At 38.9% G+C, this 56,037-nt stretch overlaps 1 protein-coding gene and 1 pseudogene across 1 annotated transcript in view; both read left to right on the forward strand.

Moving 5' to 3' along the window:
* Zfp91-ps2 (zinc finger protein 91, pseudogene 2) overlaps positions 1-8,895 on the forward strand; it is a 12,895-nt gene extending 4,000 nt beyond the window's left edge. The window contains 2 exon segments of the mRNA XM_087593715.1: positions 6,402-6,494; positions 6,731-8,895. Of these exon segments, the coding sequence (XP_087449841.1) occupies positions 6,402-6,494; positions 6,731-7,956 (1,319 nt within the window). The 3' untranslated portion in view covers positions 7,957-8,895.
* Positions 8,896-17,743: 8,848 nt separating this feature from the next.
* Positions 17,744-44,089, forward strand: LOC147999634 (uncharacterized; annotated as a pseudogene).
* The last annotated feature ends 11,948 nt before the right edge of the window (positions 44,090-56,037 follow it).

Genomic DNA, 56,037 nt, shown 5'->3' on the forward strand with positions numbered 1-56,037 from the left:
ACCATACAGTTTTTATCACCATTTCTCTGTAATATTGCTTGAGGTAAGTGATGGTGATTCCCCCAGAAGTTCTTTTATTGTTGAGGATAGTTTTTGCTCTCCTGGGTTTTTTTGTTATTTTAGATGAATTTACAAATTGCTCTTTCTAACTCTCTGAAGAATTGAATTGGGATTTTGATGGGGATTGCATTGAATGTGTAGGTTGCTTTTGGCAAAATGGCCATTTTTACTACATCTATCTGGCCAATCCACGAGTATGGGAGCTCTTTCCATCTGCTGGTATCTTCAATTTCTTTCTTCAGAGATTTCAAGTACTTGTCATACAGATCTTTAACTTGCTTGGTTAGAGTCACACTGAGGTATTTTATGTTATTTGTAACATTTGTGAAGGGAGTCATTCCCCAAATTTCTTTTTCAGGCTGTTTATCTTTTCAGGAAAGGAAGGCTACTGATTTGTTTTTAGGTAATTTTATACCCAGTCATTTTGCTGGAGTTGTTTATTAGGCTTAGTAGTTCTCTGGTGGAACTTTTGGGGTCACTTAAGTGCACTATCATGTCATCTGCAAACAGTGACATTTTGATTTTTTCCCTTCCAACTTGTATCCCTTTAACCTCATTTTGCTGTCTGATTGCTCTGTCTAGGACTTCAGGTACTATATTCAATAGGTAGGGAGAGAGTGGGCAGCCCTGTCTAGTCCCTGATTTCAGTGTGATTGCTTCAAGTTTCTCGCCACTTAGTTTGATGTTAGCTACTGGTTTTCCATATATTGCTTTTAATATGTTTAGATATGGACCTTGAATTCCTGATCTTTCCAGGGCTTTTATCATGAAGGGGTGTTAAATTTTGTCAAATGCATTCTCGGCATCTAATGACATGATCATGTGGTTCTTATCTTTGAATTTGTTTATATAGTGGATTACACTGATGGATTTTTGTATATTAAACATTCCTGCATCCCTGGGATGAATCCTACTTCATCATGATGGATGATCATTTTGATGTGTTCTTGGATTCGGTTTGCAACAATTTTAATGAGTATTTTTGCATCAATATTAATAAATGGTCTGAAGTTCTCTTTCTTTGTTGGGTCTTTGGTTTTGGAATAACAGTAATTCTAGCTTCATGGAAGGAATTTGGTAGTGTTCTGTCTGTTTTTATTTTGTGGAATAGTTTGGACAGTATTCATATGTGGTCTTCTATGAAGGTTTGATAGAATTCTGCACTGAACCCGTCGGGACCTGGGCTCTTTTTGGTTGAGAGTCCTTTAATGACTGCTTCTATTTCTATAGGAGTTATGGGGTTGTTTAAATGGTTTATCTGTTCCTGATTTAACTTTGGTCCCTGGTATCTGTCTAGGACATTGTCCATTTCCTCCAGATTTTTAAGTTTTGTTGAATATAGGCTTTTGTAATAGAATCTGATGATTTTTTAAAAATTTCTTCAGATTCTGTTGTTATTTCTGATTTTGTTAATTTGGATACATTCTGTGTAACCTCTGGATAATCTGGCTAAGGGTTTATCTATCTTGTTTATTTTCTCAAAGAACCAGCTCTTGCTTTTGTTGATTCTTTGTATAGTCCTTTTTGTTTCTACTTGGTTGATTTCATCCTTCAGTTTGATTTTTTTCCTGCCTTCTACTCCTCTTGGGTTTATTTATTTCTTTTTGTTCTAGATCTTGTAGGTGTGCTGCCAAGCTGCTGATATATATTCTCTCCTGTGTCTTTTTCTAGGCACTCAGAGCTATGAATTTTCCTCTTAGTACTGCTTTCATTGTGTCCTATAAGTTTGGGAATGTTGTATCTTCATTTTCATCAAGTTCTTAGAAGTTTTTAATGTATTCATTTATTTCTTCCTTGACCAAGTTGTCATTGAGTAGAGCATTGTTAAACTTCCATGTTATGTGGGCTTTCTGTCATTACTGTTGTTATTAAAGACCAGTCTTAGTTCGTGGTGATCTGATAGGATGCACAGGATTATTTCTATCTTCATGTATATGTTGAGGCCTCTTTTTTGACCAAATATATCATCAATTTTGAAGAAGGTTCCATGAGGTACTGAGAATAAGGTATATCCTTGTGATTTAGGATGGAATGTTCTATAAATATCTGTTAAAACCATTTGTTTCATAACTTCTGTTAGTTTCTCTATGTCTCTGGTTTTTTTTCTGATTTTAATGATTGGTCCATTGATGAGTGTGGGGTGTTGAAATCTCCTAGTATTATCGTCTGAGGGGCAATGTGTTCTTTGAGCTTTAGTAAGGTTTCTTTTATAAATGTAGGTGCTCTTGCAATCAGAGCATAGATATTTAGGAATGAGAGTTCATCTTGGTGGATTTTTCCTTTAATGGATATGAAGTGTCCTTCCTTATCTTTTTTAATGACTTTTGGTTAAACGTCAATTTTATTTGATATTAGAATGGCAACTCCAGCTTGTTTCTTCGGGCCTTTTGCTTGGAAAATTGTTTTCCAGCCATTTACTCTGAGTAGAGTGTCTGTCTTTCTCTCTGAGGTGTATTTCTTGCATGCAGCAAAATGCCGGGTGTCCATGTCCTCATCAGCATCTCTTTTCACTTGTGTTTTTGATCTTAGCCATTCTGACTGGTGTGAGGTGGAATCTCACAGTTGTTTTGATTTGCATTAAACTGATGACTAAGGATGTTGACCATTTCTTTAGTTACTTCTCAGCCATTCTATATTCCTCAGGTAAGAATTCATTGTTTAGCACTGTACTCCAGTTTTCTATAGAGTTATTTGTCTCTCTAGAATCTAAGTTCTTGCATTCTTTGTATATATTGGATATAATCTCTCTAACAGATGGAGGATTGGAAAAGATCTTTTCCCAATCTGTTCCTTGCCATTTTCATCTAATGATAGTGTTTGTTGCCTTATGAAAGCTTTGCAGTTTTCTTAGGTTCCATTTGTCAATTCTTTTTTTTTTTCAGCTGTGTTCTTTCTTCATTTTTTCTTGGATATATTTTATTTACATTTCAAATGTCGTTCCTTTCCTGGTTTCCAGGACATAATCCCCCTACCCCATCCCTCTCCCCATCTTCTATAAGAGTGTTCCCCTTCCCATCCACCTCCTCTTACTGACTCCTTGACATTTCCATAAATTGGGGATACAACCTTGATAAGACCAAGGGATTATTCTTCCATTGTTGCCCAACAAGGCCTTTCTCTGCTCCATATTTAGTGGGAGCGATGTGTCATTCCATGTATATAGTCGTTAGGTAGTAATTTACTCTCTGGTTGGCATTCCTATTCTTGTGGTGTGGCAGTCCCCTTCAGCTCTTTCAATCCCTTCTCTAATTCCTCCTACATGTGTCCTGTTCACAGTTCAGTGGTTTGCTGCTACCCTTCATGTCTGTATTTGACATGATCTAGCTGTGTCTCTCAGGAGACATTCATATTTAGTTCCTGTCAGGATGCCTTTCTTAGCTTCATCAATTTTGCCTAGTCTTGGTGACTGTACATATATGGGGCATATGTGGGGCAGACTTTGAATGGCTATTCCTTCACTCGTTGTTCCAAACTTTGCCCCCACTTCCCCTTTACGAATATTTTTGTTCCCCCTTTTAAGAAGGAGTGAAGCATCTGCACTTTGGACATCCTTCTTCATGAGCTTAATGTGGTCTGGGTATTGTACCTTGGGTGATTAGAGCTTTTGGGCTAATACCCACTTATAATTGAGAGCATACCTTGTGTGTTTTTCTGGAATTTGGTTACTTCACTCAGGATGATATTTTCTAGTTCATTCCATTTGCCTATGAATTTCATGAAGTCATTGTTTTTGATAGCTGATTAGTACTCCACTGTGTAGATATATGACATTTTCTGTGTCCATTCCTCTGTTGAAGGGCATCTGTTTTATTTCCAGCTTCTGGCTCTTATAAATAAGGCTACTATGAACATAGTGGAGCATGTGTCTTTATTGTATGTTGGTGCATCTTATGGGTTTATGTCCAGCAGAGGTATAGCTGGGTCCTCAGGTATTGCAATATGAAATTTTCTAAGGAACCTCCAGACTGATTTCCAGAGTGGTTGTACCAGTTTGCAATCCCACCAACAATGGAGGAGTGTTCCTCTTTCTCCACATTCTCACCAACATCTGTTGTCATCTGAGTTTTTAATCTTAGCCATTGTCACTGGTGTGAGTTGGAATTTCACATTTTTTGTTTGTTTGTTTTTATTTGTTTTTATTTGTTTGTTTGTTTGCATTTCTTTAGGTATTTCTCCGCCATTGGATATTCCTTAGCTGAGAATTCTTTTGTTATATCTTTACCCCATTTCTTAATACTGTTATTTGCCTCTCTAGAGTCTATTTTTTGATATTAGCACTCCCTCTGATGTAGGTTTTCTTTTCCCAATTTGTTGGTTGTTCTTTTGTACTAATGACAATGTCCTTTGCCTTTCATAAGCTTTGCAACTTTATGAGGTCTCATTTGTCAATTATTGATCTTAGAGCATAAGTCATTTGTGTTTCTTTCATGAAATTTTCCAAAGTGTCCATGTGATCGAGATTCTTCCCTACTTTTTCTTCTATTAGTTTGAGTGTATCTGGTTTGATTTGGAGGTACTTGTCTACTTGGACATAAGTTCTGTACAGGGTGATATGAGTGGGTCAAATTGTGTTTTTCTTCATGCTGACCTCCAGCTGAACCAGAACCATTTTTTGAAAATGCTATCCTTTTTCCATTGGATTGTTTTACCTCCTTTGTCCAAGATCAAATGACCATAGATGTGTGGATTCATTTCTGGGTCTTAATTCTATTCCACTGATCTACTTGCCTGTCTTTGTACCAATACCATATAATTTTTTAACACTATTACTATGTAATACTGCTTGAGGTCAGAGATGGTGATTCCCCCAGAAGTTCTTTTATTGTTGAGTATATTTTTCGCTATCCTGGGTTTTTGTTATTCCAACGTAATTTGCAAATAGCTCTTTCTAACTCTATGAGGAAATCAGGTGATATTTTGATAGGGATTGCATTGAATCTGTAGATTGCTTTTGGCAAAATTGCCATTTTTATGGAATTTTTGTGTTTCCTCCTTAAGGGTTTCTATTTTTGTACTTGTGTTGTATTTCTTTAAGGGAATTATTTATGTCCTTATTAAAGTCCTCCATCATCACCATAAATTTGGTTTTAAATCCAGCATGTTTGTGTATCCAGTATTTGCTTTTTTGGGAGAACTGGGCTCTGATGATGCCAAGTATTCTTGGTTTCTAATGCTTATGTTCCCATGTTTGCCTCTCACCAACAGGTTGTCTTTGGCGTTGGCTTGTCTTGCTGACTGTAAAAGTGGCTTGTCCTTCCATTAGGCCTCTGTGACAGAACTCCTGTTGACCTGTGTTCTTTCATCTGGATCTCATAGGGTCCTGCCCCTGACTCTTGCTATATCCCTGTGCCTAGGCGATGTCCCCTAGGGTCAGGAATGAGGGCAGAATGTTTTTGCCGACTATGGATTCTCAGGAGTGTCTGTCTTCTGAGTGTCCAGCTCTCTCCTCCACAGGATTTCTACCCCTGTTTTTGAATTAAGGAAATACTTGAAGAAAATGAGGAGCAGGACAACCCTATAGGAAGTGTGTAAGTCTCAACTAACCTGGACCCATGAGATCTGTCCGATACTGAGCCACCAACCGGGCAACATTCACCAGTGGATAGGAGGCTCCCAACACTTTATAGTAGAGCACTGCAGGGTCTGACTTCAGCCATAGAAGATATATCTAATCCTCAAGAAACTTGAGGCCTCAAGGATTGGGGTTATCTGGTAGAGTGGTTTTTGTGTGGGTTGGGATATCTTCTTGGTGTTGGGAGTGTCTCAAACTGGTATTTGATGTGCAACAGTTATAGGGTGGAACTTGATGTGGTACATTTTGTTCTGTAAAAAAATAAAGAATAAATAAAAAGACATATAAAGAAAAATACCTTGATGTATTTGCCATTGAGTTATTATTGATGAAGTTCACTTATATAAAATATATCATAGATTTCATGAAATATCTCCTAATGTACATTATATCTATGATATTTGTTTCTTTGGACAAAATTTGTGCAGTTTGGTGTTGCATATTTCTGTCATGATTATATATATATATATATATATATATGTATATATATATATATATATATGATTTTCAACCAATTGCAATGTGTCATATAATGACATATTCTCATTAATTTCAGGTCTGTGTTGTGATTCTACAAAGAAGCTATTCTCAAAGGCATTTACACAGGATTATTTTCTCAAGAAAATAATACAAAGATTTGCATGTAATGACGTTTCAGATCTACATAGAGAGAAATTCTGGGAATGTAGATATGACAATGAAGAACATGAAATAGATGAGTATGGAAATGATTTCTTTGCAAAAGTCATCTGTTTCTTTCCTGAAGAAGCTCAGGAATCTCCAGATTCTCATTCTGAGAGAATTCAGTCCTCAACTCTTAAGGGTCACTACAGAATTTCTACTCAAGAGACAACTTTCAAGTGTAATGAATGTGGAAAAATCTTTACACAGTTCCTAAGACTTAAAGGTCATCACAGAATCCATGCTAGAGACAAACCTTACAAATATAACAAATGGGAGGAATCCTTAACAGGTCTCTCAAATCTTCATATTCATCACAGATTTCATACTGGAGACAAACCTTACAAATGTAATAAGTGTGGGAAATCTTTTACATGCTCCTCGAGCCTTAAATTCACCACAGAATCCATACAGGAGAAAAACCTTACAAATGTAATGAATGTGGGAAATCTTTTACATGGTCTTCAGGTCTTAAAATTCAGCACAGAATACATACTGGAGACAAACCTTACAAATGTACTGAATGTGGGAAATCTTTTACAGAGTCTTCAAGTCTTAAAATTCACCACAGAATCCATACAGGAGAAAAACCTTACAAATGTAATGAATGTGGCAAATATTTTACACAGACTTCAAATCTTAAAACTCACCACAGAATCCATACAGGAGAAAAACCTTACAAATGTAATGAATGTGGCAAATCTTTTATCAAATACTCAAAACTCAGATCTCACCACAGAACCCATACTGGAGACAAACCTTACAAACGTAATGAATGTGGGAAATCTTTTACACAGTCTTCAAGTCTTAAAACTCACCACAGAGTCCATACAGGAGAAAAACCTTACAAATGTAATGAATGTGGCAAATCTTTTACACAGTCTTCAAATCTTAAATCTCACCACAGAATCCATGCTGGAGAAAAACCTTACAAATGTAATGAATGTGGCAAATGTTTTACAAAGTCTTCAGGTCTTAAAGTTCACCACAGAACCCATACTGGAAACAAACCTTACAAATGTAATGGATGTGGAAAATCTTTTACAAACTCCTTAAGTCTTCAAAATCACCACAGAATCCATACAGGAGAAAAACCTTACAAATGTAATGAATGTGGGAAATCTTTTACACGGTCTTCAGGTCTTAAAATTCACCACAGAATACATACTGGAAACAAACCTTACAAATGTAATGAATGTGGGAAATCTTTTACAGAGTCTTCAAGCCTTAAAATTCACCACAGAATCCATACAGGAGAAAAACCTTACAAATGTAATGAATGTGGCAAATCTTTTATCAAGTACTCAAAACTCAGAACTCACCACAGAACCCATACTGGAGATAAACCATACAAATGTAATGAATGTGGGAAATCCTTTACACAGTCTTCACATCTTAAAACTCACCACAAAATCCATGGGGGAGACAAACCTTACAAATGTAATGAATGTGGCAAATCTTTTACACAGTCTTCAGCTCTTAATGTTCACCATATAATCCATACTGGAAACAAATCTTACAAATGTAATGGATGTGGAAAATCTTTTACAAACTCCTTAAGTCTTCAAATTTACCACAGAATCCATACAGGAGAAAAACCTTGCAAGTGTAATGAATGTGGGGAATCTTTTACAGACTACTGAAGTCATAAAAGTCACAACAGGTTACATACTGGAGAAAAAACATTTAAATGAAATCACTGTAGAATATCATTTACCCAGTCCTCAAATCTTTAAGTTCAGTATAGGATCTAGAGAAGAGATAATCTTCACTAATGAAAAAAGTTGGCAAGTCTTTTCCTGGTTCTCAACTCTTCAAATTCATCAAAGAATCCATCCTGGAAAGCAGCCTTATAAGTATAATGAATGTGAGAAATACTTTTCCTGTTCCTCACCTCTTCAAGGTCCCCACAGAATCCATTAAGTAGAAAAAACACTACTAATGTAATGGATGTAAATATTTGTTCAAAGTAATCATATCTTCAAATACAGCACACCATGCATACTGGTGAGAAACCTTACAAATGTAAACAGTATGGCTAATCATTTAGAACAAGTTCAAACCTTGAATCAACTTTCTCCATGCATAAGATTAACTTAATAGGTAATTACTTTATGCATATTTATATAGAAATACTTATTTAAAAATATTGTTGAAACCTAAAGCATTATAAATAATTCCCATAGGGTAGGCATATACTTGATAGTAGTTGGAAATATTTTATTCAGAAATGACCCTTTCTACATTTTAAGTTGTTTTATTAGCTATAAACTATGAAAAAATTCACCCAGCATTAATCTGACACCATTGATTAGTGATAGTATAGATTTCATTTTCAAACTCATTAAATAACAGTATTCTAAAATTTAAGCATTTAAGCCAAAATAATATTAATAACTATTCTTATACAAACCTGTTGTTTAAAGTTCTATATAGTTTAGTTTGGTAGAATATTTGTTTTTGTGATATATATTTTCTGTAGATTTTATTGTGGTGTTTGTCTTTAAGCTTTTATAGAGTAATTTTTAATCTGAAACTAATCCCTTCTTTGTCACAATTATTAATAAATATGTTACAAGTTTTTCATTAATACTCCCTTAGTGTGATTAGTATCTATTTTGTGCAAGGATGAAGTCATTCATATATTCCATTTCCTGATTGATGATGCCAAGAGAAACCTGTCCCAAAAGCATAAATTTGATTGCTTTAGACAAATTCCAGACAGTAATTATGAAGCATATATATGGTGATCCAAGGACACCATAAGGCTATCTGAGTTTGTGTGCCTGTGTGTGTATGTGTTTGTGTGTGTATGTGTGTGAGTGTGCATGCATGTGTAAGTTTTAGGCATAAATTCACTGACATTTCAAAGAACCTAGTCTCTGTTCTAGTGAAAAATCCTATGTGGACCCATTTGTGGAGGAGAGGGTTGAAGCTTTAACATAACAACTTCTCCATTGTCCAAAATATTCATATTCATGCAGTATGCTTTATATTGTATATCATACAACTGTTGCTCATAGAAGTTTTGTCCTAAGTATTGCTCCCATAAGGAAAATTTATCTACAAAGATGAAGAAAGTACTTAGTCACACACACACACACACACACACACACACACACACACACACACACACACACTCACTCTAACCTTGAGTCTCTTCTGGTTTGTTGGTATAAACTGGCTTCCTTGTTAATCTGTTAATCTGTGTGTAATGATCCTGCTGAGCTTCCTGGGTGCAGTGTGTCAACACTGCAGATCAATCACTAGAACACTAGTAGGTCCTATCTTTGAAACAGGTCCCTTTGTTTTTTTCTGTTTTAAATATTGCCTCGACACAGCATCAGTTCCATTGCTGGAGATATTCTGCCATTGACACGTTTAGGACAACAATTTTTTGGTTAAAGAAGTATTTTCAGTCTTTCAAATGAAATTTATTCATACTTTCTTATTAAGATGGAAAATTATAGTTCATTAAACAAAAATTATTACATCAGCACGTCTTTACAGATAACATCTTATGGACATAAAATCACAGAAAGAACCTTTTCTAAATAAACCAATTCTTAAAATTGTTTCCTTTAATATATTCATAAACTAAGCTATGACATTGGTACAAGTCTTAAAATTCAGAAATGATTACTTTCCTGGAAGCCCAGAAAATATTGTTTCTTCAGTTCTTTTCTTTTTCTCCATTTTTATTAACTTGGGTATTTCTTATTTACATTTCAATTGTTATTCCCTTTCTGGGTTTCCAGACCAACATCCCCCTAACTCCTCCCCCTCCCCTTTTATATGGGTGTTCCCCTCCACATCCTTCCCACATTACCGCCATCCCCCCCAAAGTTCACATTTACTGGGGGTTCAGTCTTGGCAGGACCAAGGGCTTCCCCTTCCACTGGTGCTCTTACTAGGCTATTCATTGCTACCTATGAGGTTGGAGCCCAGGGTCAGTCCATGTATAGTCTTTTGGTAGTGGCTTAGTCCCTGGAAGCTCTGGTTGCTTGGCATTGTTGTGCATAAGAGGTCCCAAGTTCCTTCAAGCTCTTTCAGTCCTTTCTCTGATTCCTTCAACGGGGGTCCCATTCTCAGTTCAGTGGTTTACTGCTGGCATTCGCCTATGTATTTGCTGTATTCTGGCTGTGTCTCTCAGGAGAGATCTACATCCAGTTCCTGTCAGCCTGCACTTCTTTCTTCATCCATCTTATCTAGTTTGGTGGCTGTATATATATGGGCCACATGGGGCAGACTCTGAATGGGTGTTCCTTCTGCCTCTGTTCTGCACTTTGCCTCCCAAGGGTATTCTTGTTCCCCTTATAAAGAAGGAGTGAAGCCTTTGAACTTTGGTCATCCTTCTTGAGTTTCATGTGTTCTGTGCATCTAGGGTAATTCGAGCCTTTGGGCTAATATCCACTTATCAATGAGTGCATACCATGTATGTTTTTTGGGTATTGAGTTACCTCACTTAGGATAATATTTTCCAGTTCCAACCATTTGCCTATGAATTTCATAAAGTCATTGTTTTTGAAAGGTGAGTAGTACTCCATTGTGTAGATGTAGCACATTTTCTGTATCCATTCCTCTGTTGAAGGGCATCTGTGTTCTTTCCAGCTTCTGGTTATTATAAATAAGGCTGCTATTGAAAGACCCCCAACCTTGGGGAGACTCTTGCTCCAGTCACAGGTTGAGGTGCCCCCAAGAAACGCGTGTAGCCGGTCTTGATGTAACAGCAAGAGGTAGCGTTTATTAACGAGATCCCGGACCGACACGTATCTCACACAAGAGACAGAGGAATCGGCCCCGAACCTCTTCAGGCAGGGGTTTATATAGGAGAAGCCAGGGGGTTTTGCGTGGTTATCACCAAGGGAAATGGGTACAAGGTCTCATCTGCAAGCAGTACGTGCGGGCTGGGGTGTTCTCGATATAGGAGAATGTCTTATCTTTATCTGTAGAGCAGGGAGTCATCCGTCCAGATGGCCCCTTTCCTGGAACAATCCCTTGACCTTGTTTTTAGGCTTGGCCGGGCACATCTCAGGCCAGCTCTGTCCTGCTCCCTTATCTGCTGTTCTTTTGCAGTTTTATATGAAGTTTTTATTTTAACTCTTCAGCTCCAAATGGTCCGGCAAGCCCTATAGTCTCCCTTAGGTAGACCGGACCTTGTTTATGACTAACTTTTTGAAATTTAACTCTTCATTCCTCTCTACTTGTTGTGAGTAGTTCTAATCTTAGAACTACATGATGAGTTCAGCATCTAGAGGCTCTTCACCCCGTACAGCCTGATACTGTTGTCTTAACATGAGGACATGTATAGCACTAATCCGTTCCCTGACAAATGTTAAAAGGCGATTAATGATGTAGGGCCCAAAAGTGAGCAAAAGGAGGAGGATAATCAAGGGACCGGATAAGGGTGACAACAGGGTGGTAAGCCATGGGGACCTATTGAACCAGCTTTGAAACCAGCTATCAGTGGCTTCTCGTTCTCGTCGTCTCTTGTCTAGCCTCTCTCTAAGTTTAGCCATAGAATCTTTAATGGTACTTGAGTGATCGAGGTAAAAACAACATTTTTTTTCAAAGCAGCACATAGCCCTCCTTCTTTAAGGACTATCAGGTCTAATCTTCTCCTATTTTGAAGGACTACCTCTGAGAGGAAGGTTAGGTATTCTTGGAGGTCAGAGTCAATGACAGTTCTGAATTCTCTATAAGCCTTGTATTGTAGGGCAACAGCAGATGTCCTTGTGCTGTCCTTGTAGCACCTAGATAATTTAAATAATTTTTAACCCTCTTTTGTGTCTTATTAAGTTTTTAGAATCAGGATTCTAATCTGGACACTATCTAAACCTATACACCAAGGTCATGACCAGCTTTCAGAACTTTTAAACTTATACAGATTGTGATTCCTGAGGCACAGTCTCAAGAAGTGTTAGGAGTACTAACATATGTAATGTTAAATCAAGCCTATCTCCTCACCTATCCCGATGGAACCCAGGGCAAACATGAAATTCTTGTTGCATTTTGGCAACCTCCCAGTCACTTAAGCCTAGGGAGCTTTTTGAAGATCTGAGTGTCCCTCTAGGTCCCAGCTCTCAGCTCCAACAGCTAGTACGCTGTTGGTGAGGGCTGGGACTTGATGGCTGTCAGGGTGGTCAGTAGCACCAGGTACAGTCCTTTCTAGTGAGGCTCGAGTGTCTGGGCTCAGTGTAGCTGCAGTCTCTGACCTGGAACTGATGAAATGTCTCAGGGGTCCCCGGGGCATAGGCTGCTGTCAGCTGTGAGCAGATTTCTTTCCGTATCACCTGTAGGTTTTTAGCCTGGCATACAAATCATTATTACTATGACATGTTGGTTCAGTAACATCATCTGATACAGTCAGAGGAGCTGAGGCCCCATATAAGATCTCAAAGGGGGTAAAGCTGAGTCTGGAAGGGGTATTTCTTGCTCTGAAGAGAGCAAGAGGGAAGGAGTGTCACCCAGTCTGTGCCAGTCTCCATGGTTAATTTGAATAGAGTCTCTTTTAGAGTCTTATTTTTTTATTCTACCTGTCCTGAACTTTGAGGTCTGTAAATATAATGTAATTTCTAATCGACCTCTAAATACTTGGCCACACCCTGGCTTACCTTGGCAACGAGAGTAGGGCCGTTGTCTGACCAGATTACCTTGGGCATTCCAGACCTGGGGAAGATTTCTTCCAGTATCTTCTTGATGATTGTAGAGGCCGTCTCTCGTTTGGTGAGGAAAGCTTCTATCTATTCCTGAAAAAGTATCTACAAGCACTAGGAGATACTTGTGATCATATTTTTCGGTTTTTGTCTCAGTGAAGTTCACTTCAACTTTTCACTAAACTCTTTAGGTCTCTTTGCCCTGTTTGCTTGTTAAGTATTCACTTATTGACATACCTTATATTTTTTACTGTCTCTCTGGCTAAAATCTTAAAGTCTATTACATATACTTAACTACTTGGACAAACTTTTTATCTCTTAAATGAGTCCATTTCTGTATTTGGCAAAGTGAGTTTTTTTCTTTGTTCTCTGAGGAGTGTAGCTTTCTCAAGTGTGCCATTGTCTTTTTGTTTGTTTGTTTGTTTGTTTGTTTAAGCAATTTGGGCCTTTTCTTCTGTTGTACATTCTAAGTGAGGCCATCCCTTAGTCCAATCCCAGTTCCCAGTGGCTGTCTCTTGTAGTCCTGTAACCAGGATAGGCTCCTGTATAGCCATTTCCTGAGCCACTTTATCTGCTTTGTTACTGCCCCATGCCACTGAATCTCTTCCTTCTGATATCCTGAGCAATGAATAGTACTCACAGTTGTTGGCTTCACCAGGGCATCCAAGAGATGGCAAAGGCATCTGTGGCACTGATGTGCTAGGGGGTTGAGGTTCAGCCATCCCAGATGACATTGTGTTGTCCACCATGGCAGCACCCACTTATCTCTGACCTTCATGAAGAGAACTGTTCCCATCTGTAGACAAGGTAGCCTCGGCTTTTCCTTTCAGCAGGGGTCAATCAACCAGTCGCAGAGGTCTTTTCTCCACCCATGGGCTTCTGCCAGTGCTTGACACTCATGTTGCAGTGGCTCTAGGTCAGGATTGGGCAGCAAGGTGACCAGATTGTCTCCATGGCAGCTGACCAGTGGTCCCATCTTCTGGGACATATCATTTAAAGGCAAAACATCAGCCACTCTTCCACAGTTTAAGTCCTGGATTGAGTGATAATTGTTAGTGCCCGGCTGGCAGGAGTGATGTGTTCCAGGCAGAACAGGACTAAGCCACACATCTCTCAGCATCAGGTACTGGTGCACTGAGACAGGTCTTAAGCTCCACATACACAGTCTGTAGATATGCATATACATGGCCTCACCCAGCCATTTCAGTCCACGCAAGCCATTTTGGAGAGCAAATTTCTCAGGATAGGGGCAGTCAGGGATAACCATGAACAAGTGGGTTACCCAGCCCACGCCAAGGTCCACTGTTCTTCGGGCAGTCCATAAGTATTGTTTGTTGTCAGTAGCCCCTTGTACTCAAGGTCTTTGGATATTGGCCCACTTGGGGGGGGGGCATAGGAGCACAGAGCATTGGTTCCCTGTATCCACACTTCTCTTCTCTCTCTGTACATAGCCAGCACTCTAGGACCAAGAAGCTCTCCAGTGGCCCCTCTTGTTCTTTCTTGGGCAGTCCCTGACCCAGTGTCCTTTTTCTTTGTATTAGGCACATTGATCTTTAGTCAGGAATTCTCTTCTGTTGCCAGGTACTATCTTCCTAGGTTCCCTAACTACTGTGGCCAGTATATGTTTCTCTCTTGTCTCTTATCTCTCTTTAGCTTTTTAACCTCCTCTGTTTGTCTCTTTTCTTCCCTAGCTTCCTGTTCTTTTTACCTTTTTTTTCCTCTTTCTCTTCCACAGTCTCTCTCATATCTTCTGTATCTTCTTTTACAGCTATTAGATGCTGTCCACGTAACCACACTTTAACTTTACTTTTTCTGTAACTTACACTAACTCTCAGCAACTTAGCTTAACCCTTCAAGTTTCTGTAACTTTTTCTTCATATCTTTTCCTTATCTTAGCCAGATTGGTGGGGCATTTTCCAGCCCCTCAGAGACCCACCCTTGGAGCCTGGCGGCAGACCTGGCACTCCCTACCTTTAGGTGTATTGAAGTCAACAGGCAGAAGTGCGGGCCTTCCATCTATGTCTGGAACATTCTTTCTGGCCTCCAGTAGGATTCTGTCTTTCCTCAGTGGTAAAGAAGGCCTGTAATAGTTACTAACAAGCATCTCAAATGGGATGGTGAGAAAACAAGAGAATCTTGAGAATAGAGATCTACTGAAGAGGGCAAACAGCATTTAGTCACACAGCTAAACCAGGAGGCCTTCTTGGACAAAAAGGCCATTGTACAAATAAGCACAAGCTTTGTCTATGAACCAGAAAGGCGAGCAGAGAGGCAGCCGATCTGTTATCGACTGTCTCTCTAGACTTAGATTTTCTCTCAAGGAATGTCTCTCTTCAGTGTCCGCTTGGTGGCTTTGCCTCTCAAGAGAACCGGCCTCCAAAAGACACTAGGCTTCCAGTAAGAACTAATAACAAAAGATGGAGGGACATTAGAACCTGGGTGTTAGATATCAGGTGGCTGACAAAAGAATTGTAACCAGTTTACCTGGGGCTATAAGGACCTCAGTAGTAGCCCTTTACCAAACTGTCTCACTGGATTAAAGGCCCATGGAAAAGAAAACATTAATCCTGACTTGGCCACCGCTAAAGCCTGAATTCTAAATCTTGACTGGCAAAACAAATTTGTTTTTTTTTTTCAGTTTGTTGTAGATTCTTTGAAACTATTTTAGGGGCTCTTTTTGTCCCCCAACCTGGGGCATTTTGACCATAGTGGCAGGAACTGCCTGCTGTGGGAATAGGATCAAAGACACTCTCCATGTTAATGATGACCAACGAAAAAAGTAATTTAATGCTGGAGACTGACTCCTCTCTTGGAATAGGGCCAGCAGATAAGGCAGGCTTCCTTAAAGAACTTCTCTTGGGGTTGGGGATTTAGCTCAGCGGTAGAGCACTTGCCTAGCAAGCGGAAGGCCCTGGGTTCGGTCCCCAGCTCCGGAAAATAAAAAAAAAAAAGAAAAAAAAAGAACTTCTCTTAATGAGCGCTCTCCTTCTGTGAGCAAATGTCAGAAATTCCTTTCTTGTTCTTGTTTTCCTTAGAGTCCTCTCCCATCTCGCTCTCAGCCTTTTCAGATAGTTCCTCCTGTAGCATTTCTAATGTAGCCTGTCCCTTTAAGGTTCTTTGCTCCCAAGCAAAATTTAAATCTTTTCCACTTATCACAGATGTCTACCGTGAGATTTCCAGAGATAGCGAACCAAGATGTAGCAATTCACTATAGTCTTTCTTTTTACCTTAAGCCTTTTTCTTTTAAACAGCTCTTGAAGAGCCAGAAAAATTGGGTGAGACTTGAGAAGTCCCCATGCTCGCTGCAGCAGCTCCGCAGCTAGTTTCCCTTTCCCCTATTGTGTGGGCTGCGAGCACAAGCACAGATAAAACACTATGTTTTTTTAAAAAAATTAACGTTGGCTATCAACCAACACACTGCCACTAGAGCGGGATCCACAAAATTAAGTTTTTTTGCTCACTATATTTGTTCCACGCCTGCTTCTAGGGCCGCGGGGCCCTCAGATTTGTTATGTTGATAAGGGGGTGGGGGAGGCCTGGGCGCCCATGGTGTGGGTTCACGTGTGGGTTCATCTTCATCTGGAAGACCTTCGATGTCAGGATAAATTCGAGGAGTCGTCTTCTTCTCCGTCTGCAGCTCCTGGGCTACCAATATGTGTGAGGAGGACAGGGATGGGGATGCCCGGGACCAGGGCTTCAGCCATGGGGGAGGGTCGGAGGCGAGGTTCTCCCATATCACGATGTAGGGGACCTGATCCGGGTGAGATCCAGGTACGGACTGAAAAACAATCTTTTTAATTGACAAAATAATAGCTTTGTCTAGGGTGCCCTCTGTGGCCAGCCTGCTCCAAACCTTGGCCACCCAGATGTGCAGTAAGTCTGCCAGCGTCCCTTTCTCACTTCCACAGATAAATTTCAAGCTCTAGCTTTAACCTCTGACCAATGATTCAAAGTTTGACTCAACGGGGTGGACACAGACTGTCCCATGGTGAAGAAAATTAGGACCGCCTTGGTAGGAGGAGCTCTCCGTCCCCCTGGTTCCGGAAAGTCACAGTCAGATCTCCTTGACTATCCTCCCGACTATGTTCGGCTCTTGGAACGTCTTCCAGAGCCTGTAGCACCGGGGTGTCCCCCTGTCCACAGTCAAAAAAATTTAAGAAGGGTGGTTGTTTGGAGCAGGAATCCTGCATCTGCTCCCGGAGCAGGAATCCTGCATCGACTCCCAGAGTAGGAATCCTACATCTACTCTCCGAGCAGGAATCCTGCATCTGCTTTCAGAGTAGGAATCCTGCATCTACTGTCTCTCAGAGTAGGAATCCTGCATCTACTGTCTCTCAGAGTAGGAATCCTGCATCTACTCTCAGGCGCCTATACGGGGTGGGAATCCTTCATCCACCCGAGTGCACTCAAACTTAAAACCGGTACCGAAAAAGACACAATTTACAGCACAAAAACCATGTACACACACACACACACACACACACACACACACACACACACACACACACACACACACACACACACATACACACACAGCGGCCACTTCTCAACACACATACCAACGTACCTATAAGGGACATTTGAGTCTCCGGGTGGGTCACGCTCCCATCCCGGACGAGCCCCCAAATGAAAGACCCCCAAACTTGGGGAGACTCTCGCTCCAGTCCCAGGTTGAGGTACCCCCAAGAAACGCGAGTAGCCGTTCTTGATGTAACAGCAAGAGGTAGCGTTTATTAACGAGATCCCAGACCGACACGTATCTCACACAGGAGACATGGGAATCGGCCCCGAGCCTCTTCAGGCAGGGGTTTATATAGGAGAAGCCAGAGGGTTTCGCGTGGTTATCACCAAGGGAAATGGGTACAAGGTCTCATCTGCAAGCAGTAAGTGCGGGCTGGGGTGTTCTCGATATAGGAGAACGTCTTATCTTTATCTGTAGAGCAGGGAGTCATCCGTCCAGATGGCCCCTTTCCTGGAACAATCCCTTGACCTTGTTTTTAGGCTTGGCCGGGCACATCTCAGGCCAGCTCTGTCCTGCCCCCTTATCTGCTGTTCTTTTGCAGTTTTTATGAAGTTTTTATTTTAACTCTTCAGCTCCAAATGGTCCGGCCAGCCCTATAGTCTCCCTCAGGTAGTTCGGACCTTGTTTATGACTAACTTTTTGAAATTGAACTCTTCACTATGAACATAGTCGAGCATGTGGCTTTGTTATATGTTGGGGCATCTTTTGGCTATATGTCCAAGAAAGGTATAGCTGGGTCCTCAATTAGTTCATGTGCAATTTGCTGAGGAACCTCCAGACTGATTTCCAGAATGGTTGTACCAGTCTGCAACCCCACCAACAATGGAGGAGTGTTCCTCTTTCTCCACATCCTCGCCAGCATTTGCTGTCACCTGAGTTTTTGATCTTAGCCATTCTCACTGGTGTGAGGTGAAATCTCAGGGTTGTTTTGATTTACATTTCCCTCATGACTAAAGATATTGAACATTTCTTTAGGTGTTTCTCAGCCATTCGGCATTCCTCAGCTGTGAATTCTTTGTTTACCTCCAAACCCCATTTTTTAATAGGGTTGTCTCCCTGCAGTCTAGCTTCTTGAGTACTTTGTATATTTTGGATATAAGCCCCCTATTGTAGGATTGGTAAAGATCTTTTCCCAATCTGTTGGTTGCCGTTTTGTTCTAACAATGATGTCCTTTGCATTGCAGAAGCTTTGCAGTTTTATGAGATCCCATTTGTCAATTCTTGATCTTAGAGCATAAGCCATTGGTGTTGTGTTCAGGAAATTATCTCCAGTAGCCATGTGTTTGAGATTCTTCCCCACTTTTTCTTCTATTAGTTTGAGTGTGTCTGGTTTGATGTGGAGGTCCTTGATCCACTTGCATGTAAGCTTTGTACAGGGTGATAAGCATGGATCGGTTTGCATTCTTCTACATGTTGACCTCCAGTTGAACCAGCACCATTTGCTGAAAATGCTATCTTTTTTCCATTGGATGGTTTTGGCTCCTTTGTCAAAAATCAGGTGCCCATAGGTGTGTGGGTTCATTTCTAGTTCTTCAATTCTGTTCCATTGGTCTATCTGTCTGTCTCTGTACCAATACCATGCAGTTTTTATCACTATTGCTCTGTAATACTTCTTGAGTTCAGGGATAGTGATTCCCCCGGAAGTCCTTTTATTATTGTTTTAGCTATCCTGGGTTTTCTGTTATTCCAGATGAATTTGCAAATTGTTCTGTCCAACTCTCTGAAGAATTGGGTTGGTATTTTGATGTGGATTATTTTTTCAGTTCTTAAAATGTTCTTTGTCCATGTTAATGAAAATTTACCATCTCTTTAAGTTAATACATTTTTAACTGTACTGAAATTAAATTTGCTTTAAGAAATGGATGTATACTATATTTAATTATATAAAATCTTAGTCTGTGAACTAGAAAATATCTTCTTGAGTGAGGGAAACCAGACCACAAAAGACACATACGGTATATATTAACAGATAAGGGGATAGCCCTGGATTTGGGCATGAATGGTAGTTGAGTTGCTTTGCCCACCAGCTCTCCACAACCATTACTACTCGGGTTGAATGACCCCCTCCCAGAAAGGGAATTGTACAAGCCCAAGACCCTCAAGTATAGAAGTAAAAAGTAAGTTTTTAGATACACAGACTCAGAACTAAAATAAGCCTGGGAAAGTTCAGATGTGTCCAAGCTTTGTGGGACAAGCTGACCCATCATTTAGATGAAACAGACCATAAAAGAAAACAAAATGCAGAACCCAGACTAAATTATGGGCATTGCTCCATGGGCCACCTGACAGGAAAAAGAAACAGTCCCTGAGCCCTCAGAAGCCCTGACCACCATGTACTTTTTGCCAACTCATTGTTATGGTTATAGCCAAAATAGGTAGCATACACATATGCCTCATTTACTCCACCAATCACATCCCTGTAACCATGCATCTGCTTCTGTAAGCCTGCTTCTGCTCCTTAATGCCCTATAAAAACCCATCCCTGGTTCTGCTAGGTGCGCCAGTCTTCCGAATTGACTGGGACGCCCACAGATACCTGTGTATCCTGATCAATAAAAATCCTCTTGCAGATTGCAGCCTGTGGACTCGGACTGGTCATTGGGCTTGAGGATCTCCCTCCTGAGGGAAGATTCTCTCTGAGAGTCTTACAGGGTCAGCCCTTGGCACTGCCTAGACTTGCTCACCCAATGCCTCAGCTGGCAAGTTCTACCTCTCTCATGCTGTAAAGGCTCGGTTATACATGAGTTCACTATCAGGAACAGATATAATTTACAGATCAGTTGAGGTTTGGATACCTCTCTCCTGCATGTTGCATGTAGCATCAGAGAGGGGCCAGCACTCCTGTTCTCACACCCTCAGTCTGCTCCATGGTGCCATTACAATCAAGGCCAGATCCACTTTGGTATCCAGTTGAAGTACAGCATTGTGTTTCCCAAATGCTGCAACCAGCAAAGTATATGCTTAGCTCTCATCAATGTTACAGCCAGTGAGTGGTGGGGTCCACACAGCCATTGGGTATTGAAAGGAAAATTATACAGATTTAGGGTTTAAAAATATGAAGTTAAAAGAATAAGTTTCAAAATTCACAGACTCAGGGCTAAACACTGTGAAAAGCAAGTCCAGGCAGCCCTGCCCGGACTAACAGACCATAAAGATAAAGAAAAGGAATGCAAAAACCAGCCTGAGTTATCAGGTCTGACTCATAAACCATTTGGCAGGAGGGCACCTCCCCCAGCTTACTCAGAGTCACACTTTAACCAGATGTCCTTCAAACACAGATAAGCCCCTAGCTTCTAAAACCCTGAATGCCCCAGTCAGCATGTACTCTTCTGCTGTGCTGTAATCTCACTGCTATGTTTAAATGAGCCAATCACTTACAGCCGTGCCAAAAATTAGCCGCCACTGTTTGAAACAGCCAATTATGTGAAAATGCGCCAAAACCCCTAGCCTTCCCTATATAAACCCCTGACTTTTGAGTTTTGGGGTCTACACCTCTGTCTCCTGCACTAGATACGTGTCGGCCTGGAGAGTTTCGTAATAGATCTCTGTAATAAACCTCGCCTTTGCTTATTACATCCAAAATGGTATCTCTGTGTCTGGGGTCCGCAATTTCCCGAGACTTGAGTAAGGGTCTCTCTTCGGGGATCTTTCAATTTGGGGCTCATCCGAAATTGGTGTTTCCTGGGGTGCGCCATCCCGAGACTCGAGCTAGGTTCTTTCAGTATCACATATTATTCCAGATGGCAGTCCAGACGAAGGACAACCACATGGTCCTAAGTGGTAATATGAGCCATTGTCAATCACATAATCCCTTGCTGCTTCATGGCCATGGACACAGGCATGACCATCAGTTGTAGCATGGACTTGGAATTCACCATGGCCTGAGGGGTCAGGGCAGGCTATCCATACCAGTCTGTTCTTCTCGATCCTTGACTCTGTAGTTCTGTCTTTATTCACATTGCTGAAACTATTCCACTTTCATTTTTCTACCATCTGTCTATCACACACTTGCACATTCTAACAGTTCCCAATGTGAGGAGCAGTGGGCTGACCTCTGGCTATATTCCTCTTATCTGTGCCACATGGTGTGGCTGCAGACAGGACTCTGGTTGTCCCTACCTGTTCTGTGTGTTCTGGCTCTTCTTTTCTTTCTTTTTAAAGGAAAATATCTTTAATCGTTTTCTACATTCCAGTCATTATCTCCCTCTTGTTCTTCCCTCTAACAGTTTCTAATCCAATTACTGTTCCCAAACTCCAAAGGCATGTCTCACCCACCCCACCAGACCTCCCCACTCCCTGGTGCCTCAAGTCTATATAGCTATATAATAGATATATTTGTATATAGAGACCTTTTGTATAAAGGAATATATGAAAATGTATCTATTATATCTACTTAAATGCCAATTTACATATGTACATATGCAATATATACATATATTTTCTAAGTTGGACTCCATTTTCTCCAAGATTAAGATCAACAATTGACAATGGGAATTTATAGAGATGAATATACATACATATGTAATATATTTATCTCTACGTTTACCTATATTAACATGTATAATTATCTATATGTGTATCTGAATCATATATACCTGTAACATCAATGTTAATTCATATAAACATGTATCTTTTATCTGTAATTGTACTGATAAATATAGAGGCATAAACTATGTAATGATATGATATAGTATAGGTATGCATAGATAAAAAGTTACAGATACACATATAAAGCATAACTTATGATTTATTCCTACTGTTTCTAGGTTTTTATTTCAGGTTTATGTGTTTAATCCATCTTTAGATAGTTTTGTTAAAAGGTGAAAATCAAAGTGATAAACCTGCCTGCCATTTGTAGAAGGTTTTTAGTTGATTTTTTTGATTTAGCTAATAAGATGTAATCTGCAGAGAAGGCTAGCTTTACTTGTTCTTTACTTATTTGCATCAGATTAATCTCCTTCTTTTGCCTTCTTGGTCCAGCTAGAGTATACAGTAAAATACTGAATTCTTTTATGTTGACGATAGTTTTCGCTATCCTGGGGTTTTTGTTATTCCAAATAAATTTATATATTACTCTTTTTGACTATGTGAAGAATTGACTTGAATCTATTTATTGCTTTCACCAAGAAGGTCATTTTTACTATCTTAATCCTGCCAATCTTCCTACCTTCTAGGATCTTCTTAAATTTCTTTCTTCAGAGACTTAAAGGTCTTGTCATACAGATCTTTCACTTGCTTGGTTAGAGTCATACCGAAGTACTTTATTTGTGCAATTGTGAAGTATGTCATTTCCCTAATTTCTTCCTCAGCCTGTTTATCCTTTGAGTAGAGGAAGGCTACTGATTTATTTGAGTTGATTTTATATCCAATCACTTTGCTGAAGTTTTTTCAGGTTTAGAAGTTCCCTGGCAGAGTTTTTGTGGGTCACATACATATACTACCATATCATCTGCAAATAGTGATATATTGACTTCTTTTCCTATTTGTATCCCTTTGACACTTTTTGTTGTCTAATTACACTGTCTAGGATTTGAATAGGAAGGGAGATAGTACATTGTTTAGTAGGATTGCTTCAAATTTCTCTCCATTTAGTTTGATATTGGCTACTGGGTTGCTGTATATTGCTGTTATTATGTTTAGATATGGGCCTTGAATTCCAGAACTTTCCAAGTTTTGTTTTTTTCATGATTCATAGTTTTTTGAATTTTGTCAAATGGTTTCTCAGCATGAAATGAAATGATGATTTGTTTTTTTCCTTTGAGTTTGTTTATATAGTGGATTACATTGACGCATTTTTTTATATATTGTATCATCCCTGCATCGCTGGGATAAAGTCAACTTGATCAGGATAGATAATCATTTTGGTGTGTTCTTGCCTTTAGTTTGAGATAATTTTATTGACTATTTTTGTGCCGAGGTTAACCACGGAAATTGTTGGGCCTTTGGTTTAGGTATAAGCACAATTGTGGCCTTAAAGAAAGAACATGGTAGTGTTCCTTCTGTTTCTATTTTGTGGAATAGTTTGGACAGTATTAGTATGAGGTCTTCTATGAAGGTCTGTTAGAATTCTGCACTAAACACATCTGTTCCGGGACTTTTTTTGGTTGCCAGACTTTTAATAACTGCTTTTATTTCTTTGGGGGTTTGGGATTATTTTGATGGCTTACCTGATCCTGATTTAACTTTGGCACCTGGTAGTTGTCCAGAAAATTGTTCATTTTATCCAGATTTCCTAGTGTTGCTGAGTACAAGTTTTTGTAGTAATATGTGATAATTTTTAAAATTTCCCCCATTTCTGTTGCCATGTCTCCCTTTTTCATTTCTGATTTTGTTAATTTGGAATCTGTCTTTGTGCTTTCTGGTTAGTCTGGGTAAGGGTTTTTCTATCATTTTGATTTTCTCAAATAACCAGCACATGGTTTTGTTGATTTTTTTTGTATAATTGTTTTTCTTTCTACTTAGTTCAATTCAGCCCTGAGTTTCATTGTTTCCTGCTATCTACTCCTCTTGGGTGTATTTGCTTCTTTTTTTGTTCTAGTGCTTTCAGGTGTGTTGTCAAGCTGTTAGTGTATGCTCTCTTCAACTGCATTTGGAGGCACTCAGAACTTTGACTTTTTCTCTTAGCACTCTATCTATGTCAATCGAGAGTTTGCTGGATATAGTAACCTGGGCTGGCATTTGAGTTCTCTTAGGGTGTATATGGCATCTGCCCAGGATCTTCTGGTTAAATAGTCTCTGGTGAGAAGTCCGGTGTAATTCTAATAGGTATGCCTTGACCTTTTTTCCATACTGCTTTCAAAATTCTTTCTTTGTTTTGTGAATTTGGTGTTTCTCTATTATGGGATAGGAGGAATTTCTTTTCTGGTCCTATCTATTTGGAGTTCTGTAGGCTTCTTGCATGATTAAGAACATATGTTCTTTCGGTTAGGGAAGCTTTCTTCAAAATTTTATTGAAGATATTTTTTATTGGGCTTTTTAATTTACATTTCAAATATTTTGCCCTTTCCTTATTGCCCATCCATAAGGCCCCTATGCTATCTCCCTCCACATTTTCCTTTAAGGGTGTTTCCCCTTCCCATCCATCACCCATTCCCTCTCCCTACCCTGACATTCCCCTACACTAGGGGTTCTACCTTGGCAAGACCAAGGGCTATTTCTCCCATTGGCACCCAACAAGGCCCTCCTCTGCTTCACATGCAGGTGGAGCCTTTGGTCTGTCCATGTGTACTCTTTGAATACTGCTTTAGTCTCTAGGATCTATGTTTGGTTGATATTGTTGTTCTTTTGGGGTAGCAAGCTCCTTAAGCTCCCTCAATCCTTTCTCTAATTTCTCCCATTCTCAGTTTAATGGTTTGCTGCTAGCATTCGCCTCTGTATTTGTCATGCTCTGGCTGAGCTTCTCAGGAGAAAACTATATCAGGTTCCTGTTGGCTTTATCAATATTGTCCAGTTTTGGTTGGTGTACTTATGGGCTACATCCCCAGTGGGACAGGCTCTGAATGGCCATTCCTTCAGTCTCTGCTCCAAACATTGCCTTCATATCCCCTCCTATGAATAATTTTGTTCCCCCTTTTAAGAAGGAGTTAAGCTTCTGCACTTTGGTCATCCTCCTTCTTGTGCTTCATGTAGTCTGTGGATTATATCTTGGGTAAACCGAGCTTTTGGGCTAATAACTACTTATCAGTGAGTGCATACAATGTACCTTTTTTAAAATTGGGTTACCTTACTCAGGATATGTCCGGGGCCACCTGGCCTACTTATGCCTTTCTTTGTCTAGACTAGGTGTTTTCCCCTCCATGGGCCCTTGTTTTCAAGTAACATACATTTGAGTTACCACCAGTCAAGAATACTGGAGACGTCCTGGTGTGTTGCTTCTACACTAGAATGAGATTTCATTCTATCGTTAGTTAGAAGCTTCAGGAAATTGATATTTATTGTATGTTGGAAGTTTTAGGGAAATCAAAAATTCTGCCATTGGTTTCTGATGTGATGTATGTTTACTGTTGACTTGATTATCAGTTTGTGTTGTGTGAGTTTTCTGCTTTTAAGCAAGTACCCTTTGCTTTATTAGATGAGACTTGAACATAATACTGTCTTGTCTCCATTTCTCATGTCTCTTGTTCGATCCATTCCCATTCCTCTCTCCAGCATCTCTGTTGACATACCCGTGGGCTGTGACAAGGACGGTATTTTCTAGTTCCTTCCATTTGCCTATGAATTTCATGAGGTTACTGTTTTTGAAAACTGATCTGTACTCCATGTGTAGATGTACCACATTTCCTGTATCCATTCTTCTGTTGAAAGGCATCTGGCTGTTTCCACCTTCTGGCTATTATAAATAAGACTGCTATGAACATAGTGAAGTATGTTTCCTTGTTGTATGTTGGACCATTTGGGTATATGCCCAGGAGAAGTATGGCCTTTTGTATTTTATATTACCCTTGATGGTTTTGTTGATGGTTTCTATGGCATCTTCTGTCCCTGTGATTCTCTCTTCTGTCTCTTGTATTCTATTGGTGATGCTTGCATCTATGACTCTTGATCTCTTTCCTAGGATTTGTATATTCAGGGTTATCTCCTTTTGTGCTTTCTTTAGTATTCTCATATCCATTTCTAAATCCTGGATTGTTATGTTCAATTTCTTCACATGTTTGGCTTTTCCTGTAATTCTTTAAGGCATTTGTGTCTTTTTTTAAGGGCTTCTACTTGTTTACCTTTGTTGTACTATATTTCTTTAGGAGAATTATTTGTGTCCTTCTTAATGTCCTCCATCATCAACTTGAGATGTGATTTTAATTGCAAATCTTGCTTTTACAGTGTGTTGGGAGATTCAGTATTTGCTTTGGTGGGAGAACTGTGTTCTGATGATGCCAAGTAGTCTTGGTTTCTGTTGCTTAGGTTCCTGCACTTGCCTTTTGCCATTAGGTTGTCTCTGGAGTTAGCTTGTCTTACTGTCTCTTACAGTGGCTTTACCCATGCGTGTCTGCAGTCCTGCAGACCTGTTTTCTTACAGGTGGATCTGGGTACAGAGAGCTGAGGGACCGCTTTAGCTCCAGGAGCAGGCAGAAGTCAAAATATTCATGTCACAGGTTGCTCCTGGGTTTGTGTGTCCTGAGGCCTGCAGGCTGGTTGCTTGCAGCAGAAGAGTTGGCCTTTCCTCTGCTATCAGATGTGTCCCTGCTCCTGGTGACTGGCTTTCATCTCTGGGCACATGCAGAAATAGGAAGGGTATTGTCATAAGTATAAATCAGTGAGAATACTATTGCTCTTTCCCCTTCATCACTCTAAGACAAAAATTGTGAAAATTTAGTAGTCATCTTGTAACCTAGTGAGTGTTATAGAAACTGATAAAAAAGAATTCATTTATACCAACCTAATTTTATGTAAAGTTGGACAGTCTCATGTTCCCATTTCATAGACTCTATAAATTTTACATGCTCTGTATTTATCACTTGTCCTATCTATGAGGTGCAAATCCCCTCCATACACTATTTTACCCTGTTAAGGCTTTTTAGAGCCAGTATCTCACCATGTACCTCCTGCTATCGTGTAACCTACTATGTAGACCATCTTGATCTCAAACTCAGAGACACATCTGCCTCTGTGAGTGCCAGGATAAAAGTTGTACACAATTGTACCTGTCCCTCTCCTGCTTTCTATAGAAAGAAGAAATCTGCCATCTCTTCTATAATCACAAATAGACATCTCTCTTAATTTTAGATACAAGAGCTATATTTGTTCTAACATAAAATTATAATTTATAACTTCAATGTGTTCTTAGAAAGCAGAAGCAACATTTTATTTTGGAGAGGAAAGGGTTTATTTGACTTATACTTCTGTATCACTGTTCTTCATTGGAAGAATTTGGGGCAGGAGCTCATGGTAAGGACCTGAAAGGAGGAACTGATGCAGAGCAGTGAATTGTACAGCTTACCAGATTGCTCAACCTGCTTTCTTATATATTCCAGGATCATCTGCTTAGAGGTAGCACTGACCACGGTGATGTAAGCCCTCCCAAATGAAGAGAATACCCTAGGACCTTGCCTACAAGCCAATATTGAGAGACATCTTATCAATCAAAATTCCTCTTTCCAGATGCCCATGGCTATGTCAAGTCGATATAAAACCAGCAAGTACATCCGACTTCCAAAATTTAATTTTAAAAATCCCAAATTTTTGAGGGAGAAAAAAACAGAAAGAAATACTGGGAACCATGGGAAAATATTTTAGTATATTTTTTCAGAACTTTTGCTCTTCAAACATATTTCTTCTTTAAGATGAGACAATATGCTTACTCATATTATGAAAATTGTCCTAACATATCTCTGTTTTCTTATTTTTTACTTTTTAAAAATTTTTATTTTTCTTGGATATTTTATGTATTTACCTTTCAAATGTTATCCCCTTCCTCCATTCTTGAGTATGCCTCCCTCCTCTCTGGCTAAGATCATAAACTCAGATGACAGCAGATGCTGGCGAGGATGCAGAGAAAGAGGAACACTCCTCCATTGTTGGTGGGGTTGCAGACTGATACAACCATTCTGGAAATCAGTCTGGAGGATCCTCAGAAAATTGGACATTGAACTGCCTGAAGATCCAGCTATACCTCTCTTGGGCATATACCCAAAAGATTCCCCAACATATAAAAAAGACACGTGCTCCACTATGTTCATGGCAGCCTTATTTATAATAGCCAGAAGCTGGAAAGAACCCAGATGCCCTTCAACAGAGGAATGGATACAGAAAATGTGGTACATCTACACAATGGAATATTACTCAGCTATCAAAAACAACGACTTTATGAAATTCGTAGGCAAATGGTTGGAACTGGAAAATATCATCCTGAGTGAGCTAAACCAATCAGAGAAAGACATACATGGTATGCACTCATTGATAAGTGGCTATTAGTCCAAATGCTTGAATTACCCTATATGCCTAGAACAAATGAAACTCAAGACGGATGATCAAAATGTGAATGCTTCACTCCTTCTTTAAAAGGGGAACAAGAATACCCTTGGCAGGGAAGAGAAAGGCAAAGATTAAAACAGAGACTGAAGGAACACCCATTCAGAGCCTGCCCCACATGTGGCCCATACATATACAGCCACCCAATTAGACAAGATGGATGAAGCAAAGAAGTGCAGACCGACAGGAGCCGGATGTAGATCGCTCCTGAGAGACACAGCCAGAATACAGCAAATACAGAGGCGAATGCCAGCAGCAAACCACTAAACTGAGAATAGGACCCCCGTTGAAGGAATCAGAGAAAGAACTGGAAGAGGTTGAAGGGGCTCGAGACCCCATATGTACAACAATGCCAAGCAACCAGAGCTTCCAGGGACTAAGCCACTACCTAAAGACTATACATGGACTGACCCTGGACTCTGACCTCATAGGTAGCAATGAATATCCTAGTAAGAGAACCAGTGGAAGGGGAAGCCCTGGGTCCTGCTAAGACTGAACCCCCAGTGACGTAGACTGTTGGGGGGAGGGTGGCAATGGGGGGAGGGTTGGGAGGGGAACACCCATAAGGAAGGGGAGGGGGGAGGGGGATATTTGCCCGGATACCGAGAAAGGGAATAACACTCGAAATGTATATAAGAAATACTCAAGTTAATAAAAAAAAAGGGAACAGAAAAGGAAGAATAACAGATTCAAGGAGGTGTTATTTGTTAAAAGAAAAAAAAACTAGTTACGCAATGAGGACCCTGAATTCTGCTGCATACAGGAGACACACCTCAGAGACAAAGACAGACACTACCTCAGAGTGAAAGGCAAGTGATCTGAAGAAGCAACCTGGAGTCGCCATTCTAATATCGAATTAAATTTATTTTCAACTAAAAGTCATCGAGAAAGATAAGGGAGAACACTTCATATTCATCAAAGGAAAAATGCACCAAGATGAACTCTCAATCCTAAATATCTATGCTCCAAATAAAAGGGCACCTACCTAATAAATGAAACCTTATGAAAGCTCAAAGCACACATTGCGCCTCACACAATAATAGGAGGAGATTTCAACACCCCACTCTCAATGGACAGGTCATGGAAACAGAAATTAAACAGAGACGTAGACAAACTAAGAGAAGTCATGAACCGAATGGACTTAACAGATATTTATAGAACATTCTCTCCTAAAACAAAAGGATATAGCCTCTTCTCACCACCTCATGGTACTTTCTCCAAATTTGACCATATAACTGTTCATAAAACAGGCCTCAACAGATATATAAAGATCGAAAAAATCCCATGTGTCCTATCAGACCCCCCTGGGCTAAAGCTGGTCTTCAACAACAGTAAGGGAAGAATGCCCACATATACATGGCAGTTGAACAATGCTCTACTCAACGATAACCCGGTCAAGGAAGAAATAAAGAAAGAAATTAAAGACTTCTTAGAATTTAATGAAAATGAAGGTACAACATATCCAAACTTATGGGACACAATGAAAGCTGAGTTAAGATGAAAACTCATAGCTCTGAGTGCCTGGAGAAAGAAATAGGAGAGAGCATACATCAGCAGCTTGACAGCACACCTAAAAGCTCTAGAACAACACGAAACAAATGCACACAGGAGGAGTAGAAGGCAGGAAATAATCAAACTCAGAGCTGAAATCAAACAAATAGAAACAAAAAGGACCATAGAAAGAATCAACAGAACCAAAAGTTGGTTCTTTGAGAAAATCAACAAGATAAATAAATCCTTAGCTAGACTAACGAGAGGACACAGAGAGTGTGTCCAAATTAACAAAATCAAAAATGAAAAGGGAGACATAACTACAGAATCAGAGGAAATTCAAAAAATCATCAGATCTTACTACAAAAGCCTATATTCAACAAAACTTGAAAATCTGCAGGAAATGTACAATTTCCTAGACAGATACCACATACCGAAGTTAAATCAGGAACAGATAAACCATTTAAACAAACCCATAACTCCTAAAGAAATAGAAGCAGTTATTAAAAGTTTCACAACAAAAAGAAGCCCAGGTCAAGACGGGTTTAGTGCAGAATTCTATCAGACCATCATAGAAGACCTCATACCAATATTATCCAAACTATTCCACAAAATTGAAACAGATGGAGCACTACAAAATTCCTTCTATGAAGCCACAATTACTCTTCTACCTAAACCACACAAAGACCCAACAAAGAAAGAGAACTTCAGACCAATTTCCCTTATGAATATCGACAGAAAAATACTCAATAAAATTCTGGCAAACCAAATCCAAGAGCACATCAAAACAATCATCCACCATGATCAAGTAGGCTTCATCCCAGGCATGCAGGGATGGTTTAATATATGGAAAACCATCAACGTGATCCATTATATAAACAAACTGAAAGAACAAAACCACATGATCATTTCATTAGATGCTGAGAAAGCATTTGACAAAATTCAACATCCCTTCATGATAAAAGTCCTGGAAAGAATAGGAATTCAAGGCCCATACCTAAACATATTAAAAGCCATATACAGCAAACCAGTCGCTAACGTTAAACTAAATGTAGAGAAACTTGAAGCAATCCCACTAAAATCAGGGACTAGACAAGGCTGCCCACTGGCTCCCTACTTATTCAATATAGTTCTTGAAGTTCTACCCAGAGCAATCAGACAACAAAAGGAGATCAAGGGGATACAGATTGGAAAAGAAGAAGTCAAAATATCACTATTTGCAGATGATATGATAGTATATTTAAGTGATCCCAAAAGTTCCACGAGAGAACTAGTAAAGCTGATAAACAACTTCAGCAAAGTAGCTGGGTATAAAATTAACTCAAATAAATCAGTAGCCATCCTCTACACAAAAGAGAAGAAGGTGAGAAAGAAATTAGGGGAATGACACCCTTCATTATAGTCCCATATTATATAAAGTATCTCGGTGTGACTTTAACCAAGCAAGTAAAAGATCTCCAAGCCTCTGAAGAGAGAAATTGAGGAAGACCTCAGAAGAAGGAAAGATCTCCCATGCTCATGGATTGGCAGGATTAATATAGTACAAATGGCCATTTTACCAAAAGCAATCTACAGATTCAATGCAATCCCCATCAAAATACCAATCCAATTCTTCAAAGACTTAGACAGAACAATTTGCAAATTTATCAGGAATAACAAAAAACCCAGGATAGCTAAAACTATCCTCAACAATAAAAGGACTTCAGGGAAAATTACTATTCCTGAACTCAAGCAGTATTACAGAGCAGTGATAAAACTGCATGGTATTGGTACAGAGACAGACAGATAGACAAATGGGATAGAATTGAAGACCCAGAAATGAACCCGGACACCTATGGTCACTTGATTTTTGACAAAGGAGCCAAAACCATCCAATGGAAAAAAGATAGCATTTTCAGCAAATGGTGCTGGTTCAACTGGAAGTCAGCGTGTAGAAGAATGCAGATTGATCCATGCTTATCACCCTGTACAAAGCTTAAGTCCAAGTGGATCAAGGACCTCCACATCAAACCAGATACACTCAAACTAATAGAGGAAAAATTGGGGAAGCATCTTGAACACATTGGCACTGGAGAAAATTTCCTGAATAAAACAACAGTGGCTTATGCTCTAAGATCAAGAATCAACAAATCTGATCTCATAAAACTGCAAAGCTTCTGTAAGGCAAAGGACACTGTGGTTAGGAGAAAACAGCAACCAACAGATTGGGAAAAGATCTTTACCAATCCTACAACAGATAGAGCAATTATATCCAAAATATACAAAGAACTCAAGAAGTTAGACCGCAGGGAGACAAATAACCCTATTAAAAATGGGTTTCAGAGCTAAACAAAGAATTCACAGCTGAGGAATGCCGAATGGCTGAGAAACACCTAAAGAAATTTTCAACATCTTTAGCCATAAGGGAAATGCAAATCAAAACAACCCTGAGATTTCACCTCACACCAGTGAGAATGGCTAAGATCATAAACTCAGATGACAGCAGATGCTGGCGAGGATGCGGAGAAAGAGGAACACTCCTCCATTGTTGGTGGGTACATTGTTGCAGACTGGTACAACCATTCTGGAAATCAGTCTGGAGGCTCCTCAGAAAATTGGACATTGAATTACCTGAGGATCCAGCTATACCTCTCTTGGGCATATACCCAAAAGATGCTCCAACATATAACAAAGCCACGTGCTCTACTATGTTCATATCATCCTTATTTATAATAGCCAGGAGCTGGAAAGAACCCACATGCCCTTCTTTTCTTTTTAACTGGGAAAATTTATTTATTTATTATTTATTTATTTTCCATCTTTATTAACGGGTATTTCTTACATTTCGATTGTTTTTTTTTCTTTTATTTTTTTTTAACTTGAGTATTTCTTATTTACATTTCGAGTGTTATTCCCTTTCCCGGTTTACGGGCCAACATTTCCCTAATTGCATTGAATCTGTAGGTTGCTTTTGGCAAAATGGCCATTTTTACTACATCTATCTGGCCAATCCACGAGTATGGGAGCTCTTTCCATCTGCTGGTATCTTCAATTTCTTTCTTCAGAGATTTCAAGTACTTGTCATACAGAACTTTAACTTGCTTGGTTAGAGTCACACTGAGGTATTTTATGTTATTTATAACTTTTGTGAAGGGAATCATTCCCCAAATTTCTTTTTCAGGCTGTTTATCTTTTCAGGAAAGGAAGGCTACTGATTTGTATTTAGGCAATTTTATACCCAGTCATTTTGCTGAAGTCATTTTATTAGGCTTAGTAGTTCTCTGGTGGAACTTTTGAGGTCACTTAAGTACACTATCATGTCATCTGCAAACAGTGACATTTTGATTTTTTCCCCTTCCAACTTGTATCCCTTTAACCTCATTTTGCTGTCTGATTGCTCTGTCTAGGACTTCAAGTACTATATTCAATAAGTAGGGAGAGAGTGGGCAGCCCTGTCTAGTCCCTGATTTCAGTGTGATTGCTTCAAGTTTCTCGCCACTTAGTTTTATGTTAGCTACTTGTTTCCATATATTGCTTTTAATATGTTTAGATATGGACCTTGAATTCTTGATCTTTCCAGGGATTTTATCATGAAGGGGTGTTAAATTTTTGTCAAATGCATTCTCGGGCTCTAATGAAATGATCATGTGGTTCTTATCTTTGAATTTGTTTATATAGTGGATTACACTGATGGATTTTTGTATATTAAACATTCCTGCATCCCTGGGATGAATCCTACTTGATCATGATGGATGATCATTTTGATGTGTTCTTGGATTCGGTTTGCAACAATTTTAATGAGTATTTTTGCATCAATATTAATAAATGAAAATTATCTGAAGTTCTCTTTCTTTGTTGTGGCTTTGGTTATGGAATAACAGTAATTCTAGCTTCATGGAAGAAATTTGGTAGTGTTCTGTCTGTTTTTATTTTGTGGAATAGTTTGGACAGTATTCATATGTGGTCTTCTATGAAGGTTTGATAGAATTCTGCACTGAACCCATCTGGACCTGGGCTCTTTTTGGTTGAGAGACCTTTAATGACTGCTTCTATTTCTGTAGGAGTTATGGGGTTGTTTAAATGGTTTATCTGTTCCTGATTTAACTTTGGTACCTGGTATCTGTCTAGTACATTGTCCATTTCCTCCAGATTTTCAAGTTTTGTTGAATATAGTCTTTTGTAATAGGATCTGATGATTTTTTAAAAATTTCTTCAGATTCTGTTGTGATTTCTGATTTTGTTAATTTGGGTACATTCTCTGTAACCTCTGGTTAATCTGGTTAAGAGTTTATCTATCTTGGTTATTTTCTCAAAGAACCAGCTCTTGCTTTTGTTGATTCTTTGTATAGTCCTTTTTGTTTCTACTGGGTTGATTTCATCGCTCAGTTTGATTTTTTCCTGCCTTCTACTACTCTTGGGTTTATTTATTTCTTTTTGTTCTAGATCTTGTAGGTGTGCTGCCAAGCTGCTGATATATACTCTCTCCTGTTTCTTTTTGTAGGCACTCAGAGCTATGAATTTTCCTCTTAGTATTGCTTTCATTGTGTCCTATAAGTTTGGGAATGTTGTATCTTCATTTTCATTAAGTTCTAAGAAGTTTTTAATTTCTTCATTTATTTCTTCCTTGACCAAGTTGTCATTGAGTAGAGCATTGTTAAACTTCCATGTATATGTGGGCTTTCTGTCATTATTGTTGTTATTAAAGACCAGTCTTAGTTCGTGGTGATCTGATAGGATGCACAGGATTATTTCTATCTTCATGTATCTGTTGAGGCCTGTTTTTTGACCAATTATATCGTCAATTTTGGAGAAGGTTCCATGAGGTACTGAGAAGAAGGTATATCCTTTTGATTTAGGATGGAATGTTCTATAAATATCTGTTAAAACCATTTGTTTCATAACTATTGTTAGTTTCTCTATGTCTCTGTTTTTTTTCCTGTTTTTATGATTTGTCCATTGATGAGAATGGGGTGTTGAAATCTCCTACTATTATCGTCTGAGTGGCAATGTGTTTTTTGAGCTTTAGTAAGGTTTCTTTTATAAATGTAGGTACTCTTGCAATCAGAGCATAGATATTTAGGAATGAGAGTTCATCTTGGTGGATTTTTCCTTTAATGAATATGAAGTGTCCTTCCTTATCTTTTTTAATGACTTTTGGTTGAACGTCAATTTTATTTGATATTAGAATGGCAACTCCAGCTTGTTTCTCTGGGCCTTTTGCTTGGAAAATTATTTTCCAGCCATTTACACTGAGAATAGTTTCTGTCTTTCTCTCTGAGGTGTATTTCTTGCATGCAGGAAAATGCTGGGTCTCCATGTCCTCATCAGCATTTGTTTTCACTTGTGTTTTGATCTTAGCCATTCTGACTGGTGTGAGGTGGAATCTCAGGGTTGTTTTGATTTGCATTTCCCTGATGAGTAAGTATGTTGACCATTTCTTTAGTTACTTCTCAGCCATTCTATATTCCTCAGGTAAGAATTCATTGTTTAGCTCTGTACTCCAGTTTTCTATAGAGTTATTTGTCTCTCTAGAGTCTAAGTTCTTGCATCTCTAACAGGTGGAGGATTGGGAAAGATCTTTTCCCAATCTGTTCCTTGCCATTTTCATCTAATGATAGTGTTTGTTGCCTTATGAAAGCTTTGCAGTTTTCTTAGGTTCCATTTGTCAATTCTTTTTTTTTTCAGCTGTGTTTTTTCTTCATTTTTTCTTGGATATTTTTTATTTACATTTCAAATGTCATTCCTTTTCCTGGTTTCCAGGACGTAAGCCCCCTACCCCATCCCTCTCCCCATCTTCTATAAGAGTGTTCCCCTTCCAATCCACCACCTATTATTGACCCCTTGACATTTCCATAAGTTGGGGATATAACCTTGATAATACCAAGGGATTATTCTTCCATTGTTGCCCGACAAGGCCTTTCTCTGCTACATATTTAGTTGGAGCCATTGGTCATTCCATGTATATAGTCCTTATGTAGTAATTTACTCCCTGGTTGGCATTCCTGTTCTTGTGGTGTGGCAGTCCCCTTTAGCTCTTTCAATCCCTTCTCTAATTCCTCCTACATGTGTCCTGTTCACAGTTCAGTGGTTTTTCTGCTACCCTTCATGTCTGTATTTGACATGATCTAGCTGTGTCTCTCAGGAGACATTCATATTTGGTTCCTGTCAGCATGCTTTTCTTAGCTTCATCAATTTTGCCTAGTCTTGGTGACTGTACATATATGGGGCATATGTGGAGCAGATTTGAATGGCTATTCCTTCACTCGTTGTTCCAAACTTTGCCCCCACTTCCCCTTTACGAATATTTTTGTTCCCCCTTTTAAGAAGGAGTGAAGCATCTGCACTTTAGACATCCTTCTTCATGAGCTTAATGTGGTCTGGGTATTGTACCTTGGGTGATTAGAGCTTTTGGGCTAATACCCACTTATAAGTGAGTGCATACCTTGTGTATTTTTCTGGAATTTGGTTACTTCACTCAGGATGATATTTTCTAGTTCATTCCATTTGCATATGAATTTCATGAAGCCATTGTTTTTGATAGTTGATTAGTACTCCACTGTGTAGAGATATGACATTTTCTGTGTCCATTCCTCTGTTGAAGGGCATCTGTTTTATTTCCAGCTTCTGGCTCTTATAAATAAGGCTACTATGAACATAGTGGAGCATGTGTCTTTATTGTATGTTGGTGCATCTTATGGGTTTATGCCCAGCAGAGGTATAGCTGGGTCCTCAGGTATTGCAATATGAAATTTTCTGAGGAACCTCCAGACTGATTTCCAGAGTGGTTGTACCAGTTTGCAATCCCACCAACAATGGAGGAGTGTTCCTCTTTCTCCACATTCTCACCAACATCTGTTGTCATCTGAGTTTTTAATCTTAGTCATTTTCACTGGTGTGAATTGGAATTTCTCATTTTTGGTTTGTTTGTTTTTGTTTGTTTGTTTTTATTTGTTTGTTTGCATTTCTTTAGTTATTTCTCAGCCATTGGATATTCCTTACCTGAGAATTCTTTTGTTAGATCTTTACCCCATTTCTTAATACTGTTATTTGTCTCTAGTGTCTATTTTTTTATATTAGCACTCCCTCTGATGTAGGTTTTCTTTTCCCAATTTGTTGGTTGCTCTTTTGTACTAATGGCAATGTCCTTTGCCTTTCAGAAGCTTTGCAGTTTTATTAGGTCTCATTCATCAATTATTGATCTTAGATCATAAGTCATTTGTGTTTCTTTCATGAAATTTTCCAAAGTGTCCACATGATCGTGACTCTTCCCTACTTTTTCTTCTATTAGTTTAAGTGTATCTGGTTTGATTTGGAGGTACTTGTCTACTTGGACATAAGTTCTGTACAGAGTGATTTCCTAGACAGATACCAGGTACTGAAGTTAAATCAGGAACAGATAAACCAGTTAAACAACCCCATAACTCCTAAGGAAATAGAAGCAGTCATTAAAGGTCTCCCAACCAAAAAAAGCCCAGGTCCAGACGGGTTTAGTGCAGAATTCTATCAGACCTTCATAGAAGACCTCATACCAATATTATCCAAACTATTCCACAAAATTGAAACAGATGGATCACTACCGAATACCTTCTATGAAGCCACAATTACTCTTCTACCTAAACCACACAAAGACCCAACAAAGAAAGAGAACTTCAGACCAATTTCCCTTATGAATATCGACAGAAAAATACTCAATAAAATTCTGGCAAACCAAATCCAAGAGCACATCAAAACAATCATCCACCATGATCAAGTAGGCTTCATCCAAGGCATGCAGGGATGGTTTAATATACGGAAAACCATCAATGTGATCCATTATATAAACAAACTGAAAGAACAAAACCACATGATCATTTCATTAGATGCTGAGAAAGCATTTGACAAAATTCAACACCCCTTCATGATAAAAGTCCTGGAAAGAATAGGAATTCAAGGCCCATACCTAAACACAGTAAAAGCCATATACAGCAAACCAGTTGCTAACATTAAACTAAATGTAGAGAAACTTGAAGCAATCCCACTAAAATCAGGGACTAGACAAGCCTGCCCACTCTCTCCCTACTTATTCATATAGTTCTTGAAGTTCTAGCCAGAGCAATCAGAGAACAAAAGGAGATCAAGGGGATACAGATCGGAAAAGAAGAGGTCAAAATATCACTATTTGCAGATGATATGATAGTACATTTAAGTGATCCCAAAAGTTCCACCAGAGAACTACTAAAGCTGATAAACAACTTCAGCAAAGTGGCTGGGTATAAAATAAACTCAAATAAATCAGTTGCCTTTCTCTATACAAAAGAGAAACAAGCCGAGAAAGAAATTAGGGAAACGACACCCTTCATAATAGACCCAAATAATATAGAATACCTCGGTGTGACTTTAACCAAGCAAGTAAAAGATCTGTACAATAAGAACTTCAAGACACTGAGGAAAGAAATTGAAGAAGACCTCAGAAGATGGAAAGATCTCCCATGCTCATGGATTGGCAGGATTAATATAGTAAAAATGGCCATTTTACCAAAAGCAATCTACAGATTCAATGCAATCCCCATCAAAATACCAATCCAATTCTTCAAAGAGTTAGACAGAACAATTTGCAAATTCATCTGGAATAACAAAAAACCCAGGATAGCTAAAGCTATCCTCAACAATAAAAGGACTTCAGGGGGAATCACTATCCCTGAACTCAAGCAGTATTACAGAGCAATAGTGATAAAAACTGCATGGTATTGGTACAGAGACAGACAGATAGACCAGTGGAATAGAATTGAAGACCCAGAAATGAACCCACACACCTATGGTCACTTGATTTTTGACAAAGGAGCCTAAACCAGCCAATGGAAAAAAGATAGCATTTTCAGCAAATGGTGCTGGTTCAACTGGAGGTCAGCATGTAGAAGAATGCAGATTGATCCATGCTTATCACCCTGTACAAAGCTTAAGTCCAAGTGGATCAAGGACCTCCACATCAAACCAGACACACTCAAACTAATAGATGAAAAACTAGGCAAGCATCTGGAACACATGGGCACTGGAAAAAATTTCCTGAACAAAATACCAATGGCTTACGCTCTAAGATCAAGAATCGACAAATGGGATCTCATAAAACTGCAAAGCTTCTGTAAGGCAAAGGACACTGTGGTTAGGACAAAACGGCAACCAACAGATTGGGAAAAGATCTTTACCAATCAATCCTACAACAGATAGAGGCCTTATATCCAAAATATAGAAAGAACTCAAGAAGTTAGACCGCAGGGAGACAAATAACCCTATTAAAAAATGGGGTTCAGAGCTAAACAAAGAATTCACAGCTGAGGAATGCCGAATGGCTGAGAAACACCTAAAGAAATGTTCAACATCTTTAGTCATAAGGGAAATGCAAATCAAAACAACCCTGAGATTTCACCTCACACCAGTGAGAATGGCTAAGATCAAAAACTCAGGTGACAGCAGATGCTGGCGAGGATGTGGAGAAAGAGTAACACTCCTCCATTGTTGGTGGGATTGTAGACTGGTAAAACCATTCTGGAAATCACTCTGGAGGTTCCTCAGAAAATTGTACTGCCTGAGGATCCAGCTATACCTCTCTTGGTCATATAGCTAAAAGATGCCTCAACATATAAAAGAGACACGTGCTCCACTATGTTCATCGCAGCCTTATTTATAATAGCCAGAAACTGGAAAGAACCCAGATGCCCTTCAACAGAGGAATGGATACAGAAAATGTGGTACATCTACACAATGGAATATTACTCAGCTATCAAAAACAACGAGTTTATGAAATTCGTAGGCAAGTGGTTGGAACTGGAAAATATCATCCTGAGTGAGCTAACCCAATCACAGAAAGACATACATGGTATGCACTCATTGATAAGTGGCTATTAGCCCAAATGCTTGAATTACCCTAGATCCCTAGAACAAATGAAACTCAGGACGGATGATCAAAATGTGAATGCTTCACTCCTTCTTTAAATGAGGAAAAAGAATACCCTTGGCAGGGAAGGGAGAGGCAAAGATTAAAACAGAGACTGAAGGAACACCCATTCAGAGCCTGCCCCACATGTGGCCCATACATATACAGCCACCAATTAGACAAGATGGATGAAGCAAAGAATTGCAGACTGACAGGAGCCGGATGTAGATCGCTCCTGAGAGACACAGCCAGAATACAGCAAATACAGAGGCGAATGCCAGCAGCAAACCACTGAACTGAGAATAGGTCCCCCGTTGAAGGAATCAGAGAAAGAACTGGAAGAGCTTGAAGGGGCTCGAGACCCCATATGTACAACAATGCCAAGCAACCAGAGCTTCCAGGGACTAAGCCACTACCTAAGACTATACATGGACTGACCCTGGACTCTGACCTCATAGGTAGCAATGAATATCCTGGTAAGAGCACCAGTGGAAGGGGAAGCCCTGGGTCCTGCTAAGACTGAACCCCCAGTGAACTAGACTGTTGGGGGGAGGGCGGCAATGGGGGGAGGGTTGGGAGGGGAACACCCATAAGGAAAGGGAGGGGGAAGGGGGATGTTTGCCCGGAAACCAGGAAAGGGAATAACACTCGAAATGTATATAAGAAATACTCAAGTTAATAAAAAAAAAAAAAAAAAGAATGGGTCAAATTGTGTTTTTCTTCAGCTGACCTCCAGCTGAACCAGAACCATTTTTTGAAAACGCTATCCTTTTGCCATTGGATTGTTTTACCTCCTTTGTCCAAGATCAAATGACCATAGGTGTGTGGATTCATTTCTGGGTCTTAATTCTATTCCACTGCTCTACTTGCCTGTGTTTGTACCAATACCATATAATTTTTTAACACTATTGCTCTATAATACTGCTTGAGGTCAGAGATGGTGATTCCCCCAGAAGTTCTTTTATTGTTGAGTATATTTTTCGCTACCCTGGGTTTTTGTTCCTCCAAAGTAATTTGCAAATAGCTCTTTTGAACGAGGAAATCAGGTGGAATTTTGATAGGGATTGCATTGAATCTGTAGATTGGTTTTGGTAAATTGCCATTTTTATGGAATTTTTGTGTTTCCTCCTTAAGGGTTTCTATTTTTGTACTTGTGTTATATTTCTTTAAGGGAATCATTTATGTCCTTATTAAAGTCCTCCATCATCACCATAAATTTGGTTTTAAATCCAAATCTTGCTTGACCATCATGTTTGTATATCCAGTATTTGCTTTTTTGGGAGAACTGGGTTCTGATGATGCCAAGTAGTCTTGGTTTCTAATGCTTATGTTCCTGTGCTTGCCTCTCACCAACAGGTTGTCTTTGGCGTTGGCTTGTCTTGCTGACTGTAAAAGTGGCTTGTCCTTCCAGTAGGCCTCTGTGACATCACTCCTGTTCGCCGGTTTTCTTTCATCTGGATCTCATAGGGTCCTGCCCCTGACTCTTGCTATATCCCTGTGCCTAGGCGATGTCCCCGAGGGTCAGTAATGAGGGCAGAATGTTTTTGTCGACTATTGATTATCAGGAGTGTCTGTAGTTCTGAGCGTCCAGCTCTCTCCTCCACAGGATTTCTACCCCTGTTTTTGAATTAAGGAAATACTTAAAGAAAATGAGGAGCAGGACAACCCTATAGGAAGTGTGTAAGTCTCAACTAACCTGGACCCATGAGATCTGTCTGATACTGAGCCACCAACCGGCCAACATTCACCAGTGGATATGAGGCTCCCAACCCTTTATAGTAGAGCACTGCAGGGCCTGACTTCAGCCATAGAAGATATATCTAATCCTCAAGAATCTTGAGGCCTCAAGGAATGGGGTGATCTGGTAAAGTGGTTTTTGTGTAGGTTGGGATATCTTCTTGGTGTTGGGAGTGTCTCAACTGGTATTTGATATGCAACAGTTATAGGGTGGAACTTGATGTGGTATATTTTGTTCTGTAGAAAAAATAAAGAATAAATAAAAAGTCATATAAAGAAAAATACCTTGTTGATGTATTTGCCATTGAGTTGTTATTGATGAAGTTCACTTATATGAGATATATCATAGATTTCATGAAATATCTCCTAATGTACATGATATCTATGATATTTGTTTCTTTGGACAAAATTTGTGCAGTTTGGTGTTGCATGTTTCTGCCATGATGATATATATATATATATATGTATATATATATGTATATATACATATATATCTGATTTTCAACCATTTGCAAAGTGTCATATAATGACATATTCTCGTTAATTTCAGGTCTGTGTTGTGATTCTAAAAAGAAGCTATTCTCAAAGGCATTTACACAGGATTATTTTCTCAAGAAAATAATACAAAGATTTGCATGTAATGACGTTTCCGATCTACATAGAGAGAAATTCTGGGAATGTAGATATGACAATGAAGAACATGAAATAGGTGATTATGGAAATGATTTCTTTGCAAAAGTCATCTGTTTCATTCCTCAAGCAGCTCAGGAATCTCCAGATTCTCCTCCTGAGAGAATTCAGTCCTCAACACTTAAGGGTCACTACAGAATTTCTACTCAAGAGACAACTTTCAAGTGTAATGAATGTGAAAAAATCTTTACACAGTTCCTAAGACTTAAAGCTCATCACAGAATCCATGCCAGAGACAAACCTTACAAATATAACCAATGGGAGGAATCCTTAACAGGTCTCTCAAATCTTCATATTCATCACAGATTTCATACTGGAGACAAACCTTACAAATGTAATAAGTGTGGGAAATCTTTTACATGCTCCTCGAGTCTTAAAATTCACCACAGAATCCATATAGGAGAAAAACCTTACAGATGTAATGAATGTGGGAAATCTTTTACACAGTCTTCAGGTCTTAAAATTCACCACAGAATACACACTGGAGACAAACCTTACAAATGTAAAGAATGTGGGAAATCTTTTACAGAGTCTTCAAGTCTTAAAGTTCACCACAGAATCCATACAGGAGAAAAACCTTACAAATGTAATGAATGTGGTAAATCTTTTATCAAGTACTCAAAACTCAGAACTCACCACAGAACCCATACTGGAGACAAACCTTACAAATGTAATGAATGTGGTAAATCTTTTATCAAGTACTCAAAACTCAGAACTCACCACAGAACCCATACTGGAGACAAACCTTACAAATGTAATGAATGTGGGAAATCTTTTACACAGTCTTCAAGTCTTAAAACTCACCACAGAATCCATACAGGAGAAAAACCTTACAAATGTAATGAATGTGGGAAATCTTTTACACAGTCTTTAGCTCTTAAATTTCACCATAGAATCCATACTGGAAACAAACCTTACAAATGTAATGGATGTGGAAAATCTTTTACAAACTCCTTAAGTCTTCAAAATCACCACAGAATCCATACAGGAGAAAAACCTTACAAATGTAATGAATGTGGGAAATCTTGTACATGGTCTTCAGGTCTTAAAATTCACCACAGAATACATACTGGAGACAAACCTTACAAATGTAATGAATGTGGGAAATCTTTTACAGAGTCTTCAAGCCTTAAAATTCACCACAGAATCCATACAGGAGAAAAACCTTACAAATGTAATGAATGTGGGAAATCTTTTACAGAGTCTTCAAGTCTCAAAACTCACCACAGAACCCATACTGGAGACAAACCATACAAATGTAATCAATGTGGGAAATCTTTTACACAGTCTTCAAATCTTAAAACTCACCACAAAAATCCATGCTGTAGACAAACCTTATAAATGTACCGAATGTGGGAAATCTTTTACACAGTCTTCAGCTCTTAAAGTTCACCATAGAATCCATACTGGAAACAAATCTTACGAATGTAATGGATGTGGAAAATCTTTTACACACTCCTTAAGTCTTCAAATTCACTACTCAATCCATACAGGAGAAAAACCTTGCAAGTGTAATGAATGTGTGGAATCTTTTACAGACTACTGAAGTCATAAAAGTCACAACAGGTTACATACTGGAGAAAAAACATTTAAATGAAATCACTGTAGAATATCATTTACCCAGTCCTCAAATCTTTAAGTTCAGTATAGAATCTAGAGAAGAGATAATCTTCACTAATGAAAAAAGTTGGCAAGTCTTTTCCTGGTTCTCAACTCTTCAAATTCATCAAAGAATCCGTCCCGGAAAGCAGTCTTATAAATATAATGAATGTGAGAAATACTTTTCCTGTTCCTCACCTCTTCAAGGTCCCCACAGAATCCGTTAAGTAGAAAAAACATTACTAATGTAATGGATGTAAATATTTGTTCAAAGGAATCATTTCTTCAAATACAGCACACCATGCATACTGGTGAGAAATCTTACAAATGTAAACAGTATGGCTAATCATTTAGAATAAGTTCAAACCTTGAATCAACTCTCTCCATGCATAAGACTAACTTAATAGGTAATTACTTTATGCATATTTATATACAAATATTTATTTTAAAATATTGTTGAAACCTAAAGCATTATAGATAATTTCCATAAGGGTAGGCATACACTGGACAGTAGTTGGAAATATTTTATTCAGAAATGACCCTTTCTACATTTTACGTTGTTTTATTAGCTATAAACTATGAAAAAATTCACCCAGCATTAATCTGACACCATTGATTAGTGATAGTATAGATTTCATTTTCAAACTCATTAAATAACAGTATTCTAAAATTTAAGCATTTAAGCCAAAATAATATTAATAACTATTCTTATACAAACCTGTTGTTTAAAGTTCTATATAGTTTAGTTAGGTAGACTATTTGGATTTGTGATATATATTTTCTGTAGATTTTGTTGTGGTGTTTGTCTTTAAGCTTTTATAGAGTAATCTTTAATCTGAACCTAATCCCTTCTTTGTCATAATTATTAATAAATATATTACAAGTTTTTCATTACTACTACCTTAGTGTGATTAGTATCTATTTTGTGCAAGGATGAAGTCATTCATATATTCCATTTCCTGATTGATGATGCCAAGAGAAACCTGTCCCAAAAGCATAAATTTGATTGCTTTAGACAAATTCCAGACAGTAATTTTGAAGCATATATATGGTGATCCAAGGACACCATAAGGCTATCTGAGTTTGTGTGCCTGTGTGTGTATGTGTTTGTGTGTGTGTGTGTGTGAGTGTGCATGCATGTGTAAGTTTTAGGCATAAATTCACTGACATTTCAAAGAGCCTAGTCTCTGTTCTAGTGAAAAATCCTATGTGGACCCATTTGTGGAGGAGAGGGTTGAAGCTTTAACATAACAACTTCTCCATTGGCCAAAATATTCATATTCATGCAGTGTGCTTTATATTGTATATCATACAACTCTTGCTCATAGAGGTTTGGCCTAAGTATTGCTCTCATAACGAAACTTTATCTACAAAGATGAAGAAAGTACTTAGTCACACACACACACACACACACACACACACACACACACACACACACGCACACACACACTAACCTTGAGTCTCTTCTGGTTTGTTGGTATAAACTGGCTTCCTTGTTAATCTGTGTGCAATGATCCTGCTGAGCTTCCTGGATGCAGTGTGTCAACACTGCAGATCAATCACTAGAACACTAGTAGGTCCTATCTTTGAAACAGGTCCCTTTGTTTGTTTTTTTCTGTTTTAAATATTGCCTCGACACAGCATCATTTCCATTGCTGGAGATATTCTGCCATTGACACGTTTAGGACAACAATTTTTTGTTTAAAGAAGTATTTTCAGTCTTTCAAATGAAATTTATTCATACTTTCTTATTAAGGTGGAAAATTATAGTTCATTAAACAAAAATTATTACATCAGCAAGTCTTTACAGATAACATCTTATGGACATAAATTCACAGAAAGAACCTTTTCTAAATAAACCCAATTCTTAGAATTGTTTTCTTTAATATATTCATAAACTAAGCTATGACATTGGTACAAGTCTTAAAATTCAGAAATGATTACTTTCCTGGAAGCCCAGAAAATATTGTTTCTTCAGTTCTTTTTTTTTTCTCCGTCTTTATTAACTTGGGTATTTCTTATTTACATTTCGATTGTTAATCCCTTTCCCGGTTTCCAGGCCAACATCCCCCTAACCCCTCCACCTCCCCTTCTATATGGGTGTTCCCCTCCACATCCTTCCCACATTACCGCCATCCCCCCCACAATCAGGTTCACTGGGGGTTCAGTCTTGGCAGGACCAAGGGCTTCCCCTTCCACTGGTGCTCTTACTAGGCTATTCATTGCTACCTATGAGGCTGGAGCCCAAGGTCAATCCATGTATAGTCTTTTGGTAGTGGCTTAGTCCCTGGAAGCTCTGGTTGGTTGGCATTGTTGTTCATATGAGGTCCCAAGTTCCTTCAAGCTCTTTCAGTCCTTTCTCTGATTCCTTCAACGGGGGTCCCATTCTCAGTTCAGTGGTTTACTGCTGGCATTCGCCTATGTATTTGCTGTATTCTGGCTGTGTCTCTCAGGAGAGGTCTACATCCAGTTCCTGTCAGCCTGCACTTCTTTGCTTCATCCATCTTATCTAGTTTGGTGGCTGTATATGTATGGGCTACATGTGGGGCAGACTCTGAATGGGTGTTCCTTCTGCCTCTGTTCTGCACTTTGCCTCCCAAGGGTATTCTTGTTCCCCTTTTAAAGAAGGAGGAAAGCATTTGAATTTTGGTCATCCTTCTTGAGTTTCATGTGTTCTGTGCATCTAGGGTAATTCGAGCCTTTCGGCTAATATCCACTTATCAATGAGTGCATACCGTGTATGTTTTTCGGTGATTGAGTTACTTCACTCAGGGTGATATTTTCCAGTTCCAACCATTTGCCTATGAACTTCATAAAGTCATTGTTTTTGAAAGCTGAGTAGTACTCCATTGTGTAGATGTACCACAATTTCTGTATCCATTCCTCTGTCGAAGGGCATCTGGGTTCTTTCCATTTTCTGGCTATTATAAATAAGGCTGCTAAGAACATAGAGGAGCATGTGGGTTTGTTATATGTTGGGGCATCTTTTGGCTCTATGTCCAAGGTGTAGCTGGGTCCTCAGTTAGTTCATGTCCAATTTTCTGAGGAGCCTCCAGACTGATTTACAGAATGGTTGTACCAATCTGCAATCCCGCCAACAATGGAAGAGTGTTCCTCTTTCTCCACATCCTCGCCAGCATTTGCTGTCAACGGAGTTTTTGATCTTAGCCATTCTCACTGGTGTGAGGTGAAATCTCAGGGTTGTTTTGATTTGCATTTCCCTTATGACTAAAGATATTGAACATTTCTTTAGGTGTTTCTCAGCCATTTGGCATTCCTCAGCTGTGAATTCTTTGTTTAGCTCCGTACCCCATTTTTTGATAGGGTTATTTGTCTCCCTGCGGTCTAACTTCTTGAATTCTTTATATTTTGGATATAAGCCCCCTATCAGTTGGAGGATTGGTAAAGATCTTTTCCCAATCTGTTGGTTGCCATTTTGTTCTAACAATGATGTCCTTTGCCTTACAGAAGCTTTGCAGTTTTATGAGATCCCATTTGTCAATTCATGATCTTAGAGCATAGGGCATTGGTGTTTTGTTCAGGAAATTATCTCCAGTGCCCATGTGTTTGAGGTGCTGCCCTAGTTTTTTCTTCTATTAGTTTGAGTGTATCTGGTTTGATGTGGAGGTCCTTGATCCACTTGCACTTAAGCTTTTTACAGGGTGATAAGCATGGATCGATCTGCATTCTTCTACATGTTGACCTCCAGTTGAACCAGCACCATTTGCTGAAAATGCTATCTTTTTTCCATTGGATGGTTTTGCTCCTTTGTCAAAAATCAAGTGACCATAGGTGTGTTTATCAGTTGTGTAACATAAGTTGTTTATCAGCTTTAGCAGTTCTCTGGTGGAACTTTTGGGATCACTTAAATTTACTATCATATCATGAGCAAATACTGATATTTTGACTTCTTCTTTTCCAATCTGTATCCCCTTGATCTCCTTTTGTTGTCTGATTGCTCTGGGTAGAACTTCAAGAACTATATTGAATGAGTAGGGAGAGAGTGGGCAGCCTTGTTTAGTCAATGATTTTAGTGAGATAGCTTCAAGTTTCTCTCCATTTAGTTTAATGTTAGCAACTGGTTTCATGTATATGTCTTTTACCATGTTTAGGTATGGGCCTTGAATTCCTATTCTTTCCAGGACTTTTATCATGAAGGGATGTTGAATTTTGTCAAATGCTTTGTCATCATCTAATGAAATGATCATGTGGTTTTGTTCTTTCAGTTTGTTTATATAATGGATCAGGTTGATGGTTTTCCGTATATTAAACCATCCCTGCATGCCTGGGATGAAGCCTACTTGATCATGGTGGATGATTGTTTTGATGTGCTCTTGGATTCTGTTTGCCAGAATTTTATTGAGTATTTTTGCGTCGATATTCAAGGGAAATTGGTCTGAAGTTCTCTTTCTTTGTTGGGTCTTTGTGTGGTTTAGGTATAAGAGTAATTGTGGCTTCTTAGAAGGAATTCGGTAGTGCTCCATCTGTTTGTGGAATAGTTTGGATAGTATTGATATGAGGTCTTCTATGAAGGTCTGATAGAATTCTGCATTAAACCGATCTGGACCTGGGCTCTTTTTGGTTGGGAGACCTTTAATGACTGCTTCTAGTTCCTTAGGAGTTACGGGGTTGTTTAACTGGTTTATCTGTTTCTGATTTAACTTTGGTACGTGGTATCTGTCTAGGAAATTGTCCATTCCCTGCACATTTTCACGTTTTGTTGAATATAGGCTTTTGTAGTAAGATCTGATGTTTTTTTTTAATTTCCTCTGATTCTGTAGTTATGTCTTAGTTTTCATTTCTGATTTTGTTAATTTGGACACACTCTCTGTGTCCTCTCGTTAGTCTGGCTAAGGGTTTATCTATCTTGTTGATTTTCTCAAAGAACCAACTTTTGGTTGTATTGATTCTTTCTATGGTCCTTTCTGTTTCTACTTGGCTGATTTCAGCTCTGAGTTTGATTATTTCCTGTCTTCTACTCCTCCTGGGTGTATTTGCTTCTTTTTGTTCTAGAGCTTTAGGTGTGCTGTCAAGCTGCTGACATATGCTCTCTCCTCTTTCTGCAGGCACTCAGAGCTATGAGTTTTCCTCTTAGCACAGCTTTCATTGTGTCCCGTAAGTTTGGGTATGTTGTACCTTCATTTTCATTAAATTCTAAGTCTTTCATTTTTTTTTTATTTCTTTCTTGACCAGGTTATCCTTTAGTAGAGCATTGTTCAACTTCCACATATATGTGGGCGTTCTTCCCTTATTGTTATTGAAGACCAGCTTTAACCCGTGGTGGTCTGATTGGACGTATGGGATTATTTCTATCTTTCTGTACCTGTTGCGGCCCATTTTTTGACTAATTATATGGTCAATTTTGGAGAAAGTACCATGAGGAGCTGAGAAGAATGTATATCCTTTTGGTTTAGGATAGAATGTTCTATAAATATCTGTTAAGACCATTTGGTTCATGACTTCTCTTAGTCTGTCTACGTCTCTGTTTAATTTCTGTTTCCATGATCTGTCCATTGATGAGAGTGGGGTGTTGAAATCTCCTACTATTATTGTGTGAGGTTCAATGTGTGTTTTGAGATTTAGCAAGGTTTCTTTTACGTATGTAGGTGCCTTTGTATTTGGGGCAAAGATATTTAGGATTGAGAGTTCATCTTGGTGGATTTTTCTTTGATGAATATGAAGTGTCCTTCCTTATCCTTTTTAATGACTTTTAGTTGAAAATTGATTTTATTTGAGATTAGAATTGCTACTCCAGGTTGCTTCTTCCGACAATTTCCTTGGAAAGTTATTTTCCAGCCTTTCACTCTGAGGTAGTGTCTGTCTTTGTCTCTGAGATGTGTTTCCTGTAGGCAGCAGAATGCAGGGTCCTCATTGCGTATCCAGTTTGTTAATCTATGTCCCTTTATTGGGAAGTTGAGTCCATTGATGTTGAGAGATATTAAGGAATATTGATTGTTGCTATCTGTTATATTCATATTGGGATGTAAGGTTATGTTTGTGTGCTTTTCTTCTCTTTGTTTTGTTGCCAAGATGATTACTTTCTTCGTTTTCTAGGGTGTAGCTTGCCTCCTTATGTTGGGCTTTACCATTTATTATCCTTTGTAGTGCTCGATTCGTAGAAAGATATTGTGTAAATTTGGTTTTGTCATGGAATATCTTGGTTTCTCCATGTATGTTATTTGAGAGTTTTGCTGGTTACAGTAACCTGGGCTGGCATTTGTGTTCTCTTAAGGTCTGTATGACATCTGTCCATGATCTTCTTGCTTTCATAGTCTCTGGCGAAAAGTCTGGTGTGATTCTGTTAGGTCTGCCTTTATATGTTACTTGACCTTTTTCCCTTACTGCTTTTAATATTCTTTCTTTATTTTGTGCATTTGGTGTTTTGACTATTATGTGATGGGAGGAGTTTCTTTTCTGGTCCAATCTATTTGGAGTTCTGTAGGCTTCTTGTATGCCTATGGGTATCTCTTTTTTAGGTTAGGGAAGTTTTCTTCTATGATTTTGTTGAAGATATTTACTGGTCCTTTGAGCTGGGAGTCTTCACTCTCTTCTATACCTATTATCCTTAGGTTTGATCTTCTCACTGAGTCTGGGATTTCCTGAATGTTTTGGACCAGTAGCTTTTTCTGGTTTATATTATCTTTGACAGTTGAGACGATGATTTCTATGGAATCTTCTGCTCCTCAGATTCTCTCTTCTATCTCTTGTATTCTGTTGGTCTCCTTGTCTCTTTTTTTGGTTTTCTATATCCAGGGTTGTTTCCATGTGTTCTTCCTTGATTGCTTCTCTTTCCATTTTTAATTCCTTCAACTGTTTGATTGTGTTTTCCTGGAATTCTTTCAGGGATTTTTGTGATTCCTCTCTACAGGCTTCTACTTGTTTATTTATGTTTTTCTGGAATTCTTTCAGGGATTTTTGTGATTCCTCTCTTTAGGCTTCTACTTGTTTATTCATGTTTTCCTGTGTTTCTCTAAGGGAGTTCTTCATGTCTTTCTTGAAGTCCTCCAGCATCATGATCAAATATGATTTTGAAACTAGATGTTTCCTTTTTGGTGTGTTTGGACATTCCGTGTTTGCTTTGGTGGGAGAATTGGGCTCCGATGATGCTATGTAGTCTTGGTTTCTGTTGCTTGGGTTCCTGAGCTTGCCTCTCACCATTAGGTTGTCTATGATGTTACCTTGTTCTGCTATTTCTGACAGTGGCTAGACTGTCCTACAGACCTGTGTGTCAGGAGTGCTGTAGACCTGTTTTCCTGTTTTCTTTCAGCCAGTTATGGAAACAGAGTGTTCTGCTTTCATGCATGTAGTTTTTCCTATCTACAGGTCTTCAGCTGTTCCTGTGGTCCTGTGTCTTGAGTTCACCAGGCAGGTCACTTGGAGCAGGAAAGTTTCTCTTACCTGTGGTCCCGAGGCTCGAGTTTGCTTGTGGGGTATTGCTCATGAGCTCTCCCCTGGGGCAGCAACCAGTGGGAGGATTGGCGCCACCCTTTCTGGGATCTTCTGTGCACCAGGGTTCCAGATGGCGTTTGGTGTTTTCCTCTAGAGTCAGAGATGTGGGCAGAGTGTAGTCTCTTCTGGTTTCCCAGGTGTGTCTGCCTCTCTGAAGGTTTAGCTCTCCCTCCCACGGTATTTGGGTGCAGAGAAATGTTTATCTGGTCAGTCCCTTCAGGTTCCAGTGGTATTTCAGACGCAGCAGACTTGCTGCTCCTGTGCCCTTATCCAAGCCAGAAGCAGACTCTTACACCCAATCGTTGTAATGAAGTTGAAGTCCCTTATGGTTGAATTAGAGAAAGAATGAAAGAACTGGAGGACAGAGCAACCCTATAAGAAGTCCAGCAGTCTCAACTAACCAGTTGCTGGGGATCTCTCAAGGCCTGATCCAACAGGAACACACACCAGTTGGTTCAAGGTCTTTGTCACATGAGGTCTGCTTGTTTGGGCCTTAATGGGAGAAGATATTCTTAATCCTTGAGATAATTGAGGTCACAGTGAAGGGGGAGGCCTGCTGGGGGTATATCCTCTGGTATGGAAAGGGGATAAAGTATAGAGAAGTATGGGGGGGCACCAAGTGCATGGGCAATGACTGGAATGTAAATAAATAAAATATAAATAAAATAAGTTAAAAAAAAGCACTAGCCAAAAACAAAATAGAAAAAAAAACCATAAAAATTTTTCAAATCAGTTATACTAACTTGATTATATGGTGAAATAGAATCAGTCAGAATAATTGTTACTGAATTGCTAAAATAACTTATATATCAATAATTATGGGAAATGTTTTATATTTAATGTTTTATATTTAATATAGGTAAATAAATTAATATAAATTTTGTGAACTAAAATAACTACTGAAAATTCATTTCCTTTGGGTATGTTTATGGAAGCATAGTTTATTATTCTTTATCAATTGAGTTAATAATTAACATTAATTCATAAAAGATTAATAAATTGTACTTAATCTTGAATGGTGTCATGACTCAGTGGGTAAAAGCACCAGGCAAAGCACGAGGACAAAAAGTTTTGAATCTCAAGTTCCTATATAAATACCAGCTACATACATATAACCCTTAAACTGTGCAGGCAAAAGACAAAATCATATGCCTTCTGGATACTAATATGCTCTAGTATTTCTAGTTTTTCTGGAACAAGGTCTCTCATAATACCTGGAGCTCACAATTTTGGTGACAGCAGCTGACCATGGAATTTTAGGAATTAGTCTCTATTCACTACTCCATGTTCCTAGTGCTGTGGTTACAGAAAAACACCTACCATTCCTGATTTTATGGGCTACTGAAAATCTGAATTCAGACCCTCTCTCAAAGATGAAGTGCTTTAAGCACTTCATCTACTGAGCCACCTCTTCAGCCAGTCTTTGAAATTGAATTTACCATTTTTCTAATTATTAAAGCTAAATATCTTTACTTTCTTTTAAATTCAAAACATCTATAATACCAGTTTTCCTGCGACAACCACAGAGGTCCCCTTTCTGATTCCTATCCATGCCTAAATTCCTCTACAAAATATTCTTTGTACTAGAAGCTCAACTTCCACCTATCACTAGGTCTAACTACAATGTAAAGGCAATGAGGCATTAATTTTTAATGTTTTGTTAGCATATAGTAATTTTAATGAATAGGGGACTCAAATACTACGGACAGATTACAAGGGGTTTTTTTGTTTTTTCTGTTGTGTTTATTTGTTTTTTATTTTCAAGAGAATGTTAATTTAAGTAATAAAAGAATGTTCTCTTATGTCATTCACTATGAATCAGTCAAGTAGTGAGAATTCTGATCTTTCAGATCAGAAGAGGAAATGTGGGCAGAGCAGAGAGTATGTTTCTGGTGCATTCCTGGGTAAACCCATGGGGTCTTCTGTTCTATGGACCCTTCTTTTATTACTGATGAACAGTAAGAGGTCATTGAAAGAGTTGCCAAGTACTCTGGGAATAACAAAGTAATCTTCAGAGATAACATTCTAAACCTGAGGGGTCTTTGGTTTTACCACCATCACGGTGAGTACTTGTCATGTGTGATGTATAGTCACATATCTGCACCCTCACATCTTGAAGCCTCTTTCCACACTGTAGTTCCCACTGCATGCATGCATAATTATTTGTGATATTTGACAGTTAAATATTTAAAAATTCTCACATCTCAAAGGCCTGATTGGCTTCAGAATGAATTAAAATCTTATGGCTTTTGAGTTGCAGAGACAGGGTTTCTCTGTGTAGCACTGGACGTCCTGGAACTCACTCTGTAGACTAGACTGGCCTTGAAATCAGAGGTTTATCTCATGCTACCTCCCAGTTTCTGTGACTAAAAATATGCACCACCACTGTTAGCTCTTCTCTCCTAAGTTTTGTTTTAATTGAATATGTTATGTATTTATATTTCAAATGTTATCCCTTTTCCCAGTTTCCCCTCTCTAATACTCCCCTGCCCTGTCTCTTTGAGAATACTCCCTCTCCTACCTCCCCACTCCTACCTCTAAACCCTGTTTTTCCACTCACTCGGGAAACAAGTCTTGCCAGGACCAAGGGTTTGTCCTCCTATTGATGCCAGACAATGCTATCCTTTGCTACATATAAGTCTGAAGCCATGAGCCCTTCCATGTGCAATCATCACAGTCAGTAGTGCAAAAAAGCAATCAACAGATTGAGAAAGGATCTTTACCAATTCTACATCCAATAGAGGGTCAGTAACTCATATATAAAAAGAAGTCTGGGTGTTAGACCCCAGAGAAGCCAATAATCCTACTTTTAAAAAAAGGGTACAGACCTATCAAAGAGTTTTATACTAAGGAGTACTGAATGGCTGAAAAAAAACCTAAAGAAAAGTTTAACATCTTTACTCTTCAGGGAAATGCAAATCAAAACAATCTGGGAGTTTCCACCTCACACCAGTCGGAATGGCAAAAGATAAAAACTCAGGTGACAGTAGATGAAGGCGAGGATGTTGAGAAAGTGGCACACTCCTTCGTCGTTGGTGGCAATGCAAGTTGGAAAAACCACTGTGGAAAACTATCTGGTGGTTCCTCAGAAAATTGGCCATAGTGTTTCCTGAGGACTCAGCTATACTACTCCTTGGGCATAATTAGCTCCAAAAACATAACAAGGACACATGCTCCACTATGTTCATAGCAGCCTTATTTCTAATAGCCAAAGGATGGAAAGACCCCAGATGCCTTCAAGAGAGGAAAGGATATAGAAAATATGGTGCACTTATACAATGGAGTACTACTCAGCTACTAAAAACAAAGACTTCATAAAAATCTTAGGGTAATGGATGGAACTAGAAAATATCCTGAGTGAGATAACCCAGGCACACACAAAAAACCACATGGTATACACTTACTGATACCATGAGTGGATCAACTGATACTGTTGATATTAGCCATAAAGCTCAATCAGGCTACAACTTTAGTGAGAGCCTCTGTAACACTTTTTTCTGGACTCGAACGAAAATTAAGCTGCACACCCACAGCATATGTACCAGGGGACATGTTTCAGTCCTTGTATGTTTCTTGGTTGGTGGTTCAGTCTCTGATAGGTCCCAGGTCAGTAGAATCTCTTGGTCATGCCTCTGGGTTCCATTCCATTCATGGTCTCCCATCCTTCCCTCACACTTCCATAAGGGTCACTACTCACCATCACAAGTTTGGCTGTGTATATCTGTACCTATTTCAGTCAGAGCCTCTTAGAGGACAGTTATGCTAGGTTCCTGTCTGCAAGCATAACAGAGTATCACTACTAATGTCAGGGATTGGTTGCTTGTATATACGATGGCTTTCTAATTTAAGACAAGCAAGATAGTCAATAAAACACACTGTATAAATAATGATGTGATACAGCTGCTGACAATGGATGTGTGGTAGAAGCATAAAAATAAAAAATGTAGAACAAAATATACAGAGAAAATTACTATGCCTCAAATAAAAAACACTCTTTTCATAACAGACAAAGAAAGATGAACAGCAGCAGGAGGCTGAGTATATAAACAAGAAGAGCATGAACAAATAAAAATGCACGACAAGTTTTCAAGATCTTTTGTAGTTAGAGTAATAGAATATTCAGGGGTGCTTCTACATACATGTGTGAGACTTGTCCTATCACATCACAGATATCCACTTGTCTCTGACTCCTAAGAGCCAGAGTTAAAAGAATGTGTTAAAACATGCAGAATCAGAGCTGAGTATTTATTGGAGGCAAGAGCATACAATGATAGTGTTCAATTATTAAACCAATGTGTTTCTATTTTAGAATGTTTAAAATACAAAACAATACATTTTAAGAGATAGCAACTTCCATCTTCCTAGAACTGAAAGCTTCTTGGGCAGTGTATTTTCATCTGGCGATATTGTGCCATGCCTCTAGATATTCTTAGGTACAGCATTTTTCTTTATATTTTTAAAATCAGATATTTTACTAATTTAGATTTCAAATATTATCCCCCTTCTCTCATCCCTCCTCCACCCTCTCCCTGCTTCTATGAAGAAGATCCCACTTCAACCCACCCATTACCAACTCAACTGCCATTCCCCTATACTGAGGAAGGGAGTCTTCTCAGGAAGATGTGCTTCTCCTCCTATTTATGCCAGACAATGATATCATCCGCTACATATGTGTCTGGAGCCAGGGGTCTCTGCATGTGAACTCTTTGGTTGGTGGTTTAGTCCC

Source organism: Rattus norvegicus, chromosome 18, assembly GCF_021556685.1.
Source record: "Rattus norvegicus strain SHRSP/BbbUtx chromosome 18, alternate assembly SHRSP_T2T, whole genome shotgun sequence".
In the NCBI taxonomy this organism is placed as follows: Eukaryota; Metazoa; Chordata; class Mammalia; order Rodentia; family Muridae; genus Rattus; species Rattus norvegicus.